The sequence below is a fragment of the Mauremys reevesii genome, linkage group 12, assembly GCF_016161935.1.
Source record: "Mauremys reevesii isolate NIE-2019 linkage group 12, ASM1616193v1, whole genome shotgun sequence".
Taxonomy (NCBI): domain Eukaryota; kingdom Metazoa; phylum Chordata; order Testudines; family Geoemydidae; genus Mauremys; species Mauremys reevesii.
Genome location: NC_052634.1, coordinates 25924921 through 25995840, shown reverse-complemented (window position 1 = coordinate 25995840; position 70920 = coordinate 25924921). Strand labels below are relative to the sequence as shown.

Sequence of the window (70920 nt, the reverse complement as noted above, 5' to 3'; positions counted from 1 at the left end):
CAAATCTGTGTGGGTGTCCCCAGAGCTAAGGCAGGTCAGCTCTGGAATAGTCTTACAAGGGGGGCTGGGGAGTCTCTTTCCCTGGAAGTTTTTAAGAACAAGTAGGACAAAGCTCTGTCAGAGACAATCTACAGATACTTGGTCCTGCCTCGGCAGAGAGAGCTGGACTTGATGACATCTTGAGGTCTTATCTAGCCCTACATTTCTAGGATGCGATACAATATATACATATAAAAACCCAACATACAGAATAAAACCCACCACAACATAATGTCAGGCAATTCAGGGGGGAAAAAACACAACCTGCACTCCACAGCATAGAATGACAATACAAAGGAGAAGAAAGCAACACGATGCAAACGACGACATCCTAGGAGAAAAGTACACAATGCGAAAGAGCTCAACTCAAACCGACACAGCACAGGCACCAAACAAGCTGAGGCAAAACAATGAATCATAAAACTGCTACACAACATGGTGCATCACAGTTCCAAATGGCACCATGCAAAACAGCTCAGCGTAGAACAGGACACAGCACAAAAGAGAATTATTTCAGTGTAGGCCTGGAAGGGATCTTGAGAGGGCGTCTACTCCAGCCTCCTGTGCTGAGGCAGGACCAAGTATCCCTAGACATTCCCAGACTGGTGTATCTCTAACCTGGTCTTAGAAACCTCCAGTGAAGGAAATGCCACAGCCTCCCTTGGAAGCCAATGCAAGGCAAACACAGCCCCAAACAAGCTGCACACACACACTCTGGGCTTGGGGTTAAGGGGAGAGGCAAGAATTCAAACAATCTGGGTTCAGTTCCCAGTTTTGCCCCAAATTCTCCATGCAAACTTGTTAGACACCGGCGGCTGGCCCGTGCCCCTGACTTGGGCTCACACGGCTCAGGCTGTGGGGCTGTTTAATGGTGGTGTCGATGTTCCGGCTGGGGCTGCAGCCCAAGGTCTGGCACCCTCCCACCTCGCAGGGTCCTATAGCCTGGCCCCAGCCCAGCCCAGCCATCTACCCGGCAATTAACCAGCCCCTTCGCCTGAGCCCTGTGAGCCTGAGGCAGCTGCCATGGGCCAGCTGGGAGGTTTTTATGGCAGGGTAGAGATACCCTGGGTGTCTGTTCAGCACCTGTCACAATGGGGACCCTGACCTTGGTCAGTGTCTGTGCAGAGCCCAGCATAACAGGGGGCCTGACCTCAGTCGGGGACTCTGCAACTCCCGGCATTACAGGATCCCGGATTTTGTTTAGTGCCCCTGCAGCAACTGGCAAAATGTGGGGGCAGGATCTCTGTCAGGGTCTGTGCAGTGCCCAGTACAGTGGTGGGGCGTGATCTTCATTAGGGTCAGTGCAATGTCAGACCCAACGGGGACACAGATCTCAGTCGAGGTCTCTGAAGTGCCCAGCACAATGGAGGCAGCGGTTTGGGTCGCAGTCGTTCGCTGCCTGGCGCAAGGGGGGGGGCCGTGATCTCGGTCCAGGTCTCAGTTTTACCTGGCACAACAGTGGGGTCTGATCTCACCTGGGGTCTCTTCAGCGCCTGGCAGAACAGGGCCCAGACCTCAGTTGGGGTCTCTGCAGCGCCTGGCAGAACAGGGCCCAGACCTCAGTTGGGGTCTCTTCAGCGCCTGGCAGAACAGGGCCCAGATCTCAGTTGGGGTCTCTGCAGCGCCTGGCAGAACAGGGCCCAGATCTCAGTTGGGGTCTCTGCAGCGCCTGGCAGAACAGGGCCCAGATCTCAGTTGGGGTCTCTGCAGCACCTGGCAGAACAGGGCCACGCTCAGTACGATAAGAGCCCTGATCTCAGTCACACACCTGGAGAGAAAAGTGGGAAGATTTTCGAGAATTTGATATCAGTATTTCAGAACTGAGGAGAAAAATGGGGCACCAAGATGACCGGGCCGAGGGAGGCTCTGCATTTTAATTTAATTTTAAATGAAGTTTCTTAAACATTTAAAAAACCTTATTTACTTTACATGCAACAGTCATTTAGTTCTATATTATAGATTTATAGAAAGAGACCGTCTAAAAACATTAAAATGTATTACTGGTATGCAAAACCTTAAATTAGAGTGAATAAAACTTCTGAAAGGTTGCTGACCACTGTACTAGTCACATTCCCAGACCCCACTGCCAGCCCCTCCCCACAGCCAGTGACCTCACTCCAGCCCCACTCCTCTCCCCTGTGAAAGCCACATCACCCAGGGATCCCTGCCGGCCATGGGAATGTGAGGCAAGAAGAATCCATCCCATTCTGTTGTTGATTTAATATCGCTGTATAATCCCCTCAAATTTCCCCTCTTTTCTCTTCAGTGGTTGAATGGTGACATAAAATCTCCCCACATGATGCTTGTCCCTTATATTGGCAAATATATTGTTTGATAAGTGGCTAGAAAGTTATCATGGTGACTAGGCCTGGCTGGGGAATGCTGGGATGTGCTTGGAGTCAGGATTCTGGCACAAGCTGATCAGAGAGAAGGAGCATGGTTAGTAGCAGCCCCCAGAGCCTCCATCCAGGGGCCCCCAAACACCCCCAGTACCCAGAACCCAGACCCCACAGCCAGAGTCCCACCAGATATTCCCTGGGACCCAACCCCCAAAATCCCTGAACAGGGACTCCAGATACCCCTCAGCACCCCACTGGCCAGAGAACCCCCACCAGACCATCACTGGCAGGCTGGGAATCCTAAAGGTTCCCCCCACCAAGAGCCCCCAACAGCCAGGGACACCCCCCCAGGGGACCCCTCACTGGGAATTCAGTCCCTCACTGCCTGCCCAGGATTCCCCTACTGCCTGCCTAGGACCCCACCTGCCCTCCAGCAGGACCTGCCAGGCCGTTTGCCTGGGACCCCCTGATGCTTTACAACGGGACCCCTCCCTCTGCTTGCCTGGCATCCCGACCTAGGTCCCTTCCAACCCTGATATTCTATGATTCTATGACAGGGACACCTCTGGGCTGGAGGGCGGGGGCTCTCTCTGCTGGCAACAGGGCCTGGGAAGGGCCAGCAACGGGGAGGAGCAAGTGTCCCCCTTGTAGACGGCCCAGCCCCAGGTTTCCCCTCCCAGCTACTTCCCCTCCCCACCCTGCGCAACCCAGCCTCTGCCCAGTCACCCTCTGCCCAGCTCAGGAATCCCTCGGGGGAACCATTTCCCACCCGCACAAGGACAAATCCCTGCAGGGGAAATGGGGGAAACCCCCAAACCCGAGCTCTGAACTGGCCACTGGCGAAGGGGAGAGAAAATGGGGCACAATCGGGGGGGGGGCAGGGAACTTCTCAGGGGTTGGGGGAGGGGGGTCACCCTGGGGGCTGCTCGTGGCTCTAGGGAGAAAGGGGGGGGCGGGGGGTCCCCACGGGGGGGGGCAGCGGTAAATCCGAGGGGTCTCAGCCCCCTTTCTCTCCCCGCTCCTCGGGGTCACCAGCTCCTCCCCGGCCATGTCCGGGTTGCACCGACACTTCCCCCCCCCGCCCCTTGCCCAGCCCCCCCCCGGGACTCTCCCGTCCGGCCCCGCCCCCGGGCTCGAGCCGGGACCTGGAGGCTGCAGCTCCGCGGCGGGGCCGGGGGCGGGGCCGGGGGCGGGCACGAGGGGGTTAATGAAGGTCTCTCCCGCCGCGATCTGCGCATGCCCAGAGCCCCAACGGCACAAACCTTCTCCGGCCCGGGAGCGGCTCCAACGGCCCCGCACGAGACAGGCAGAACCGCAGCGCCCCGCGCGCGTTCGCGCTCCGGCTCCGGCTCCGCCTCCCTGACCGACGTCACTTCCGCTCCAGGGAGAGTCCGGAACTACATCTCCCAGCCTGCCCCGGGGCCGCGTCCGCCTTCCCAGCCCGGGTGAGGGAGGGGTCAGCAGCTGGAACTGCGCATGCTCCGTGCGAGCCCCGCTGGGGGCGGGAGAACAAAGTTGCTGCTGCCGCCTCCGTGTGAGCCGGTGAGTGAGAGACCCCGGGGGGGGGGCGGGGAGTGAATTGGCTCCTGTCCCTGTTGGCGCCTCTCGCCCCCCCCGGTACAGAGTCTCTCCGGTTCTGCCCCGTTTCTCTCCCGGGGTCTCGCTCGGGCTGTAACATCCGGGGAGATTCGCCCCCCCCCGATCCGCTCTCTCGGCTCCCTGTCCCCGGTCTCTCCATGAGTCTCCAATGTCCATTTAAAATCTCCCCATGAAGTCCCCCGTTTTACCTGCAGCGATTTGTCCTTGTCTCGGTGGGAAATTGTTGCCCAGGTCAGTCCCAGCACGTGGCTGCCCCTGGCGGGGGTGAGATGCCGGGGCAGGGACGGGAGGGCACGTGTCCCCGTGGGGCTGCCCGGACCCTGGTTTCCCAGTTACTGCCCCAACTCCCACCACAGCCACCTGCCCATCCCCACTGCTGCCCCCTTCCCTCCTCCAGGGACCTGCCAGCTCCCCCACCCCCCGTTGCCCTCTTAAAGCAGCTCCTCACAGGGCTCCCTGCTGCCCATGTTTATGTATTGGACAGTAATATAAAATCCAGTCCAACAGTCCCGCTTTTCCCTCTAGTTATTTAACAGTAATATAAAATCCCCTCAGATCTTGCTGGTGGTCATAGACTTGGAAGGGACCTCAGGAGGTATCTAGTCCAACCCTCTGCTCAAAGCAGGACCAATCCCCAACTAAATCCTCCAACAGATTTTTACCACAGATTCCTAAATGGCCCCCTCAAGGGCTGAACTCACAACCCCGGGTTTAGCAGGCTAATGCTCAAACCACCGAGCTATCCCTCTTCCCTCTCTCAGGTTATCAACTGTGTAGTTTCTGACACGTATTCTCTGCAAATCTCAAAGATTGATAAAAATTATCCTAAACCCCACTTTTTCTCCAATTGTCTATTTCTAAATGACTATGGCCTGAGATTTTTCCCTGTCTCTCTAATTATAAAATACTAAGAAAATCTCAAATTTACACCTTTTCTCAGATTCCTGAACATGGATATAAAATGTTGGCAAATGTTGCCCATTTTCTCTCTATTCAGTTATCAAATATTGATGTGAAACACTCAGATTTTACCCCGTATCAACAACTGATATAAAATCCCTCTGATTTTCCACTTTCCTCTCTAAACGGATTTAATACCCATCAAATCCAGAGGCCTCCCCCTGTTTGGGGGATCAGTGGTTCCCAGCTGGTAACAGGAGAGTCGGCTGGACCCTTGTCTTTTCTCCAGCTGGCACTGGGTGAGGAGGTCACTCTGAGTGCAGCGTGGGTCCAGAAGTGTCCCAAAGCCCATGACAAATGGCCTCTGGGAGGGGCTGCTTCCCGCAGTGCGAAGATGTAGCTAGTGACAGGCCATGGACCTTTCTTGCCCTTCCATTCTCCTGTTAAAGCAGCACCGCCCAGGGATCCCTCTGCCCGTGTGACTGGCCAGCAGGGGGCAGTGATAACTTTCTATCCACTTAGCAGACACAGTGAGGTAACTGTTGCTGGGGTAGGGGGTGGGGTGTATGTGTGGGGAGATTGCAGCTGGAGCTGAAGGGGCATTGTGGGAGGAGGAGGCCTCTGGGTGACTGGGCAGGGGGTACCCTAGTCAAATTGGTGGGTTCTGGAGGTTTGGGGGGGGGGGTGTTCTGATGTGCCCAGCCCTGAGGCTGTGGGTCCTGGAGGTGGGTAGCACTGGGGACTTGTTGGTGCAGAACAGTGAGGGTGGGCATCTCTTGGGGAGGCAGGGCAGGGGGCTGGAGGGAGCCTGGTGCTGTGCCAGGGGCTCAGTCATGCCCAATGCACAGAACTGGGTGGGGGAGTGCCAGGCGCTAGGTTGGGATGCCAGACAAGCAGAGGGAGGGGTCCAGTTGTAAAGCATCAGGGGGTCCCAGGCAAACGGCCTGGCAGGTCCTGCTGCAGGACAGGTGGGGGTCCTAGGCAGGCAGTAGGGGAATCCTGGGCAGGCAGTGAGGGACTGAATTCCCAGTGAGGGGTCCCCTGGGGGGGTGGTCCCTGGCTGTTGGGGGCTCTTGGTGGGGGGAACCCTTTAGGATTCCCAGCCTGCCAGTGATGGTCTGGTTGGGGTTCTCTGGCCAGTGGGGTGCTGAGGGATATCTGGAGTCCCTGTTCAGGGATTTTGGGGGATGGGTCCCAGGGAATATCTGGTGGGACCCTGGCTGCGGGATCTGGGGGCTGCTACTAACCATGCTCCTTCTAGCTCATCAGCTTGTGCCAGAATCCTGGCTCCAAGCACGTCCCGGCATTCCTCGTCCAGGCCCAGTCACCCTGATAACTTTCTAGCCACTTATCAAACATCTTGAAAACTCCAGGACCTTCCAGTTCCATTGGGAAAATTTGTGCCCCGAGTCCTTATACTGGATCTGGGGGGTGAGGCAGGTGGGAAGGGGGCTAGAAATGCCACACAATGGTCTCTTCCACAGCATTCTGGACTCCTTCTTTCTGAAATCTGGTTTCATTGAGACCATTTTTAATCCAGAGTGACTCCAGATGGACAGTGGGGCAAATGAGATCAGCAATTCTCCCTGTGAGGAGGGGCTCTCATTAGCTGCTCTCCCCAGAGAGCTAAAGGAGGGAAGCTGCTCAAACGCTCTGTCCCTCTCTGCTCAGGATATTGGGGTTCAGCTTCCTGGGTCAGACGCTGCAGCCTCCATTGTGATCTGGGAGACCAGGCTGAGCAGCTGCTGCTCCCCCAGCTGGATTCTGTCCTGGGATGTGACCTTAATTAAAGCTTTTTTCTCTGCCCAGCCCAGGTAATGACTTTCTGCAGCTGGTACTAGCCCCCTAGGGCAGCCCTGGGCCCTGTTAATGCAAATTCTGAGCCACAGACTCCAGGTTACTGAAAGACCTCAGGGAAAGTGCTGGGGACTGGCACAAACAGCTCCTCCCGCCCCCGCCAATCTCTCCTCCCATTAGTAGTTGCCAGGAGAAAATCCAGCCCTGGGAGAGCAAAGCCCCCAGGAATGGGACTGTCCCAGCCAGAGGGGCAGGGAGAGAGGACAGGGGAAGGAGAGACTGAAAGGGGCAGTGGGAGAAATGAACGGGGGGAGAGATTTCCAGCTCTCTAGTCCACCTAGACACATGTATTGCAGCATCCCTGGGCAGAACCACTTTCCAGTGAACAAGAAAAGGATCAGACAGAGGAAAAGCCAGTTCCTGACTCCACATTTCCCCTGCTGGGGTGTGACTGCCGGGGGGTCAGTGTCTGAGGGAATCCCCCACAGTGACTCCTTGGGTTCTGCTCTTTTCTAGCCTTGTGTTCAGAGACTTTGTTACGGGGTGAGGGGAGGCAGAAGGGAGGTTAAAAATCTCTCTCTGGGCTTAGCCTGACAGGAGGGGCCAGGTCTACACTCTAATAAAGAGAGATCAAGCATGTTCCCAGCATGGCAGAGTCTAGGATGTCTGTCTGCAGGGAAGGGGCCTGGGGGAATCGTGATGTGAAATTAACTAAAGCCTGTTCTGAAACCTCCACAACTGCCCTTCTCTCCCTGCCAGGGCTGCAGAATGACGTCCCTGTTTTTCTCCAGCTCATCCCATCCTCCCATGACACAGGGAAGAGAAATGGCTGCAGTGGAGCCAGCTCAGGTAGGGATTATTTTTTTGAGGGGGGGTTGGTGGGTTCCTACAGGAGGAAGAGGGACAGCAAATACAGCGGAGATGGGAAGGTTTGCACAGTCTGGTTTGGAGGTTGGAGCGGGGCAGGAAATGCACAGGGTGGAGAAAGGGAGGGCAGGGTGTGACAGACCTGCTGGGAGTTGTTTAATAAGTGGCCTAGATTCTAGGAACAGACCCAGGAGGTTCGGAGGTGGAAATGCTCTAGTTTGTGGAGCAGAAAATAACCCACGTGAATGGGGCTGGGAAAACTGACCAGACTCTTAGTGCTGGAGCCTGACCCGACTAACCAGTGGCTGCTGAGAGATATGAAGGGGGCACCCACCAGTGAGGGTTAGGGGAGATTCCCCCTCCTTCATACCCAGCTCCTCACAATGAGGAGGGTGTTGGGCTTCCTACCAGGAGCTCTCCTGGTCCCTGCTTGGGGCTCCCTCTCCTCTGTCAGTCTGTGGCTAGTAGGTGTGTGCGGGATCTGCTGGGAGAGATACGGGGCTCTCGCTTTGTCCCCTCACTCTGATGTTTCCTGGATGCTCTGAGCAGGGTGGGGGTGGGACTTTGTTGACTGCAATCCACCCAGGGCTTCCCTTTGATGGGCTCCTCTCCCCACAAATAGTGGGGCTGTGAATGGGGCAGCATGTATTGAGTGTTGGACTCTTGCTCTTTCAGGGGCCGGTGACCTTCGAGGAGGTGGCTGTGTATTTCACCAGTGAAGAGTGGGCTCTGCTGGACCCCACTCAGAGAGCCCTCTACTGGGATGTCATGCAGGAGAACTATGAGAATGTGACCTCACTGGGTAAGGGTTACTGTCCCCTCGGTTCTTGGAAGGGGAAATGGAGAGAGAAGGTTTACGCCAGCCCCACAATGCCACCTCTACTCTGCCCAGTTTCAGCATCACCCCAATATGCCAGTGACACACACACTGCTACAGACCCTCCCCTGCTGCAGAACACTTTGGGAACAGAGCACAGGAGCCGTATTGCACAATGTCAAATATCTCCTGTTTGCTCAAGTAAAACTGAGGTTTAAGTGCAGCATAATCAACAGAAGCTTCCTAGAGGTCACCAGATGAAATTAATAGGCAGCAGGTTTAAAGAAAATAAAAGGAAGTTCTTCTTCACACAGCGCACAGTCAACTTGTGGAACTCCTTACCTGAGGAGGTTGTGAAGGCTAGGACTATAACAGCGTTTAAAAGAGAACTGGATAAATTCATGGTGGTTAAGTCCATCAATGGCTATTAGGATGGGTAAGAAATGGTGTCCCTAGCCTCTGTCTGTCAGAGGATGGAGATGGATGGCAGGAGAGAGATCACTTGATCATTGCCTGTTAGGTTCACTCCCTCTGGGGCACCTGGCATTGGCCACTGTCGGTAGACAGGATACTGGGCTAGATGGACCTTTGTATCTGACCCGGTACGGCCGTTCTTATGTCATGTATGTATGTGGGCATTTGGTGCAAGGAGCTCCTGGCCCTCAGAGACCGTGTGGAGGCTTTGGAGGCCAGGGTGTTGGAACTGGAGGAGCTAAGGGAGGCAGAGAAGTATGTTGATGAGGCTTTCCGGGACACTATAGAATTGTCCCAACTCCGGTCAGACAGCCCCCCGCACTGTTGAGGAGGATGAAAGGCCCAGGGAATGAGAGCAGTCAACGGGAGCAGAGGGAAAGCTTCTCATAGTTGGGACCCTCACCCCAACACTATCTGGAAGAACCTCTTGCACTGAGGTTTCCTCACCGGGGGAGGGAACTCCACTCATTAAGAAAAGGCAGCTGTTAGTAATGGGAGATTCGATCATTAGAAACAAGGATATCTGGGTTTGTGATGACCGGGAGAACCGTATGGTGACTTGCCTGCCTGGTGCGTAGGTTTCTCAAAGCATCTAGATAGATTTATGTGTAGTGCTGGGGAGGAGCCAGTGGTCATGGTACATGTAGATACCAATGACATAGGGAAGGGTAGGTGAGACGTCCTGGAGGCCAAATTTAATCTGCTAGGAAAGAGACTGAAATCCAGGACCTCTATGGTGGCATTCTCAGAAATGCTCCCAGTTCCACGCGCAGGGTCAGGTAGGCAGGCAGAGCTTCAGAGTCTCAATGCGTGGATGAGATGATGGTGTAGACGAGATGGGGTTTAGATTTATTAGGAACTGGGGAAACTTTGGGGATGGGGGAGCCTATACAGGAAGGATGGGCTCCACCTAAACCAAAGTGGATCCAGACTGCTGGCACTTAACATTAAAAAGGTTGCAGAGCAGTTTTTAAACTAAGAGATGGGGGAAAGCCGACTGCTGCAGAGGAGCACGTGGATCGGACAGAGACTTCTCTTAGAGGAGAGTGTAGTGATAGAGATTTTTCTAGTTTTAGTCAGGAAGAGAGGCTGGAAGAGGATAAAGTAGGGGCCAGATCAGACGAGAAGCATTTACACACAAAAGAATCTGACACATCAGAAAAGGGCAGACAAATAAACAGTGACAAGTTTTTGAAGTGCGTGTACACAAATGCTAGAAGTGTAAATAATAAGATGGGTGAATTAGAGTGCCTCGTGTTAAAAGAGGATATTGACATAATAGGCATCACAGAAACCTGGTGGAGCGAGGATAATCAATGGGACACAATCATTCCAGGGTACAAAATACATCTGAAGGTCAGAGCAGGTCATACTCGGGGGGTGCGGAGGGGAGTGGCACTGTATGTTAAAGAAAATGTAGACTCAAATGAAGTAAAAATCTTAAATGAAACCGCATGTTCCATAGAATTTCTATGGATAGTAATTCCATGCTCTAATAAGAATATAACAATAGGGATCTATTATCGACCACCTGTCAAAGACAGTGATAGTGAGGATGAAATGCGAAGGGAGATTAGAGAGGCTATCAAAATAAAGAACTCCATAATAGTGGGAGATTTCAATTATCCCCATATTGACTGGGTACGTATCACTTCAGGACAAAATGCAGAGACAAAATTTCTCGATACTTTAAATGACTGTTTCTTAGAGCAGCTGGTACAAGAGCCTGCAAGGGGAGAAGCAACTCTCCATTTAGTCCTGAGTGGAGTGCAGGATCTTGTCCAAGAGGTAACTAAACAGGACCGCTTGGAAATAGTGATCATAATATAACAAAATTTAACATTCCTGTGGTGAGAAGAACAGCTCAACACTGTGGCATTTAATTTCAGAAAGGAGAACTATGCAAAAATGAGGGGCTAGTTAAACAGAAATTAAAAGGTACAGTGACTAGAGTGAAATCCCTGCAAGCTGCATGGACGCTTTTCAAAGACACAATATTAGAGGCCCAACTTAAATGTATACCCCAAATTAAAAAACACAGCAAAAGAACTAAGAAGAGCCACTGTGGCTTGGCTTAACCATGTAAAAGAAGCAGTGAGAGATAAAAAGGCATCTTTAAAAAGTGGAAGTCAAATCTTAGTGAGGTGTCTATAGAAGGGAGCATAAGCACTGCCAAATGAAGTGTAAAAATGTAATAAGAAAAGTCAAAAAGGAGTTTGAGGAACAGCTAGCCAAAAACTCAGAAGGTAATAACAATGTTTTTTAATTACATCAAAAGCAGGAAGCTGCTAAACAACCAGTGGGGCCCCTGGACGATTGAGATACATAAGGAGCCCTTAAAGACGATAAAGTCATTGCGGAGAAACTAAATGCATTCTTTGCTTCAGTCTTCATGGCTGAGGATGTTAGGGAGATTCCCAAACCTTTTGTGGGTGACAAATCTGAGGAATTGCCACAGATTGAAGTGTCACTAGAGGAGGTTTTGGAACTAATTGATAACCTTAACTGTAACAAGTCACCAGAACCAGATAGTATTTACCCAAGAGTTCTGAAGGAACTCAGAGGTGAAATTGGGGAACTATGAGCTATGGTTTGTAACCTGTCTTTTAAATCAGCTTCTGTACCCAGTGACTGGAAGATTGCTACTGTAACGCCAATATTTAAAAAGGGCTCTAGAGGCGATTCTGGCAAATACAGACCGGTAAGTCTAATGTCTGTGCCAGGCAAATTAGTTGAAACAATAGTAAAGAATCAAATTGTCAGGCACATAGAAGAACAAAAATTGTTGGGCAAAAGTCAACATAGTTTCTGTAAAGGGAAATCATGTCTTACTAGTCTGTTAGAGTTCTTTGAAGGTGTCAACAAACGTGGACAAGGGGGATCCAGTGGACATAGTGTACTTAGATTTCCAGAAAGCCTTTGACAAGGTCCCTCACCAAAGGCTCTTACACAAATGAAGTTATCATGGGATAAGAGGGAAGATCTTTTCATGGATTGAGAACTAGTTAAAAGACAGGGAACAAAGGGTAGGAATAAATGGTAAATTCTCAGAATGGAGAGGGGTAACTAGTGGTGTTCCCCAAGGGTCAGTCCTAGGACCAATCCTATTCAACTTATTCATAAATGATCTGGAGAAAGGGGTAAACAGTGAGGTGGCAAAGTTTGCAGATGTTACTAAACTGCTCAAGATAATTAAGACCAAAGCAGACTGTGAAGAACTTCAAAAAGATCTCACAAAACTAAGTGATTGGGCAACAAAATGGCAAATGAAATTCAATGTGGATAAATGTAAAGTAATGCACGTTGGAAAAAATAACCCCAACTATACATTCAATATGATGGGGGCAAATTTAGCTACAGCTGATCAGGAAAAAGATCTTTTTGTCATTGTGGATAGTTCTCTGAAGACATCCAGCAGTGTGCAGCGGAAGTCAAAAAAGCAAACAGGATGTTAGGAATTATTTAAAAAGGGATAGACAATAATACAGAGAATATCTTATTGCCCTTATATAAATCAATGGAAATAACTAATTTAGACCCCATCATTTTATATGTCTAGTTGGGATTATGTTTTCCAATGGGCTGCACTATGTGTTATCCTGACATCTAGTAGTGCTGAGATGCTGCATTCAGTAATATCCCTGCCCTTCCTCTCCCCTTTCTCCACTGAGCCCCACGCTTATGTTTCCAGCTTCCCCAGGACTCTCTCTTTGTCTCTGGACCTGTCTGTCAGCAAGAAGCAGAGCCAGGGAGACTTGCCCTCTCTCTGGAGACTTCGATTTCTGGGACATGGATTTACTTTCTATGTGTTTTAAGAGACTTTGAAATTGAGTGTCTGTGACATTAAGCACAGTACAATCTGGACTGTTGAACAGCTGTGTCCCCTCAGTTCCCCAGGCTGGGGTGCCTTTTACACTGCTCTACTGTGAGAGCAGCCACTCCTGGGCAGGTAACACGCAGTCTCCAGCGTGTAACTCGCTCCCAGCTACACAGTTTTGAGTGCTGCTAGTCAGCAACTCCCGAATTACAGTGCCCCACCGGAGAACCCCAGAAAATTCTCTGCTCCCAGACATCCCCCAGAAATGTGCATCTTGTCCTGTCCAGCACACTACTGAACAGTGGGAGCTCATATGAAATCTGTTATTTCATCAATGGAAAATGACATGCACCCGCCTTGTTATTCCAAATGGAGTTTCCAACACACTTTAATCCAACCACACTGGTTAGATAAAACAATAAACCAAGATTGTTAACTACTGGGGAAGGAAAAAAAAAGATTTCCAGTGACTACAAGTAACGAGGCACAAAAATCAGAATTGTTTATGAAAGAAATGCAAGATAAAGCACAAACTAATGTTTAATTTAACAAGCTAAAACAGATTTAAAACAAATGTTTCTCTCACCATCTGCTGAGACAGGCTGGTTTTCCTTTCAGCCGGGAATCCCTCTAACCTGCCCCTGCTGCCCACATTCAGTTCTTCAGGAGTTGTCATGAGCAGAGGGAAAGGGGAGAGAGAGAGAGAGTCTCATGCATTTTCCTCACCTCTCTTTATAATTCAGTCCTTTGTACTAGAAACAGTTCTCAGCTGAATCATGGTGACAGGCTGTCGTAGATATGAGCTTCAAGTGGTCCCTGTGATGGAATATGTCTTCTTCACACCTTCCCCTTCCTGGAGAATGGCTATTTGACCAGCTGTTTGCCTTGCTGTCTCTGACGAACTTGGGGTTAGGGTTGCAACTTTTTCAGTAATATCATACTGTAAAATCTCATAACTTTACATACAGTGTTGCTACACATTTTAAGGAGGCTATTCAGTAGATTGTCTTTTAAAATGATACCTCACAAGCCATACAGTGATAAATGAAGGGGAGAAGAGGGATCTCCCTTTTATAAACACCCAGCCAGCCAGATTGCTGTAAAATCCTTGGTGGTGTGACTTCTCTGCTTGCTTTACCTGTAAAGGGTTAACAAGGCCATAGGTAAAAGAAAAGGAGTGGGCACCTGACCAAAAGTGCCAATGGAAAGGCTAGAACTTTTTAAAATGGGACAGTAACTTTCCCTTTGTCTGTTGTTCTCCGGAGAAGGCGACACAGAGTAGCAATGCTGTGTGTGGCTTGAAGCAGGTTGGAAAATTCATCTTCCATCCCTAGAAGAAATGTTTTGGACAGGGAAGTTTAGACAAACACAATCAGATTTATATTTTTTATTTTGGCTTTTGGCGCTCCTCTGTGCTATCCCAGATGCTTTTTTTTGCTTCTAAGGGTACGTTTACACTTACCTTCCTGGTCGACGCGGTGAGTTCGACTTCTCGGAGTTCGAACTATCGCGTCTGATCTAGACACGATAGTTCAAACTCCAGAAGCGCCGCGGGCGACTTCCAGTACTCCACCACTGCAAACGGCGGTGGTGGAGTCGACGGGGGAGCCGCGGAGTTCGACCCCGCCGCGTCTGGACGGGTGAGTAGTTCGAATTAGGGTACTGCGAATTCAGCTACGCTATGTCCGTAGCTGAATTTGCGTACCTAATTCGAACCCCTTTAGTGTAGACCAGGCCTAAGCTTTAAGCTGAACCCCAAGAAAGCTATTTTGGGTGCTTACAACAATTGTTTCTTTTAAGATCTAGCAAAGCCTAAGTTCCAGATTTATTGTTTTCCTTTTCAATTTTAATAAAATTTACCTCTTTTAAGAACAGGGTTGGATTTTTGGTGTCCTAAGAGGTTTGTGCATGTTGTTTGATTAGCTGGTAGCCACAGCTAATGTCCTCTGTTTTCTTTCTCAGCTCTTTCCCCAGGAGGTGAAAGGGCTTGAGGCTACCCCAGAGGCAAGAATTTTCAAGTGCTCCTTCCTGGGTCCAAGGGTTTGGGTTTTTTTGCATTTGGGTGGTGGCAGCATTTACCAAGCCAAGGTCAGAGAAAAGCTGTAACTTTGGGGGTTTAATACAAGCCTGGTTAAAGGACAGGGAACAAAGGGTAGGAATTAATGGTAAATTCTCAGAATGGAGAGGGTAACTAGTGGTGTTCCCAAGGGTCAGTCCTAGGACCAATCCTATTTAATTTATTCATAAATGATCTGGAGAAAGGGGTAAACAGTGAGGTGGCAAAGTTTGCAGATGATACTAAACTGCTCAAGATAGTTAAGACCAAAGCAGATTGTGAAGAACTTCAAAAAGATCTCACAAAACTAAGTGATTGGGCAACAAAATGGCAAATGAAATTTAATGTGGATAAATGTAAAGTAATGCACATTGGGAAAAATAACCCCAACTATACATACAACATGATGGGGGCTAATTTAGCTACAGCTGATCAGGAAAAAGATCTTGGAGTAATCGTGGATAGTTGTCTGAAGATGTCCACGCAGTGTGCAGAGGCGGTCAAAAAAGCAAACAGGATGTTAGGAATAATTAAAAAGGGGATAGAGAATAAGACTGAGAATATATTATTGCCCTTATATAAATCCATGGTACGCCCACATCTTGAATACTGTGTACAGATGTGGTCTCCTCACCTCAAAAAAGATATTCTAGCACTAGAAAAGGTTCAGAAGAGGGCAACTAAAATGATTAGGGGGTTAGAGAGGGTCCCATATGAGGAAAGATTAAAGAGGCTAGGACTCTTCAGCTTGGAAAAGAGAAGACTAAGGGGGCATATGATAGAGGTATATAAAATCATGAGTGATGTTGAGAAAGTGGATAAGGAAAAGTTATTTACTTATTCCCATAATACAAGAACTAGGGGTCACCAAATGAAATTAATAGGCAGCAGGTTTAAAACAAATAAAAGGAAGTTCTTCTTCACCCAGCACACAGTCAGCTTGTGGAACTCCTTACCTGAGGAGGTTGTGAAGGCTAGGACTATAACAATGTTTAAAAGGGGACTGGATAAATTCATGGTGGCTAAGTCCATAAATGGCTATTAGCCAGGATGGGTAAGAATGGTGTCCCTAGCCTCTGTTCGTCAGAGGATGGAGATGGATGGCAGGAGAGAGATTACTTGTAAAGCCTGTTAGGTTCACTCCCTTTGGGGCACCTGGCATTGGCCACTGTCGGTAGACAGATACTGGGCTAGATGGACCTTTGGTCTGACCCAGTACGGCCTTTCTTATGTTCTTATTAGAGTTGCACAAATTAATTTTTAGAATCCTGGCGGGCCCCCACTTTCTGCACTCGGAGTGACAGAGTGGAGATTCAGCCATGACACATACTATGAACAAAATTGATCATAATTTTCTAGAAGAGTGAACATAGGGGCACAGACTTGCACAGTGTCCGTCTGTGTGTTCCCAACATATATGTGGGTATTTCAATCCTTCACAAGCAAGGTGTTCGGCATCTTCAAACACCTGGGGAACCAGTCCTGGGAATTCACTGGTTTATTAAGTGACACTCTATGGAATTGAGAGACATTTTATATTATTATTATTTTATTATAAATACCAATATGAACCCATTGAAAGGATCAAGGGGAGACACCTATTGAGTCAGCAAGACATGCAGGGATATGCCTGTGTACTGAGACCTCCAAGGCTTTTCCATGCCATGTGCTGTGAAGCTTGTGTTTGGGACACAGGAAGTAGAAGCCACTTGGCAAAAGGAATATAAAGGGCAGCTGCATCATCTCCATTTTGTCTTTAGTCCCTCTTCCTACCTCTGGAGCAACTTCTCTACAAACTGAACCCTGGAACAAAGGACTGAATGATGTGGGGGGAGGGATAGCTCAGTGGTTTGAGCATTGACCTGCTAAACCTAGTATTGTGAGTTCAATCCTTGAGGGGGCCACTTAGGGATGTGGGGCAAAAAATCATTACCAGAGAGCCTTTCAAGCCAGAAACTCACCAATACTGCTAAGAACCAGATATATAGATTTCTGAATGTATCTGACTGTTTTCCCATTTTAACAACTTCCTTTTTCTTTCCTTCTTTTATAATAAACCTTTAGTTGAGATGCTTTCTTGCTTATAAACCTTTAGTTTAGATGCTAAGGATTGGCTGGCATCATAGTATTCTGGGTAAGATCCAAACCTATACAGACCTGGTAATGTGGCTGACTCTGGGGTCAGAAGAACACTTCGTTTATGTGATCAGAGTTTTTAAATAACTTCTCACTGTACGGACCTAGGTGCTGATTGGGAGTCAGAGAACTGGAATGCAGTAAAGGGGGCCGTGTGATGTCTTTTTTCAGTTTCTCGATAACCAGTGTGGGGGATCAGAAGCACACTTGGTGACTGATCGGTGAATTTAACTTCCATGTTAACCACCAGTTTTGGGAGCATCTGCTCTCCCTTTTTCAGCCTGCCCTGATCTTGGCATTTTCAGTGTGGACTGCCCCAGGCACACTGGGTCACAGTAAGCACTGAAGTTAAATTAATAGTGTTTTTTATGACACAGTCATATGAAATCAGCTGAACTCCTTTGTTTTCTTTTATCTGAGCAGCGTTTCCAGTTTCCAAACCTCATATAATCTCCCATCTGGAACAAGGGGATGAGCCATGGGCCCCAGACCTCCAGGGTTCAGAGGAAAGAGAGATCCTGAGAGTTTCCTGCACAGGTGAGGAAAGATTAAACCAACTCAGAATCTGGAAGTGCCTGAAGGAAACATCTGGGATGCCCTACAATGCCCTTGGAAGGTTTCTCAGTTCATTATTGTCCCTAGCAGGGGTCGTATCCTCAGGGTAAATATAGCTCATGGCTTCCTGTAGACACTAGCAGACACCAGGCAGTAGCTTCCTCCCTTTCCCCTGTGAATTTGGATGGGATGTGAAGCCTGAATTGATCCCCTCCTCTCTCCTGTTTAGGGAAGAGTTTGGGGGAGTTCAGTTCCTGATTTTTATTTGACGTCTCTCCAGCACTTGTTTTGGTTTGGCCTTCCCCTTTCCATCCCTGTTTGAGGTTTCTGTCTCTATCACAGCAGGTGACGCAATGGTATGTGAGAAAGAGGAGCAGAATTCTCAGCAGGAAAATGTTGAGAAAGTGGCTAAACACAGAGAATTATCGCAAAGATTGAAAAGGAATGTGTCCTGGAGTCATGAGCAGGGAAAATCCTGTGAGATTCAGCACAGACCAGAAAGAGAGCAAGGAAACCAGCCAGAGGAGAAAATGGGTAAATTTATTTCCTGTCGGGGAACTCAGAAAAGCGTCAAGGAAACCACAACACAGCAGGAAGTCCTCATGGGAAAGAGGAAAAATACATGCACTGAGTGTGGAAAAACCTTCACTTGCAGCTCAGCCCTTTCTGTTCATCAGAGAATCCACACAGGGGAGAGGCCCTATGAATGCAGTGAGTGTGGGAAAACCTTCACTTACAGATCAGCCCTTTCTCAACATCAGAGAATCCACACAGGGGAGAGGCCCTATGAATGCTGTGAGTGTGGGAAAACCTTCAATTACAGATCAGCCCTTTCTCAACATCGGAGAATCCACACAGGGGAGAGGCCCTTTTATTGCAGTGAGTGTGGAAAAACCTTCCCTTGCAGCTCATCCTTTTCTGTTCATCAGAGAATCCACACAGGGGAGAGGCCCTTTGATTGCAGTGAGTGTGGGAAAAGCTTTATTACCAGCTCAGACCTTTCTAAACATCAGAGAATCCACACAGGGGAGAGGCCCTTTTATTGCAGTGAGTGTGGAAAAACCTTCCCTTGCAGCTCATCCTTTTCTGTTCATCAGAGAATCCACACAGGGGAGAGGCCCTTTGATTGCAGTGAGTGTGGGAAAAGCTTTATTACCAGCTCAGACCTTTCTAAACATCAGAGAATCCACACAGGGGAGAGGCCCTATGAATGTCATGAGTGTGGGAAAAGCTTCTCTAGCAGCTCAGCCCTTTCTCAACATCAGAGAATCCACACAGGGGAGAGGCCCTATGAATGCCGTGAGTGTGGGAAAAGCTTCAATAGCAGCTCAGGCCTTTCTAAACATCAGAGAATCCACACAGGGGAGAGGCCCTTTTATTGCAGTGAGTGTGGAAAAACCTTCACTTGCAGCTCAGCCCTTTCTATTCATCAGAGAATCCACACAGGGGAGAGGCCCTATGAATGCCATGAGTGTGGGAAAAGCTTCACTAGGAGCTCAGCCCTTTGTCAACATCAGAGAATCCACACAGAGGAGAGGCCCTATGAATGCCGTGAGTGTGGGAAAACCTTCAGTCGGAGTTCAGGCCTTTCTGTTCATCAGAGAATCCACACAGGGGAGAGGCTCTTTGATTGCAGTGAGTGTGGGAAAACCTTCACTTGCAGCTCAGCCATTTCTGTTCATCAGAGAATCCACACAGGGGAGAGGCTCTTTGATTGCAGTGTGTGTGGGAAAACCTTCACTTACAGATCAGTCCTTTCTCAACATCAGAGAATCCACACAGGGGAGAGGCCCTATGAATGCCGTGAGTGTGGGAAAAGCTTCATTAGCAGTTCAGGACTTTCTAAACATCAGAGAATCCACACAGGGGAGAGGCCCTTTTATTGCAGTGAGTGTGGAAAAACCTTCACTTGCAGCTCAGCCTTTTCTGTTCATCAGAGAATCCACACAGGGGAGAGGCCCTATGAATGTCATGAGTGTGGGAAAAGCTTTATTACCAGCTCAGACCTTTCTAAACATCAGATAATCCACACAGGGTAGAGGCCCTATGAATGTCATGAGTGTGGGAAAAGCTTCTCTAGCAGCTCAGGCCTTTCTAAACATCACAAAATCCACACCGGTGAGAGACCTTATAAATGCAGTGAGTGTGGGAAAACCTTCAATCACAGCTCACACCTTCTTACCCATCTCAGAATCCACACAGGTATGCGACCCAATGGAAGCAGTGAGTGTGGGAAAACCTTGTCTTGCCACTGAGACCATGTGAGCCATCAGAGAATCTGCAAGGGGGATCAACACCATAAAAACCTCTAGGGCTATCAATACTTTAATACTTTTCCTGATTCCCACTTTTAAAAGCTGTTTGAAGCACCGATATCCCTCAGCTTGTCCAGATGAGTGAGTGGCCTATTTTTGCATTTTGCAGTTTGACCTCTTTGAGGTGGACTCATTTATCCTTTCTATCAACTCCATTCTCCCATAAGTAATTCGAGTGTGCCCTTCCTATCAGGAACCAGGGAGCGTCACATTTATACCATTCCTCCTATTGCAAAGTTATTGTTAGAGTCACCAGTGTTACAGATTGTATCATTGCCAGTTGTTCTCATGTTGTGCTGAAGAGCAGTTATCATGGGAACTTTTCATATTACATTTAAATGAAGAGCAGGGGCAGGAAAAAAGTGTCATTTCAGCCTCTGTGGTACTGGAAGGAGATGTAAAAAGCGACAGAGTCCTGTGGCACCTTATAGACTAAAATATGTACTGGAGCATAAGCAATATACAAAAACCTGTAGGAGAACACTTCAACCTCCCTGGACACACAATAGCAGACTTAAAAGTGCCATCCTGCAGCAAAAATACTTCAGGGCCAGACTTCAAAGAGAAACTGCTGAGCTTCAGTTCATCTGCAAATTTGACACCATCAGCTCAGGACTAAACAAAGACTGTCCCTGGCTAGCCAACTACAAAAGCAGTTTCTCCTCCCTTTGTGTTCACACCTCAACTGCTAGAAGAGGGGCCCATCCTCCCTGATTTAACTAACCTTGTTATCTCTAGACTGATTCTTGCCTGCATATTTACACCCGCCTCTGGAAATTTCCACTACATGCATCTGACGATGTGGGGATTCACCCACGAAAGCTCATGCACCCATATGTCTGTTAGTCTACAAGGTGCCACAGGACTCTTTGTCACATTTTGCAGATCCAGACTAAGGCCCGCTCTACACTTGTGTGGGGGGGGAACTTCTTACCTGTCCAGACGCCGCGGGATCAAAGTCTGCGGCTCCCCCATCAACTCCGCCACCACCGTTCGCGGTGGTGGAGTTCCGGAGTCGACGGGAGCACGTTCGGAGTTCGAACTATCGCATCTAGATTAGATGCGATAGTTCGAACTCCAAGAAGTCGAATGCTACCCGTCGACCCGGCTGGTAAGTATAGATGTACCCTAACAGAGCTACTCCTCTGATACTTGGAAGGAGATGGGGTGACTCAGAGATTCCCTCCTTCCCCATCATGGCAGAACTGTTACCTTTTGTCTGAGCCAGGCAAAGTTTATCGTCATCACATTCTACCCCTCCACTTCTCAAAGTGTCATGTGATGAAGAGTTCTCAGTTGTCTATGCTTGGAGATGGTGCTTTGACTTATTTAATCCTATGCCAGAGTTGCTATGACTGGTGAGAAAAGTATCAAAGACCAGGAAGGGGAATTCAAATGGATCCTAATCGCAGTGTGATCATTTTGAGTTTAAATCCCAGGTTCCATCTATTGGTAAAGCCAATTCTGGCAAGGTGGCTGTTTTTTCCCCCATTATGGCAATGCTAGGATACTAAACATGTTGTAAATAACATAACTGACTATTGAGACAGTTACTCACTGAAATATGTTTGAATGGTTCAGAGGAGAATGTGATGGGAGAATCTCTTGTCCTGATTCTAAATAATTAGATGTAATCTGCTCTGGAATTTCAGTTTACACGTTCATTGTCATGTATTTTATCTCTCTGTGATCTGGGTTTCTATCTTTCTTGATGGCTGTGTGGTCACACAATTAGATATTAGTTCAGCTCAGATTTATTGGAGAATTTAAGACAAATGACCATTTGCTAAAGTCATCATTTCTCACTTCAGCTTTGCTTTTTCCCCATCCTTCCATGATGATATGGAGAAATTTCAAGTGCAGTTCTGTCAATAGGAGAGAACTCTCCAATTTACTGGCCATGCTAACAAAGACACCGCAGTGATTTAAAATCTCCACTTGGAAATGGTGAACAGCAGCAGACCCCCGACTAACTGAAGGAAGTGCATATGAGCACAGTGTAGTTCAATTGTTTAAATCAATATGGTCTCAGATGGCTATGTTGGCAGGAGAAGCTCTCCTGCTGATGTAGCGCTGTCTACGCAGGGGATTAGAGATGGGTAACTACGTTGCTCAGCTGTGTCTGTTTTTCGCACCCCTGAGCAATAATTATACCGATAAATGTCTTTAGTGTAGACCATACAGTTTTCTCTTGTGTTTTCTGCATTTGTATCACTTATCCCCTACTTCCTACTACTTTGAAAGATTTAAAGTGTGAAAAGAGAGGTATTTTTCCTCATGATGCTAACATTCCCACATAGGAGACCCCTTCCACCAACACGCATGGCAGAGGAACCAGAGATATATGAACTCACAGAAGTGTTGGGACAAACTACAACTTGAGCCAAGGTTCAGTTGTTGGCAATGGGGATTAAAAGAAAACTAACATATGTGACCAGAATTTGTGATCTTTGAATATATTAGTGTTACTAGTGAAAATGAAATCATAGGTGATGTTATTGGTTAAAGAGTAAGAGACTAATTGTTTGATAATCTGAATAATTTTGGAAAACTGAAAATTGTCTTGTTTTTTTTTCTTTTTTTAGTTCAGGAAATGATGGTTAATCTTCAAAAGTTAATTTGATTTAATTTACCCCCTGTAGTGTAAGGAGTTCTGGTAGAAAACCTCACTCCAAAGGTTGAGGTGGGAGAATGTGTGTGAGAAAGAGTGTATAAGAGAATATTGGGTCTGTATAGATTTTATTTTTTTGTATTTCAAATAGAACTTATTTTGCTTAGCTTCAAAGTCAATTTCTATTAAAAGGAAAACTACTCAAGGAGACAAGTTGTATAAGTTTTTACCCACTTACACTGTAAGCGTCACTGACTTCCCCACTTCTCTAATTTCCAAAGGAAAGGCCTGACATCTGTCATAGGATGTGTCCAGCAGGTAGGAAAGCTGCAGTTGTCAACCATCAATGCCAAGGAAAAGGCTGAAGTCCATTGCCTTTCATATCTAAAAGCCATCTAGAGGCTGGTCTACACTGAAAAGCTGTGTTGACATGGCCACATCTCTCAGGGGTGTGAAAGATCCACTCCACTGAGAGAAGTAGTTAATGTGACCTAAGCCCCAGTGTAGACAGTGTTATGTTGTCAGAAGAATATTTCCAGTGTTTGAAGGGTAGACATACCCTTAGACACATTGATACCCTCTGGGAAGCGAGTCATGACATCAATTCCAATTTTGACCCATCTCTCTATGTGAGAAATCTGCTAGTATGGAGGGCTGAGCCAGCTGTGCGATCACCTGGTTCAATTGAGGGAAAAGTTCTTAGTACCCATCAGTCCAAAGACTGAGAGAAATGTTGAGTTCCAACCATTGTCATTTTAGTATTTGATTGTTCCTTTCTCTATTTTTTGTGTTGGCCTTTCTGTTCTATCAGAGTGTGACTGTGTAGCTCAGTGCATGTGTGATAAATGCTCTTTGGTGCCAATTGGCAGAGAGGTCAAAGTAATTCACAAGAAACTCCTGCCTCAGACCTGACAAACTCATCACACCTAATGCACTGATTTTTATGATATTTATCCAGGAAGCATAGCAGTGAGATCTCTACTGAAAGCTTGTAAATTATTGTTACTCCTGATCACTGCAAGAGGTGTGTATGAGTCCTATTGAAGGAGTCATGTAAGTATATGGAAAATTATGCCCATATGGTATTGTCATGAAAGTGAGTCACCCCAATCAAAGGTCTTGTTGGGAATGGCCCATTCAAGTGGGAGGGAATTGTCACCCATCCCTTGCTAGCCAGTTATGTGATGTGTTGCTGCATTGTCAACCTTTGCACCAGCCCAGAAAAGCCAATGGAAAACTATCAAAGACAAATTATAGACATCGAAACCCTGTGGAAGTGTAAACGGCAATATGACAATGAGGAAATGATCCTTTCTGTGAATATACACAAAAGACTGATTCATTTTATAACACGGTGGAGAGAAACACTCTGGTTCTATTCACCAAGGAGATCACTAATGACCAATGGTGCTTCAAGAAAGGCAGGGCCCTGGCTCCTAGGGACTAGCAGTCACTGCAATAGACTGTCACCTCACACTTCAATCTACTTAGGTAGGAAAGGTAACTATTAAAAAGTGTAGGTTGCATTTTGTGATTTTGTTTTGTTGGTAAGAGTTGGTTTCCATCATTCACATTTGTTTGTTTAAATCTCTGTCCCTCGTTAAAGAAATTTCCCTCTGTTCAATAACTGTGCTCAAGTGCTATGTGTGATCCAGTAGCAGTGGGCTACAGTAAAACTGGTAACCTGGGATGTACCATTGCTTCGGGCAGAGAGGATCTGGGATTTTTCTGAGCCCTGGTCTACTCTAGGGGAGGGAATCAATCTAAGTTACGCAACTTCAGCTACATGAATAACGTAGCTGAAGTTGATGTACTTAGATCGACTTACCATGGTGTCTTTGTCGCGGTGAGTCGACTGCTGCAGCTCCCCCGTAGACTCTTCCTGCACCTCTCACTGAGCTGGAGTACAGTGGTCGACAGAAGAGTACTCGAGGATCGATTTATTGCATCTACACTAGACGTGATAGATCGACACCCCCCCCCTGCTGGATCGATCGCTGCCCGCCAATTCGGCAGATAGTATAGACATACCCCGAGTATCTGGTGATTGGAGCTGGACCCCAGAGGGGGACACATTGAAGGAACTGAGGGGTTAAGGTGTCTTTGTTGTCAACTGTCAAGGTTGCTGTAGCTCAGAGGAGGGTGCTTGACTGCCTGACAGGGTGGTGAGTTTGGTCACTAACATCCAGCTGCCAAATGCAAAAGTCCCTCTTCCTCGTGGCAGGTGGCCACAAGGAGACTCACGGCCCTCAGCACCCTGAGAAGGGTCACAATGTGCGTCTATGTTGATCCACACAGGGAAAGCTCCCTATAGCATAAAACTCTGCTGTATGAAATCATGGAACATGTGCTCTTCGCTCTGTGAAAGCACATAAAGAATCAAGCGCTGGAGGGTAGGGTTTGGGTCCAGAGTGACCTAGACACATTGGAGAATTGGGCCAAAAGAAATCTGATGAGGTTCAACAAGGACAAGTGCAGATTCCTACTCTCTAGGATGGAAGAGTCCTATGCACCGCTTCAGGCTGGGGACAGACTGGCTAAGTGGCAGTTCTGCAGAAAAGGAGCTGGGCATTACAGTGGACAAGAAGCTGGATATGAGTCAATAATGTGCCCTTGTTGCCAGGAAGGTTAACAGCATATTGGGCAGCATTAGTAGGAATGTTGCCAGCAGATCAAAGGAAGTGATTATTCCCTTCTATTTGGCACTGATGTGGCCCCATCTGGAGTACTGCATCCAGTTCCCCCCCGCGCCCCCCCCCCCACGCTACAGAAAGGATGTGGACAAATTGGAGAGTGTTCAGTGGAGGACAACAAAAATTATTAGGAGACCTAGGCATATGATTTATGAAGAGAGGGTGAGGGAACTGGAGTTATTTAGTCTGCAGAAGAGAAGAGTGAGGTGGGGATTTGAGAGCAGCCTTCAACTACCTGAAGGGGGGTCCAAAGAGGATGGAGCTCGGCTGTTCTCAGTGGTGGCAGATGACAGAACAAGGAGCAATGGTCTCAAGTTGTAGTGGGGGAGGTCTAGGTTGGATATTAGGAAAAACTTTTTCACTAGGAGGGTGGTGAAGTACTGGAATGGGTTCCCTAGGGAAGTGGTGGAATCTCCATCCTTAGAGGTTTGTAAGACCTGGGTTGACAGAGCCCTGACTGGGATGATTTAGTTGGGGATTGGTCCTGCTTTGAGTACGGGGTTGGACTAGATATCTCCTGAGGTTTCTTTCAACCCTGATATTCTATAATTCTAAGTAGCTGCAAGTGTCTCTTTGTGTTCACATCTGTAAAGACGCTAGGAATGGGCGATGGGATGGATCACTTCATGATTACGTGTTCTGTTAATTCCCTCTAAAGCATCTGGCTTTGACCACTCTTGGGAGATAGGACACTTGGCAGGATGGACCATTGGTCTGTCTCAGTATGGTTGTTCTTATGTTTTATGTACAGAAATGAGGCTCTTACAAAGCAGACATTGGGGGAGGGGCTCTAAATTTAAATCAGCATTAGAGAAAAATATGTTCAAACATAGTGAGGCTCGATGTATGGAAGAAATAACACGTGATCCCCCATCTCCTTCCCCAAAGCCTTAGGTGGGGATTAGCTGCCAACAGCTGCAGCTGCTGCTCTGAGGGGAGCGGTATGAGTTGTCTGCCTGTGGGTGCAGCCCACCAGCTGGTTCTTCTGGGGCAGACGGTGAGTTGCTGGGCAGGAATGGTGCATCAGCTGGAGTATGAAATATGAACAGGGATCTAAAGACTCTACACTGGCCTTCAGTGGGGGTTGAGGATGCTGAGGCAGTGGAATTTCAGCATCAGTGTCATCAAGATTCAAAGCTGCTTGGGGGTGGAGAGGAGGGGGATGACTCCACTGGATTTTTAGTGCATCCCTCTAGCTGCTGGCCCATGACAGCCTGGCTTTGTCATTGCTCTGTGGTTCTCCTGTTGCTCATTCCCAGCTTCTGGAAAACAATGGCTGGGGACACCATCCCTGCCCATCCTGGCTAATAGCCATCGATGAACCTATCCTCTGTGCACTTCTCTAGTTCTTTTTTGAACTCTGTTCTAGTCTTGGCTTTCACAAGATCTTCTGGTAAAGGGTTCCGCAGGTTAACTGTGCGTTGTGTGAAGAAATACTTCGTTTCAAACCTGTAGCCTATTCATTTCATTTGGTGACTCCTCCTAGTTCTTGTGTTATGAGAAGGAGTAAATAACACTCCCTTCCTTGGTCCTTTGAAAGACGATATGTGAGCCCCCACCTCTCATGTCCAGGGAACAACAGGGATATAACAACACGGCAAACAACAAGGTTCAAAGTCAATGCACCTGGGAGAAGTATCTGCTGTTTCATTCCTTACATTCCTTTCCCTCCTTTCTGTTAAAAGCTTTTGTGTTTTGCACAGAAACATTATTTCCACAGGAGACACCCAGGAGTGGGGGCTGCATTCCTTTGCCAAACAGTCACTAGAAGGAGGCAGACAAAGGCCTTTAAGATGAGGTGTCCATCGCTGTCAAAATATCATCTCCCTCCTTCAGCTCACTGGCAGCCTGAATTTCTTCCTTATCCTACCAGAGTCTTGTCTGGACTCAGCACTATCCAGCCCCTCTGTATGTAGTGGGCAAAACCCACAAACCTTGTCTTTAAAACAAGCCGTCCCCTTCCTTCTTAGGGAAGATTTTTCTATGATTGAAGTTGAGCTTCAGTTCCCCTCTCCTAGGGGCAGGTTGGGTGTGGGGCCAGCTCCCACTGAGATCTGTTTTCACCTTTACCCCCTAACTCTGCTCCCAGCTGTCAGGCGGCTTCCAGCCCATCCACCCTGCTTACTAGCTCCATGGTCACGTGTAACCCCCTTTGCCAGCACACGTAGCCTGCAGGAAAGCTGCTCCCGCCAGCTGTGTTGGTGGTATAGTGGTGAGCATAGCTGCCTTCCAAACAGTTGACCTGGGTTTGATTCCCAGCCAATGCAATAATGGCTTTTCTCTTTTGTTGGTTCCTTGTCTGGAAGTGGTTTAATTTCAGTCACATTGTGTTACAATCACATTATCAATAGAATGAGACAATAAGTGTGTCAAAGCCGAGCAGGTCACACAGGAGGGAGTAATACAAGGGGCTGGAATGTGTCATCTGAGAAGACAGAACACTTGGAAACCTGCATCTCCCATCCCCTGGCTTCCGTGTGATGATTCCAGCTGCGTGAGCTGTTTGTACCATGTTCCTGCATGATGGGAAATAAAGTTTTGAGTCAGTTTTGCTCCTACAGATTCCTTTGCTGTTACAATTATATTGATATCAACAAAGGGAAGCAAAAACAACAAAAACCCACCCAACTTGCAATACAGTTAGGAAAGAGAAGATCAGGGTAAGCCAAACATTTCAAAATAAAAGTTAATGCTAAAATGGGAGCCGGGGGAGAGAGATCAGGTATGTGGAGAGCCTCTTGATATTTGAAACCTACATCTACCCAGCTTTCTGAACACCTGTGAGGAGCAAGATGGAGTTGGGGCATCTTCAATCATTGATTGTCTCTCTGTGTTCTCTGTCTCTTTCTTCTCCCCCCATTCTTCTTCTCCAGTGTCTCTGCCTTTCTCCTTTTGCTCCCTCTCCCCCTGCCCTTTCCCAGGAACTCACAGTCTACAGCATTCAGGAAAAGCCAGAGTTTCATAGATTCATAGACTCTAGGACGGGAAGGGACCTCGAGAGGTCATCGAGTCCAGTCCCCTGCCCTCATGGCAGGACCAAATACTGTCTAGACCATCCCTGATGGATATTTAAATATTTTACTGGCTGCAGCCACAAAGCGAGAAAAATTACACTTCTGGTTCAGAGTCAATGCACACACATAAGAATCAATGGGCTTTTAATTCCTTAGGTTCTGCCACCATATGCTGCTTCCATTTCATTTCAATCTTTTCCCAAGATTTCTCATTGTGCACAGCAACATTACACCCTTGGGAGAGAGTGGACCAGAGGCTGCATTAATTTAACCTACAAAAACCAAACAAACAGAAATGTAGATTAGATTAGAATAGAAATGTACTCTCCAGGTTCCTCCAGCCCAGGGGTTGGCAACCTTTCAGAATTGGTGTGCTAAGTCTTCATTTATTCACTCTAATTTAAGGTTTCGTGTGCCGCTAATGCATTTTAATGTTTTTTAGAAGGTCTCTCTCTACAAGTGTATATATTATATAACTAAACTAGTGTATTGTAAAATAAACAAGGTTTTCAAAATGTTTAAGAAGCTTCATTTAAAATGAAATTAAAATGTTGATCTTACGCCGCTGACCCGCTCAGCCTGCTGCTGGTCTGAGGTTCTGTTCACCTAGGCCGACAGTGGGCTGAGTGGGGCCTGCGGCTGGGACCCCTGCTGGGAAGGGTCTGGCAGCCAGAACCCCAGACTGGCAGCGGGCTGTGCAGGGCCAGCAGCTGGGACCCCAGACCGGCAGTGGCTGAGCAGCTCAGCCCACTGCCGCTCAGGGGTTCCATCCGCCAGCTCCTGCCAGCCGGGATCCCGGCTGCCGGACCCGCTCAGCCCGCTGCCGGTGTGGGGTCCCGGCCCTGCCCACATACAGTGGGTACCTACCTTCTCCCTGGTTCTGGCCCATTCTCTTCCTCTCTCTGCACTGAGCTGCGGGCTGTGGGTGAAGGGTCTGGCCAGGAGCTAGAATGAGGGAGGGGGCTCAGGGTTGGGGCAGGAGGTTTGGGTGTGGGGGCACTGACCTGGGGAGTTCCCATTTGGCGTGAGGGGTGCAGGTGGGAATGTGTGCGGAGGGGTGCAGGAGCTCCTGTTTGGTGTTCAGGGTGGGGGTGAGGATGTGCGGGGTGCATGGGATGTGGGGGATGCAAGAGTCACGGCTGGGGGCATGTGAGGGGGTGCAGGTGTCAGAGTAGGAGGGCTGGGTATGTGTGGGGGTGCCAGAGTCAGGGCTGGGGGCATGGGGGGGTGAAGGAGTCAACAGGGGGCTGGGTGGTTCAGGGCAGGGGCCTGGGCGAGGTGTGTGGGTGCAAGGCTCAGGACAGGGGCCTGGGAGGTGTAGGGGGGGTCAGGGCTCCGGGCAGAGGGCTGGGTGACTGCCCCCCCAGAACTCCCATCCCCCCCGCTCCTTGTCCTGACTACCCCCTCCTGGGACCCCACTCCCTATCTGAGCCTCCCTGCCCCGTGTCCCCTGACTACCCCCCTAGGACCCTACCCCCTACCTGTCCCCTGACTGCCCCAACTCTTATCCACACCCCCACACCCAGACAGAACCCCCTGGACTCCCATGCCTATCTAACCGCTCCCCGCCCCCTGACAGGACCCCCCGAACTCTGGACCCATACAACCCCCAGCTCCTTGTTCTCTGACCCCCAGAAACCCCACCCCACCCTAACTGTGCCCCCAGGAGCCTCCTTGCTCCCTGTTCCCTGACTGCCCTGTCTCCTATCCATCCCCCACCCCCTAACAGACGCCGGGACTCCCATGCCCCATCCACGCCCCCCCAGTCCCTGACAACCCCTCCAGAGACCCCGCCCCAACCACCCCCGGGATCCCACCCCACAACCAACTCATTCTGCTCCCTGTCCCCTGATTCCCCGCTTACCCCAACCCCACCCCCAGCCCCGGACACCTTACCATGAGGCTTCCCGCTCATTCGGAGCCCTGCCCATGCATGCGCGCCGCCCCGCCCCGCCCCGCCCATCAAAGTGCTGCACGCAAGGCAGCAGGGCGCCGGATGAGCGGGAAGCGTCTTTCACTCCCCGCAGAGCCAAACGCGGCCCCGGCCCCCAGAGCGCTGGGGAAGGCGGGGGAAGGGCCAACGGGTTGCCACGCCGACAGGATTTTTAATGTCACACTGGAGTCCCGGCAGGCCCCAGCGTGCCATTAAAAGTTGGCTCGCGTGCCATCTTTGGCACGCGTGCCATCGGTTGCCGACCCCTGCTACAGCCCAACCTGCTGATGCACCTCAACGCACGGCTATAAAGGGTTTGAAGCTTTCATTGCTTAAGTTCCAGGACACTGAGGGATTTCAGCTCCCCTTTGTCCAGAGGAAACCTTCACCCCACTCCCAGCCAGGTTCTTGTCCATGGATCACTGTAGGGGGCTGGGTCCCTGGTTGTCTAGTCTCTCTATCTAGGACAAGCCAGGGCGCCTCTACAGAAATCCCTGGCACACCCACATCTTGAACACAGCGTGCAAATGTGGTCACCCCACCTGATAAAAGATATATTGTAATTGGAAAAGGTTCAGAAAAGGGCAACAAAAATGATTAGGGGTCTGGAGCAGCTTTCATATGACGAGTGATTAATAAGGCTGAGACTTTTCAGCTTGGAAAAGAGATGATAGAGGTCTATAAAGCAATGATTGGGTTGGAGAAAGTAAACAAGGAAGTGTTATTTACTCCTCTAGACACAAGAACTAGGGGTCACCAAATGAAATGAAGAGGCAGCAGGTTTAAACCAAACAAAAGGAAATATTTCTTCACATAACACACAGTCAACCTGTGGAACCCTGGGGCACCTAGGGTCGGCCACTGTAAGAAGACAGGATACTAGGCTAGATGGACCGTTGATCTGACCCAGTGTGGCCATTCTTATGTTGTGTACGTATGAACTGGGGTGTATGAGCACCCAGGGCCCTCTGTGGAGCTGCCCTTCTCCTTCTCTCTCTCATGTTTCATTGACTCCAGCCTTTTTTTCTATTCAGCATCATTGTAAACAAGCTGCCCTCACCTCCTGTCCCCTCCAGAACCAGTGTCCCCTGTCTTGTGTAAATCACTGACCTCCCTCAGCACTGACTGCCCCTCCATGGCCTTGTCCCTCCCTCTGTGCTGATGGGACTCTTCTCTCCAGTCCTTCCTCATCAAGCAGCTCAGTGGATGGGAATCTTAGAGTCACCCTGGTGCTTTAGGAGCAGAAACCCCCACAGAGCTTCCATGCAATTGGCACTTTGCCATCACTGCTCAGGACTATAACTTGTGCAGGGAGACTGGCGGGGCCACATGCCAGCTGGGCATGAGCAAAGCAGCAGGGGTGAAAGGCAAACGTGGGGAGCGAACCCAGGACCTTATACATGCGAATCAGGCACTGTACCACTGAGCCACATCCCCAAACAGGCCTTCTTTGCTGACTGTTACGCTCAGAGCCTGCCTCTTTCCAAGGCATCCAGTGGCTTATAAGCTTCATGGGAAACCTTTTCCCCCAAGTCATGCTCTCGTGCAGGTTGCTGGTTCTTAGGGGTCACTTTGCAGCAGGGCCAGATTTGATGTGTGGGGTGGAGAGAGTGTGTGCGCCCTGGACTCAAGGTTAGCTCAAAAAAAAAAAAAGGCAAGGGAAAAACTGCTGGCTGGGAGCTAAATATGCAGGACAATGGGTTGGGATTCTTCTCCGCTCAGATTTGTTATGGAGCTGGCAGTCTCCCAAATGATGGTCTGTTCCTTCCCTCAAAATGCCGGCTAACCCTCTCCTTTTCAATTTAAAGCTCCATGAAAGGCAAAAAATAATGAGGAAGAAAGCATAGAAGCTATGGATGTAGTTAAGAAAGGACCTGGAGTGATAAAAGACCAAAGGAAGGAAAGTATCAACGTTTCTGCCTGGTTTTAAACCAGGGATCTTTTGCAAGTTAGGCAAATGTGATAACCACTACACTACAGAAACCAGCTGCTGTCAATTTTGGGGCCCTTTTCTAAGGCTGTCTCAGTAGCTGCTACACCAGCTGATTTGCCTTTGAAGAACAGGGAAACAAAGGGCACCAAGAACTTATGTTTTTTGGATGAGCCAAGAAAAGGGAGCAGCATTGTCCCCCTCGGGTAGCCCCTGTTCAATTCCAGGTCAGAAAGCAAAACTCTTCTGCAAGAATATCCAAAAAAATATTGTGTTTCACTTCACTTCATAAGTACAGTTGTGTGGCAATTAAATGATGACCCTAAAGTTTCATAAAAGCAAAGAACATTAAACAAAATAGTGTGGGAAATACGGATGTATCTAAGGAAAGGGCTTGGAATGAAGGAAGACAAAAATTGATGGGTCGAGAGAACAGGCCCTGTTTCCCCCTGGTTTAGAGCTTCTCTCACAACTACTGGAATAGCAAAGCTAAGCAAATGGGGTTCTATTGTTGCACAGGAGATTGAAGTGAGGCTATTTTCTAAAGATAGAATTAAATGGTCATGTCAGGAGTGGGATTTGAAACTACGTCTCTATGCAGAGACCAGAACACCCAAGAGATAGGGAAAAAAGAGTCTTAAAACTGGCACTTTAGACCAGTCCACCATCCTGCTGCTACAAAAAACATGACTTATCAACCCTAGTTTTCATTAATAGTTGATGAACTCTTTAGGGAGGTCGAGATGGCACATCTCTTTCGACTCCTAGAGACCTTCTACAGCACAGCTGAATTTTAGACACACTCACCCGGACCTAAAGTTACACGTTTCCTGGAGCTCCATGAGTTCTGTGGTGTTGGAATCTCCCTGCTCACATTTTAAGTGAACAAAAGATGGGTGCTGGCATTCTGAGACAGTAATGGTGAACCTCAAAATCCTGCCCTGGGGGCCAGACAGTTAAGCAACCAGCACCCACAACCTCTACCATGACAGCATCCTGTCTAGGAACAACTCACTGATCAATAGCTGGGGTGTGAAATCCTCATTTCTTTGTTGTTCTATCACTGTAGTCCCCACTTTCCTATTGCTTGTCTGTATAATCTCTGTCTGGTGCTGTGATTCTTTCTGTCTGCTGTATAATTAATTTGTTGAGTGTAAACCAATTAAGGTGGTGGGGTATAATTGGTTAGATAATCATGTTACACTATGTTAGGATTGGTTAGTTACATTTCAGTAAAATGATTGCTTAAGGCATAGCTAAGCAGAACTCCAGTTTTACTATATAGTCTGCAGTCAATCAGGAAGTAAGGGGGGTTAGAGGAATTAGAATTATGTTTTGCTAAGGGCGGGGATAGGAACAGGGAAGGGGAACAGGGACACAGGCAAGGCTCTGTGGTGTCAGAGCTGGGAAGGGGGACACTGAGGAAGGAAATTGGAATCATTGCTTGCTGGAAGTTTACCCCAATAAACACTGAATTGTTTGCACCTTTGAGCTTCGTGCATTGCTGCTCTCTGGTCACGCGAGAAGGACCAGGAAATGGGAGGGTGATGGGATAAACCCTCTAACAAGTACGTCTTTCAGGGTGTGAAAAACCCCAGAACCAGTATAATTAAGCTGACCTAAGCCATGGTTAGATAGTGCTAAATGAAAGGAAAGATTGTTCTGTGAATGTAGCTATTACAGGAATGGAAAACCCCTCCCCTCACTGTAGCAACTGTCTTCTCCACAGTGCTAGAGCAGCATTTTAAGTGTAGACAGCCTCAGAGCAAGACCAGATTTGGCTCTGTGGATGCTCAGGCACTAAGACAACAGTAATGACAATATACTAATGCATCTGTAGCTGGCAGGATTTGAACCTGTGTGGAGAGACCCCAGTCAATTTCTAGTCCATTGCATTAACCGGGGGTAGTTGATTATTTTATCAAGAGCCACATTTCTTGGTCAATCTCTAGACACCAGAGAAAATAATAATAAGTATATAGAAAGATTTTGCAGTCACTATGGGCATAACCATGACGAGTGTTTTGTGTTTCACTCTATATATTTGGCACCACTGCCTTTCCCTTTAGTCTTGTAGTTTACCAAGGGAGTGTTTATGTTCATTCCTGCTAGCTACACAGGGCTTTGATGTATCTGCTTTCAATCCTCCAGCTCTGCCGGGACAAGTAACATTTCAAGGTGTCACTGAACTGAAGAGGGGAGATCATTTTTTGACAGGTTACGCCTCCTCTTAAAAGTTTTTGTCTGGCTGGCAGCCCTTGTTCCCAAGTCTCTCCTGAGGGAAGAAAGTTTCTGTGCAAAATACTAAAACTTTTAACAGAGAGGAGGGAAAGGCGATGGCCACATGATGGGGCCAGTATGTACCACAACATGGTTCTTTTATGTGGGATGACTCTGAACACTGACTGATCTCCACTCCCTTGTGTTTGAAGAGATGTTTAGTTTTGCACTTGGGAACCTGTAAGGCTGAAGCAATGTTATGGATGGTGACACTATGATTGAAGGGTTATTTAATGTTGTAGAAATTGTTAAAAACACTGAGCTTAAACTGGAACTGCCTGTTGTTAAAGGCTGGTTTCCCCACGTCAGTTCCATAAGCTCTGCTAGAAACACCCTGGCTTCTCTCCTGCCTCGGTGGGAACTGCAGGGAATCGTCCCCTGCTGCCCTTGGCGCCAGGCTGGTTTTTCTGGGGAGGGGACGTGGAATTGATTTGTTCGCTGTTGAGAAGGGAGCCAGGCCAGTTCTCAGGGAACGAGAACTCCCAGCATCTTCCCAGCCCAGCCCAGGCTGCTGCCCTGTCCCAGCCTCTGTTCCCCTGGGGGCCCTGCGTGTTTGACTCTAGAGCAGGCCGGGAGCAGCAGCCGAGGCAGAGGACAGCCTGGGCCGGGCAGATGCTAGGAGCAGAGCACCAGAGGCCTCTACTGGCTCCCTCCTCAGCAGCAAACAATCAGTCCCCACCCGCACCCCGGGACAGCAGCCTGGAGCCAAGGACAATGCCTAGTGGGGGTTTCTCTTTTTCCTCTTCCTGGGGTGAGCAGGGACCTGGGGGTGTTTCTAGCAGGGCAGTTGGAACTTGAATTGGGGAACCAGCTTTTAATAACAGGCAGCTCAAGTTCAGACTAATTTTGTTACAATTTTCGTTATAATGTAAAATCATTCAAAAGTAAACGGGCAGGAATGATTGGAACTCTTTTCTCCCGGGCATAGAAAGAAACGGCTTTTTGGCTTTTCATGATACGGGAGTCAGGTTCGTTCACTGTTCAGAAGCAACGTGCTCAGAAGCCTGTTGTGTTTCATTTCTTAGGTTCTGCTGCCATTGTGTGACCATTTCCTTCCCCTCCTTTCTGTCCAAAGCGCAGAGCCCAGTCCCTCCAGGGAGAGAACATCTTTCTTCTTTCCTTCCTCAACAGCCCCCTTCCTTGGAGAGCCCCTTGCTGGGGTCTGGGTGGGGAACAGCCGTTTCTGAGGATTAATTTCACACCATATTTGGTGTTGATATATAGATTTTACAGGCAGACTAGATCACTAGGTACCTCTGCTCTGACCTGATTCAGAACAGAGTCCAGAGAATTTTATCCAGTGACTCCTACAACCACCCCAAGATCTTCTGGCTGAACGAGGAGGGTTCATTCAGAAAGTCATTGTGTTTGGATGTAAAGGTGTGTAATGATGGGGAAATTGGCCCCTCTTTCAAGTTTAAATGTTATAACTTCTACATCTAGACCGGGGTGGCCAACCTGAGCCTGAGAAGGAGCCAGAATTTCCCAATGTAACTGCCAAACATGCACCTTTGTATGCAACTGCTGAGTCAATTGTGAACCTTCCCATCATTATCATTATCCCTGTGAAATGATGATGGTGATGGACACTTGGCTCGATATCCCAGTGTGCCCTGGACATCTACAGGTTGCATTAGCCAATCCAACCATTCGGCACTTGCAGATGGGCACCTCTGTATTGTGCCTGAGTCTTGTACAGCTATGAATGGCTGGTAGATGCCGATATTTTCCCGTCTTTTTAACCAGCACTAATTCCAGGCCAGGCCAGGGCTGGGAAGAGAGAGAGAGCAGCAGGTTTCCCCAATTGTTTCCTGCTTGCTTTTTCTTGACTAGCTTCACCTCTGCACCAACCTGCATTTTTCCTATGTGAGCCTGGCTAGCTCAGTTGGCAGAGCATCAGACTTTTAATCTGAGGGTCCAGGGTTCAAGTCCCTGGTCAGGTGATAAACTTCTCACTATGATTGTAAAAATCTGACTTTCTGGAGTCTTCTTTGGTGTTACTCTTTCTCTTCAGGATTTTCCTTTCCTAAGAAGGGCCTTTGTGTGGGGGGGATTGAAGGAACAACTCCTTGACATCCCCTCTGTCCTTGCAGGCTGGAGGAATAAAGGCCTCTGGGCATATAGCATGTTCCTCCCCTGCACACACACACAGAATATCCCTAAGGAATTAGAATCACCCGCTACCTTCCCCTGTCCTGCTGGATCCCCAAATGAAGATGCTCTTCAGCCCAAACCCATGTCCCCTCTTTTCCCAGTGCCCCTCAGTCCCAACCCTCAGTCCCTCCTATGCTCACTGCTCCTCACTCCCAACCAGAGCCTGCTCCTCTTCACCCTTCTCCTCTGTCCCAACCCACAGCCCCCTCCTATTCCCAGTGCCCCTCAATCCCCACCCACAGGCCCCTTCTCCTCACGCTGCTCCTCAATCCCCACCCACAGCCCCCTCCTATTCCCAGTGCCCCTCAATCCCAACCCACAGGCCCCCCCTCCTCACGCTGCTCCTCAATCCCAACCGATGGCTCCCTCCTTCCCTCCAGCAGCAGGTGCTTCAGACCCCCTCAGGAAGATTTTCTCGCAAGGTTTCGTGTACGAGTCTGCATGTGGATTTTACAGTATGTTGGAAATAGGTTGGGTTGTTTGCCGAAATGATCACTGGTGGCTGGTGTTGGATTCCCAGTCTCCTTGTTATTGGGGCAGGAGAAACAAAGGGTTGTTATCCTTGATGTGTAAATCAAGGACTCAACCCTGGGTGCAAATTAAATGAGCTGCCCACAGATTCTGGCAGCCACAATCAGCATTTGGTGCAAGAGCTCAGACCTGTCCCTGTCCCAGAGGGAGGGGGTCATCCGCGTGGGGCTTGGGCCACTGACCTATCAGCTCTTAACTCCCAAACTTTCAGTAACTCTATCATCAGTGCCAGTGAGTGTAATTTAAACCATAAGAAAAACCACACTGGGCTAGACCAAAGGTCCATCTAGCTCTGTATTTGTCTTCTGACAGTAGCCAATACCAGGTGCTCTAAAAGCATCTCAACAAGGCACCACTGGGAGTTGAACCCAGCATCTCCTGCTTACAAAACAGGTACTTTAACCAGCTAAACCATGGTGCCTGCCTGTGGCTAAAGTACAGTGTCTGCTCACACCTGACTCCCTGCATCCCCACCTGGGCCCCACAAAGCAGAGCAGCAGGTGAGGTTTTTCTTGCAAGCTGTGTGTGTGTGAATCTTTGGCCAGGTCTGCACTACAAAGTTATTTCAGCAGAATTATATTGCTCAGGTGTGTGAAAAACAGACTATGCTCCCTCGGTTGGCACTGCAATGCCACATCTGGTGACAAAACTGCCCTGTTTTGGTGACCAAATAAAACCACTTCGATGAGCTTTTTGCAGCAAACTTAAAGTGACAGAGTGTCAGTGTAGACGCTGCTGTTCATTATATCACCATAACTGGCCTCTGCCAGTATCCCACAATGCCCGCCGTGAACTCGCCTGCTCTGCATTCCTGCTACAGAGCGATGGGCCCCTCCCCTTTCATCGCTCTGTGGAAGTTCTGACAGCTGAGCCTGCTGCTCTGCTCCGGCAGCCAGGAGCAAATCACTGCCGTGGATGCTGCTCTCTACCACCCTGCGAACACAGAGCAGGGTGGCGGGAACTTCCTTACATGGGGGGGCACTGGCATCCGAACTGTGACACCCCCCAGGACACCCCTTCCCTAGAGGAGGCTCTTACCTTCTAAACAGGGATGGCTATTTTCTAGTAAAATCACTAAAAGGGAAGAAGAAAACTCGAAAGAGGTTCCTCCTGGCGCTCATGTTCGTGAACCCGAATACTCTCTCAGTCCTCAAAGAGAGACCTGGAGAAGGAGACTTGCTGACGCAAAGCCACAGGGGTCTCTGAGGTTTCCCTGGCCCCTCACCCCTGTCCTGCCTGGCTGATGTCAGCATCTCTCTGTGAGGTCACCACCTCCCCACCACCTTTGACCGATAGTCTGAGGTCCTGCAAAAGGCCTTTGTGATGTCACTGCCTGTCATGGCCTCACAGATCGTGCCCACTCTTGGCCCTGTGGGGTCCATGGGGGGTGCCCCTTTCAGTGCAACAGCCCTTCTCGGGGGTCCACTCTCGGGGTCAGGCCCCCCACCTCCTGGAGCCGCACCTCTCTGAGCCTTAGCACGTCTGTCTCTCGCCGTGGGCCCCCTCAGGGAGTCCACGCGCTCTGGATCCCCTGGGCCTCCTCACCCCCGAAGGGATTGATGCCCCCTGTTCTCTAGACCGGAGTGACTCTGAGCCAGCATAAAACAGGAGGGTTTATTAAGAGTTGAACACAGCACAGGAAACTCTCAGGGCCTCAGGCCTGGCCTCCCTCAGCCCAGCACATCCCAGTCCCCCTGCAGCCAGGTGGGCTCTGCCTGCTTCCCCTCGCTAGCCCCAAGACCCCCTGCTTCCCAGCTGGGCCTCTGATATCCCCGGCCCCAAGCCCCACCTCTGTCCATTGTCTTTTCTCCAGGTAAACAGGGTTTCCTGGGCCTCCTCTCCTCTCCACCCTCCTCTGGCTGGAACAGGTTGGTCACGGGGTCCTCTCCCCGCAGCCCATTGTCCTCTCACTGGCCAGAACTGGCTGTGACTCCTGAGCTGGGTCTCCGGGTCACCAGGTCACCAGTCGCTGGGGTTTCCATCCTCCAGGCCATCAGCCGGGGTCCCAAGTCCCTCTCCAGTCCTCTGTAACAACAAACTCCATTTCCCCTCACCTCGTTAAACCAGTAACACCTGGGGACACTGAGTCCCACTCCCTGGGCATGCAAACCACTGGAAAACACAGAAAACCCTAAGAAAATCCCCCACTTCATCAAAGAGCCTAGCACACCTCTCCTCCTCTGGGCACCTAGAGCAGAGGCGGCTGGTGCTGATGGCTCCAAGGGAAGGCTTAAAAGCAACAGAGGGCAGGGCAAGAGGAGGGCAGGACCATGCCTATGTGCGGCCTTCAGACAGGCACAAAAACACCTAGCCAGGCTGCTCCCTGCCATGACGAACCCCCACTGAAGCATGTGGCTGCTGATGCTCTGTGGCCAACATCAGAAGACAGTAGGAAAGCAGGGCCAGCCCCCATGGTGGGGCCTCTGACCGTTCCCACTCAAGGTGCTGACTTTGGCAGTGGGGCAGGAGATTTTACCCCAAGAGGCTTTTCCCCAGCTGGCAAGAAGCAGAGAAACACCCAGGCTCCCAAGGCGCTATGTAGCAACCCCCTCAAGCACAGGGACAGGCGCACACTTGGAAGAGGGAAACTGCTCCACACGCTAGCCCGGGCAGCCGCCCAGTTTCTTTGGCAAGTCAGGAAGTGTAGTAATGACGGAGCCGAGTCAGTCAGGTCTGTTCCCGTGGAGCCGCCCCCAACGGGGCTGTCCACGTCTATTTATTATAAATGGTTACATAAATCATGCTATTATGCGCATGTGCTAACATAATCCAACTACTTCGCCCCCTCCCCTGATTGGTGCCTTATGCATTGTGTACTCCCAAAGTATGCACCTGGTCAGCGCTTTACCTGTGTGTCTCCTGATCGGGAGTGTGGGGGTGTGGGAATCACTTGAGCCGCTCTAAATCCGGGGGCGGCATTCAAACCCCCTTAGCGCTTAGGAAGTGTAACATTCCTACATCCCCTCCTTTTCTGTTTTGTCAACCCGTGCCTGGTCCGCATGTTTCATGATTTTATGGGCATACATGACGGCTTGGAATGTAGGCAGGGGTTTGCGCCGACAGGGTGTAAAACACATCCTAATATTATTAGGAATACACTGAGGAAAGCAACAAAAACCAATCAAGCAGGCAATAACAATCAAAGCATATTGCAAAACAATTTGGACCCATCCCATGGATGGCAGCCACGCCCAAAGGTCATTCCACCATGATGGGTTCCTGTCCTGCTGAATGTGTTGTGCCAATTCTTGGAGGTTATTTATGTGTGCATGAATCCGTTTAGAATTCTCTGTCAGATTAAAACAACACATGCCATATACTTCCTCACATCCCACATGGCTGAGCAATAGCAGGTAATCAATTGCCGCTCAATTATCTAATATCGCATTACAAATTAAACATCCCCGTTGCATGTGCAGCACTGCCCGGCGCCTTACATACTGGGACCAGGCAGGAGCCTAACAGGCCATGCATCTTAGGGGCCTGCTATAAACAAAAGGAAAATTAATAGGCAAGGATCACAAGTTAAGCCCATATATTATAACACATACGGTTATGCTATTCAGGTTCAGCCCTAGCCTGTAACACACAAAAACAACACAACAATATAGTAAAAAAATTAGCAATCAAACAAGCAAAAATAGCAGCAGTAAAATTCTCGGGGGTAGGCTTGGCCTTGTTATTTTCCAGCGTTTGCTGAGCCTGCTGCGCTAGTCGTTTCACCTGCCCCCAGGTAACCTTTGGTGCTGTTTTTGTGGCTCGGCACACTGGAAAGGTCTTGGTTAGGCAGATTGAAGTTGGATATCGGGTTTTTGAGGCTTTGATGCCACGTCATTGTGCCACGGTCGCACGTTCTTGGCAGGGACCCACAACGGACCTGTGGGAGTAAGCACAGCGGCATGCCCCCGTCCCCAAATTCTCAATGGAACGGAGCCATACCAATTAGGGTCTGGGCTCTGCCTATATTTGACAGATGGGCATGGGAGCGGGGTTTTTATCTTAAATGTCATTCAGTGACTATAAAATTCTGAAAGACATTTAAAATATTTAGGGTAAACAATACTATCGCTAATTAATTTTGCTTGGCTCCCATGGTTGGCCCATCATCCCCCACTGTTTTATTTTGCTTTTGTAGGTACTCTTTAAGTGTACGATTGATCCGTTTCACAATGGCTTGACCTGTGGAATTATACAAAATACCAAAAACGTGGTTAATTTGCCACTGCGTGCAGAAATTTGCAAATCTGTAAAAAATGTAGGCGGGGCCATTATCGTTTTTTATCTGCTGGGGGGGCGGCCCATTACGGCCACCGCAGCAAGAACATGATTAATCACGTGTTTGGCCTATTTGCCCCGCTGGGGGGTGGCCCAAATGTAATGAGAGTAGGTATTAATGGTAACATATAAATATTTCCAAGGAAAAAAAAAGGGGAATAAAGCGTGACATCCATTTGCCAAATTTGATTGAATTAAAGGCCGCAGGGGTTAACACCCAATTCAAAATTATAATAAAAACTGGCACAATAATTACAGGTTTAAACAATATATTGGGCTTAAATTAAAGGGACCATAAAATGCTTCACTAAAAATTTAGCAATTTAATAAAAAAATGCATGACTATCAGTGGGATCCGAAAAGAACAGAATGGGTTAACTGAAAAAAGCTAAAGAAAAACCACCGGCCAGTCAAGGACACCTCCGCAACTGAAACTTGGCGGACAGCCAAGAGGAAGGGGAACTTGGCGGACAGCCAAGAGGAAGGGGAACTTGGCGAAGAGCCAAGAAAAGCTGCAATGAAAACGGCAGGACTTGGCCGGGCAATAGCAAAATATATTAACCAAAAAGGGAAGGGAAGGATCACCATCTGGGCCCATGAGTCCCTTTGGTGCTGCTGTTTTGGCATATGAGCCCAAATCTGAACATAAATTCTTCCCACATAATTACTATCTATTACCCTGGGGACTATCTAAACGCCATATTTCCCGGCATGGGAATGAGGGAAGATTAGCCCCATCGTGCCCGGGGGAAGGGGTCCCGAGAGTTGGGTAAGAACCGCCACCACCTCCCCGGGGAAAGTGAGCTCCTTATCTTCCTGCAACAACAAATCAATTTCCGCACTTTCTAGGGTGGCCGCCGGGGTGTCATAGATGGTACCTCCTCCCACCTTTGGGCCGGGGCTGGGGGAGCGCCCGGTGCCCTGTTTTCCGGAGGCTGGGCATTGGGAGGGGGATTGCTGCGGCATTGATTTGCCCAGTGGTAACCCTTCTTACATCGGGGACAAATAGACCTTGGCCTATTGAACTGCTGTCGCGTCCCGGTATTGCCCCCCCCCCAGGGGCCCGACACTCCCTCTTAAAGTGGCCTGGTTTCCCACAATTAAAACACTTTCCCTGGGGTCTGGACCCCTGCTGCATGGCTGCTGCCAGCAAATTCATCTGATGCACTTGAGTGCCCACATCTGTGCACGCTTTTAGCATTTCTGCCAGAGTATACTCCGGTTTGGTCACAATGGACTGCAACGCCTTGCGGCAGTCCGCATTAGCATTCTCATAAGCAAGTTTCCTCATTAATTCCCACTGGGCATCAGGATTATCTACCTGCCTCTGGATAGCCTCCTGTAGTCTGTTAATAAAGTCCACATACGACTCTTGAGGGCTCTGGCGGGTGACGGTAAAGGACCGGGAGGGTGTCCCCGTCACCGGTACTCTAAACAGAGCTTTTAAAACACAGCGCCCCACAACCTGGAGTGTAACGAGAGGGATGTTCGCAGCCTGCTCTTGTAAGCCGGCAAACTGTCCGGCTCCATACAACTGCTCGGGAGTATAGGCCCCCCCCGAGGCCCGCGCCTGTTGTAATGCCTGCTGTTGAAATTCACTATCCCAAATAACATACTGCGCGGGGCTTAAAAGCATCCTACAAAAATCCTTCCAATCTTGGGGGAGCATGTTATACCCATTTGCAATCCCTTCTAACATGCCTCGAGTAAAGGTGGATTTCAACCCAGACTTGGTAACTGCTCGCCTCGCCTCTCTGAGAACAGAATAGGGAGGCTGTGATTTCCACTATGACCTCCCCCTCTGCGTTGCCAGGGAGATGTGTCACCGGGAAGGCAGCCAGTAGCTCTGTTATCTCCTGGCCTGTCAGCTGCCCTGTTTCCTTCTTCCTCTGTATCATTGCCTGAAAAGGAGACAGCCGATAATTCGGCTGTGAAGAGCCATCCGTACCCGGACATGCATCATGGCAGTCGGGTACCGCCTGAAGCGGCTTGGGAGGCAAAATCCGAGGGTAAGGAAGGGGGGCCGAAGGCGCGGGGGCGAGAAGGCTAGCCCTGGAGGACGCTCCAATCCCGATTGTCTCCAGAGCCTCCTTGCATCGCTGCCAAAGCAGGAGCCACTGCACCGCAGCTCTAGGCTCTGCGTGCAGTGTCGCCCCTATTTTTATCCAATCATCTACCAACAATGACCCGCGATCCAGGTACCAAGGACATTGGCAATTGATTTCAATTAACAACTGTTCTAACTGGCTCAGAGAGGCTGGCCCGCCAGCCTGTTTTATAATAGCTTGCAACTCTTTCACATGAACTTTCTGCCGAGCTGACAAATCCGCCCCCATACTCATGAAATGAAGCTTTTCTAGCGAATATCGGTGCACCGGGGGCTGTTCCAGCCGATGAGCAGGGGGTATCACGTCGGGGTCACCAGATGTAGTAATGACGGAGCCGAGTCAGTCAGTCTGTTCCCGTGGAGCGCCGTGGAGCCGCCCCCAACGGGGCTGTCCACGTCTATTTATTATAAATGGTTACATAAATCATGCTATTATGCGCATGTGCTAACATAATCCAACTACTTCGCCCCCTCCCCTGATTGGTGCCTTATGCATTGTGTACTCCCAAAGTATGCACCTGGTCAGCGCTTTATCTGTGTGTCTCCTGATCGGGAGTGTGGGGGTGTGGGAATCACTTCAGCCGCTCTAAATCCGGGGGCGGCATTCCAACCCCCTTAGCGCTTAGGAAGTGTAACATTCCTACAAGGAAGGGCAAAGGCGAGACTGGAAGCACCTGGGGCTCATGCCCCAGCCTTTGTGACACCCAACCCCCAACTCCTTCCCGGGGCTCTAGCTGAAGGCAGAGCATTGGCCTGAGCAGCCAAGAAGAGGTTCCAGCCCTGAAGGGAGCAGGACTTTCAGCCCAAAGGTAAAACTGAGCAAGCACAACCACGAAGGGACTCGAACCCTCAATCCCCTGATCCGAAGTCAGACGCCTTATCCATTAGGCCACGTGGTCACACAGAAAAAGGACCTCCAGGCACTTCTTTGGAAAAGGCCGACACTGACGCATCCAACGAAGGGGGGATTCACCCACGAAAGCTCATGCTCCAATACGTCTGTTAGTCTATAAGGTGCCACACGACTCTTTGCTGCTTTTGCAGACACTGTGTTTCTCAGGTCAGCTAATGAGGGGGCCGAGACTCTCTGGGCACAAGAAGTCGAGTTCCCAGTGACACGTGAGACTTAATTCTCTGGGGCCAGGTGCAGGGCTTTGGCAGGGAGGCTCAGGCATGGGGGATTGGGGTGCAGCGGACGGACCGGCTGTCTAGGTGAGGAGATTTAGTCTCACTGAGGAGGAGGATGAATCCTGCTGATAGGCAGTGGCCAGGGCCGGTGCAACCACTAGGCGAACTAGTCGGCCGCCCAGGGTGCCAAGTGGTTGGGGGCACCAAAAATCGCACTCAGGGTGGGCGGGGGAGTGGAGGTGAGCTGGGGCAGGGGGCTGGGAGGTGCGGGGGGAGGGCTGCCTGCAGCAAGCAATGGGGGGGTGCGTGCAGGGGAACCACTCCCTGTCCCAGCTCACCTCTGCTCCGTCTTCTCCCCTGAGCACGCCGCCCCTGCTCTGATTCTCCTCCCCTCCCAGGCTTGCCGCACTAAACAGCTGATTGGCACCGCAAGCCTGGGAGGTGGGAAAAGTGGAGCGGCGCCGGCGTGCTCAGGGGAGAAGGTGGAGCGGAGGTGAGCTGGGGTGGGGAGCTGCTGCAGGGGGGGCTGCCCGGCTCATCCTCATGGCCCCCGCCCCTGCACTCACTGCATGGTAAGTGGAGTGACCCAGCCCCAGCCTGGCTCCCAGGCTTGTGTTGGTGTTGGCTGGATTTGTGCAGGTGTTTGTGTACATTAGCAAGTGTGTGTGTGTGTGGCTGGATTCATGCATATGTTTGTGTATGTTTGCAATTGTGTGTGTGTGTGTGTGTGCACATGCTCTGCTGCCCTCTGCCGGCATGACAACCGTTTCTCTGTATGTCACAGCCCCCATACCGTCGACCCTGGTGGTGATTTCCCCATCTTAAAATGGCTGGCTGGCCTGACCCTTCTCCCCTCTGTGGGGCAGTAGTGCCAAGGTGCGGGGTGCTGGGCTCCAATGCACCTGGAGAGCAGCTCAGGTGAGGTGGGCAGGGCGTGTGGTGTCCGTTCTGCATTGCCTGGTGCTGGGCCATTGCACAATCCCCAGCCACGCCACACAGCTTGCCCTGAGAGGGATTGGGGGGCCAAGCAGATGATCCAGCACGATGGGATCATTCTCATTGGTAGCTGTCCAGTGGCAGTGAGTTCCACAGGCCTTGGCACATGCTGTGTGGGGCAGGAGGTCCTTGTATTTGGAGCAGTAGGAGTGAACTGCGTGCAGTTGTGTCTCTGAGCACGATTGTGAATATTATGGTCTGTGTGGCGGGGGGGATTGTTGCTGTCTTTGGGGGTTGGGATAGCATGTCCCTCTGGGTGTGTGGTGTGTGAGTGTTCTTGAGATTGTGGTGAGTCCCTTTGTGCATGTGTGTGTGTGTGTGTCTGTCACTGGCTGCAGAATACAAAATCCTGCAAAGCCATTTCCTACTGGTTAGCCCAGCAATACACTGACACAAACAGTGTCACACACACACACACACACACACACACACACACACACACACACACACACACACACAGCAGGGCTCAGCCCCACCAGCAGGAGGCAGCAGGGACACACACGTCTCTCCTGGGCCAGCTTGGACAATTTCCCATCACGACCCGGCACAGTGCTGGTGCCCCCACACAGGGGTGGGCAGCGACCGGGCGGAGCAGGGGGGGCAGATGTGCTGGATTCAGAAGGAAGCACTTTGGGAAAATCAGTCAAGGCCCTTAGCAGAGCTGGGACACAGACCCAGTGACCCCTGCACCACCCTGGGAGGGGAGTGGGGTCGAGTGGTCAGAGCAGGGAGGGGGCTGCGGGTCGCTGTGAGGGTGGCAGTCAGGATGCCTTCAGCAGCCTGCGTGCAGGAGGTCCCCTGGTAATGTAGATTAGGTGGCATGCCTGCGGGAGCTCTGCCAGCCCCGGGGCTTCAGCGGCAATTCGGTGGTGGTTACACAGGACCGGCAGACCTCCCACAGGCATGCCGCTGAATCCGCCTTACCAGAGGACCTCCGGCAGGTGTTGGGATAGATCTGTATTACATTATACACTAATGTTAGATGTGTAGAAAGTGTGACTAGAAAGCAGCAGTGTGACGGTGCTGCCCGTGGGAGCCAGCTGAGGTCACTCAATCAGGGTGAACTGCAAACCAAACGGGGCAGACACACCCCAAACACTGGTGGTTATTCCAATACTTAGATTTACCAACCAGCACGAAACAGTTTCTGTAGCACCTCACTGGTTACTCAGACGTCCAAACAACACAGTTCCCTTAAAGTGCCCAGCCTCAGGCCTCCGTCCAGACACACACGTCAGATATGATGATGGTTACTGAAAATCTGATCTCATCGTATAAAAGAAAAGGTTCTTCCAATCCCAAAGGATCAGCCACACACCCAGGTTCAATTATAACTTAGATCTTACCCAAAATACACGCTACAGCCAATTCTTATTAAGTCAGCTAGAATTTATTAAAAAAGAAAAGAGAGAGAGTGTTGGTTAAAAGATCAATATACAGACAGACTTGAATTCAATTCTTGAGGTTCAGATGCATAGATGAGGTGAGCTCGTAGTTGCCAAAAGTCCTTTTAGAAATGGTCGAGAGGTTATAGTCCAATGTCCATATTCAGGGTGACTCCAGTCACTGACTCGGGATCTCAATCCTTATGGCTTAAGGTTTCCCCCTCTTGAAACCCAAAGCAGATCTGAGATGAAGCAGGATCATGTCCCAGGGTTCTTATACATTTCCAGCAGCCTTTCAGCCTGAGAAAACAACAGGCTTAACTTCTTCTCCCAAACATCCTGGCAATTAGCACAGGGTAATTTATCCATTAAACAGTTCAGATCCAGGTTAGCGCAACCTTCAAAGAGACACAGAGACAATAATACTATTTCACTCAAGTATCATCATAAATGTTAATATTCCTTTTTTGATCTTTGAATTAAAACTACAGCAATAGACAAGACTTGTTTGCTGACATCACAAGCCCTGAGCAAACATCTCCCCTTCTACCTCTAACAATGCAGACTTGCATTTCAAAGCTCTGTTCATTTACAGATCTTCCTAACCAGCCCTTAAGGTTCACCCATGGGTCAGGTCAGTGGGTGAGGTGAGTTGATTAACTCTTTATGGCCCTGTCACCTTTCAATGAAATATTATATTATACTCATACCGTCACAGGAGGTCAGGAATGGGATGGCAGGGGCTGCAGGTCAGGAGTGAGGGGCACTGGTAGAGCTGGGGAAAGCCCAGGGGGCTGCGGGTTTGGAGTGAGGGGCACCGCTAGAGCTGTGAGTCTGGAGGTCAGGACTGGGATAGCAGGGGCTGCGGGTCAGGAGTGAGGGGCACCGGGATCGCAGTGACTGGGGAGCTCAGCGGGGAGCCTAGGGGGCTGTGGGTGAGGAGTGAGGGGCACCAGCGGAGCTGAGAGTTTGGAGGTCAGGACTGGGATAGCAGGGTCTGCGGGTCAGGAGTGAGGGGCACCGTCAGAGCTGGAGGGAGCGCAGGGGGCTGCGGGTCGGGAGTGAGGGGCACCACTAGAGCTGGGGGGAACCCAGGGGGCTGAAGGTCGGGAGTGAGGGGCACCAGCAGAGCTGTGAGTCTGGAGGTCAGGACTGGGATGGCAGGGGCTGCGGGTCGGGAGTGAGGGGCACTGTCAGAGCTGGAGGGAGCGCAGGGGGCTGCGGGTCGGGAGTGAGGGGCACCAGCAGAGCTGTGAGTCTGGAGGTCAGGACTGGGATAGCAGGGGCTGCGGGTCGGGAGTGAGGGGCACCAGCAGAGCTGTGAGGCTGGAGGTCAGGACTGGGATTGCAGGGGCTGCGGGTCGGCAGTGAGGGGCACTGGCAGCACAGTGACTGGGGAACTCAGCAGGGAGTCCAGGGGGCTGTGGGTCGGGAGTGAGGGGCACCAGCAGAGCTGGAGGGAGTGCAGGGGGCTGCGGGTCAGGAGTGAGGGGCACCAGCAGAGCTGTGAGTCTGGAGGTCAGGACTGGGATGGCAGGGGCTGCGGGTCGGGAGTGAGGGGTGTCACAGAGTCCCTGGGCGATGCTCTGGAACTGCTCCCCACCAGGCCAAGCAGGACTCTGGGGAACCCCCTCTCCCTTGGAGCAGACTGTCTTCAGGGCAAGAAGCTCACACGGCTTCACCTCCTGGGTCTGACCTTGCAGCATTCAGCATCCTCTGCCCCTCCGTGCGCTTCCCACAGCGAGTCCACCCAGGCGGGGTCCTGGGGAAGCCAGAGGGTCCTGCCCCCCCACTTCGCAGTCAGACGTGACTCTCAGCCAGCCAGTAACACAGAGGTTTATTTAGACGACAGGAACACAGTCCAAAACACGTCTTGCCGGTACAGACAACAGGACTCCCCTTAGTTAGGTCCATCTGGGGCCCCAGGAAGGCCACAGCCCCGTTGGGAGGCCCAAGCCCCATGGGGGCTCCCCTCCATTTCCCAACCAGCTTCCAAAACTGCCAATCCCCCCCAGCCCCTCCTCTCTGGGCTTTGTCTCCTTCCCAGGCCAGGAAATCACTTGATCTCTTTGTTCTCCCACACCTTTAGCATCCCCTTGCAGGGGGGAAGGGCCTGGCCATTAGTTGCCATGGAGACTTCGTCACATGACCCACTCTAGACGAAGTGAGGCAGAGTTTGGGCCAACATCAGTTTGGAACAGCCCGACTGAGCCCGGCAGTTTTCTCAAAGTATCTGCTGTTGTAACCGCACGTGGTGTGGCCGTGCGAACCCCAAAGGTATCAAACATGAAAGACACATAAGGCCAGTTACGGGGAGGTTTCCATGGCCAGGCCTGAGGGTTAAGCAGCTGGGCTCTAACAGCTGCCTCCTCAAAAGGAAAAGGGGCCTCAGCACCCATAAAAATAACTGGTTGCAAAAATCAATCGTCCTGCATCCATCACCACTTTAAATTCTGACCTCTCCTGCCCGATGTGTCTTTGTTTAGCAACCAAGCGAACTGGGGAACTCTGTGGCTGTTACCCTCTAACTCAGGAGAAGGTTATACATCTTGACTCAAGCAATTTTCCTCTTGAAAAAAATTATTTTAAAGTTTATCAAAATTAATTCCATTTGAAATAGAAATAATTACAGTCTACACTGGAGCTCTATTTTCATACATGCTATTTCTCCCCATGTTCCCCCACTCTAATTCCTTTGGAGTGAGGTTTTACTTTCAAGATTAGCCACCATTTCCGATATAGTAGGAGGGGCGGGGAGAGAACTAGAAGAAAACCTGAATTATATTGTAACACTGAAAGTTATCACATAATCAGCCTCTTACTTTACACTAATTAACTTCATGTTTAATTTCATTGTCGCTGGTAACAACTTATTCAAAGATTATAAAATATAAACCTATAGGGCAGTTTTCTCTTAATTCCCATTTCCACCCAGTGAGTTTTGTGGGAAATCACATTCTACAATAATCTAGGAGCCTTCCATTTCTGTGAGTTCATTTCGCCCTGGGGCTTCTCCCATAAGTGTAGGTGGAAGGGCTCTCATGCTAGTGAGTAGGTTGCATCATGAGAAAACCACCTGTGCTCTATTTCCACACTTTCTAATCTTTCAAAGTCGCAGGAGGTGGAGAAGTGATACAAATGCATAAGACTTAATAGCAAAACAAAGAGACCAAACCACAGAGTCAGGACTCAGCATTCATGTATCCTGTGGTCTGAACTTGGAATCTGATACATTCCCTCATTGGCTACCATCATTTGCCCAGCATGGAATTGCATCTTGTCCAGCAAGTCAGCCAAATTGGGACCCACAGGCATGGAATGGCTCGGAAGGAATCAGCTGTTTCTCTCTGTGCTTTATGAAACTTTGGATCCAAATGGCAAAAGACAGTTGTTCCCAATTTAATCATGGCGTCCTTTAGGAGTGTGACCAGTGCCACTTAACTAGGGAGCAGGGTTCTAAAAATAGTTTACCTGGGCCACAGGTCACCATAGCTTCCATCTCTAGGGTGAAAATCAAAATCTGCAGTTTCTCCCTGAGTTCTTGTCAAATCTTTGACCTTTCTTGGAGTAATTTTACACGTCTCTGGTGTAGAATTCTTCACCAACCACACAACGTATCAATAGTGATAGTGAGGTACAACTCCCCCAACTATGCCCTTTCATTTCTTTAATCTGGTGGCACAGATTTAAATTAGGGACTAAATTCAGGTGCGGCTTAGAATCCTTGTAAAACACCAAATGTCAGGTCTCTATTGAAAACAGGTCTCTTTCTGCAGCTATATCACATTCAACACGGATTTCATTTTCTGCATATTTGCAGCATCTCCCAGGGGTGAGCAGAACAGAGACATCACTTCCATTTTCCCCATCCCTACCTAGATAGGAATTGCATTTCCCAAATAATAGGCAACACGCACCTGATTAGGAAGGCGATATCTTCAGGAGTCACCTCCTGCAGGGCCTGGGCCACAACTGCTTTGGAAGCCCAATGCAGGCGTATCGTGCTTAGTTCCAAGCCATTTGCTAGGGACTCGTTTTCCCAGCCCTTTAGAAAAAATACTGACCTAACCAATTGAACAACAGGGGGATTGGGACGGTGATGGGGAATAAAGAACAGGGAGCTGCAAAAGGCAGAAGCAGGCAACTCATCTAGGGGAGCTGAGAGACCACAGTGAACATGGTGCAAAGGTCGCTCTGTGGGAATTCGCAATTGTGATTTTTTAAAAAACAATCTTTGTCCAGCTGGAATCAAGGCATTTCTTACAATTCTCTCATATGTGGATTTTCTTATGTCTAACAAGGTGTGAGCTCCGATTGAAGCTTTTCCCGCACTCAGAGCACGTGTAGGACGTCTCTCCACTGTGGATTCTCTGATGAGAGATGAGGGCTGAGTTATAACTGAAGCGTTCCCCACACTCAGAGCATGAGTAGGGCACCTCCCCTGTGTGGATTCTCTGATGTGTGATCAGGGCAGAGCTCTGCTTAAAACTCTTCCCACACTCAGCGCATGTGTAGGGCGTCTCTGCTATGTGGATTGTCCAATGTCTGATAAGGTGTGAGCTCCGATTGAAGCTGTTCCCGCACTCAGAGCATATGTAGGGCTTCTCCCCTGTGGATGCTCTGATGTGTGAGAAGGTCTGAGCTCCATTGAAGCTGTTCCCACACTCATGGCACATGTAGTGTGTCTCTTCCAAGTTGATGCTCTCGTGTGTAATAAGGGCTGAGTGGCTACTGAAGTTTTCCTCTGGCCTGTACTGAGTCTCACAGGCTTTTGTTCTTTCTGGGAGTGCACAACTCCCGGAAACATTCCCTTTGGGTCTTCCTGATAACGTCCCATGTGCTTCTACTTGCTCAGCATCTTCCTGCTGGGGTGTCTCCTCGTTCTCACTCGCCATCCCACCGCCTGATGGGAGACAGAGAGAATCCAGACACAGGTCACTCCCTGTGCCGGAGAGAAAGGAATCTCAGAGAGAGGAATGGAAAAAGGTGTGAACAAACCAAAATATGTGTGGGAGAGATCAAAGCTCTCAGGAGCTGATTTTCCCCAAACCCTTCCCCAGAGCAGAGAGAGGAAGGGATCCGTTCTGGGTGTGCATCTCACCAGAACTCTCAGGGGAAAGTGAGATTGGGGAGGGACCTGCTGCCAGTTGCCAGTCAGAATAGGAGGGAAGCCATGAGTGACATCTGCCTAATGATTCCACATCTGCAGGGAACAGTTCTGAACTTGGAGCGCTTACAACTTGGAGAGTCTTTGTAGGGCATCCCAAATGTTTCCTGTATTCACAGACAGTTGTTGAGATGGTTCACCCAATTCCTCACCTGTGCACACGGCTCTCGGGAGCACTTTTTTTCAGAGCCATAGAGGTCTGAGACCCACGGCTGTTCCCCTCATTCCAGGTGCAAGATCACATCAGGTTTGGAAACTGGAAACCCTGGGAAGGGAAAGAAAACAAAGGAGGTCAGTGGAATTTGTGGGATACTTGTCACAAGGAATATTCCATGGTTTTAACCCCAGCTCATTTTTAAGACATAACACCCCAAGGCCGGCTTCCTTGGCTCAAAGTGGCAGGAGAGTTATTATTATAACTCACATTCATGACCTTAGTGCCTAAGAGCCAATGAACGGTGGGCCCCTGTTGTGCTGGGCACAGCACAAACCCAGAATAGAAGATGGCCCATGCCCTGAAGAATTTACAGTCTAACTAGACAAGACAGACACAGATGAGGGAAGAGGTGGAACCCGCCAGCAGAGTGAACTATGTGAAGGCAGAGGGACAGATCTGATGAACACAGGCATAGATCTTGAGACTATTGTATTTAATGTTATGACTAGGGCCAGTGTTTTCCGGAAATTGCTGCTATTCCTCTGGCTTCAACACTCCTATTTCCACCTGTGAGCTCTGCCAACAGGCCCAGCTGAACGACACTCCTGTTCAGAGACTGTTCTTCATTCAATGCACAGAGCAAGTTTGTGCTGTGACACTGGGCAGACTGTTAAAACAGAGCAGGGTTTATTAGTCAACTGAAACACAGCATGGAAAGTCCTTAGATTAGCACAGAGAAGCAAAGACAACAATATAGTCCATACAATATAGTCCATGTGTGTGTGTGGCTGGATACATATTTGTTTCTGTATGTTTGCAATTGTGCGTGTGTGTATGTGTGTGCGAATGCTCTGCTGCCCTCTGCCGGTGCAACAACCATTTCTCTGTATGTCACAGCCCCCATACCACCGACCCCGGTGGTGATTTCCCCATCTTACAAGGGCTGGCTGGCCTGACCCTTATCCCCTCTGCGGAGTGTGGCGGGGGCTGCAGCTCACCTCCTGTGGGGCAGGAGGGCCCAGGTGTGGGGCACTGGGCTCCGATGCACCTGGAGAGCAGCTCAGATGAGGTGGGGCAGGGCATGTGGTGTCCGTTCTGCGTTGCCTGGTGCTGGGCCATTGCACAATCCCCAGCCACGCCGCACAGCGCACCCCGAGAGGGGGCAGGGGGCCAAGCAGACGATCCAGCACGAGGGGGGAGAGAAGGTGTGGTTGGGGGGAGGAAAAGCCTTGGGCTGCACTGGGGGAGTGCAGAGCAGGGGTGACACCCCAAAAACCTGCAGCAAAGGGATGGACAGATGGGGTGGGTGGATAGAAGAGGCAGCGAGACTAAAATCTAAAAGGGGAGTGCGGGGTCTGGTGGTCAGAGCGGGGCGGGGGGGGGGGTTGGTCAGAATTCCTGGGTTCTATCTCCAGCCCTGGGAGGGGAGCGGGGTCCAGTGGTTAGGGTGTGTGTCGGGGGGGAGCCAGGACTCCTGGGTTCTCTCTCTGGCTCTGACTCTCTCTTGTGCAATCCCTCGGCAGTTACCCAACTCGCCAGGTTGTGGGAGCGAGGGGCTGTGGCCGGGTTGTGACACAGCCCAGAGTCCCGTACTGCCCCTTTGTTACCCAAGCCGGGGCAGGGTGGGGGATGGCCTGGGAGACCGGCTAAGAAAGGCGCTTCTGGTGGGTCTGTGTGTGGGTCACGCTGCCCCCTGCTGGATAGACCCCTCTAGGTCAGAACCAGTCTCAGCCCGGGTCAGACCCTGGGAGCCCAGCCCCCTCTGTCACCACGGCAATGTCTATTGGTCTCCTGGAAAGGTCCATTCTCATGGGTAGCTGTCCAGTGGCAGTGAGTTCCACAGGCCTCGGCACTCGCTGTGTGGGGCAGGAGGTCCTTGTGTTGGGAGCAGTGGGAGTGAACTGTGTGTGGTTGTGTCTCTGAGCACGATTCTGAATAGTCTGGTGTGTGTGTGATTGTGAGTGTGGCTGGGGGTGTGATTGTTTCTCTCTTTGGGGGTTGGGCTAGCATGTCCCTCTGGGTGTGTTGTGTGTGAGTGTTCTTGGGATTGTGTGAGTCCCTTTGTGCGTCAATGTGTGTGTGTGTGTGTGTGTGTCACTTGCTGCAGGATACAAAATCCTGTAAAGCCACCACACACACGGAGCAGGGCTCAGCCCCACCAGCAGGGGGCAGCAGGGACACACACGTCTCCTCTGAGCCAGCTTGGACAATTTCCCATCACGACCCGGCACAGTGCTGGTGCCCCCACACGGGGGTGGGCAGTGACTGGGTGGGGGGGGGGCAGATGTGCTGGATGCAGAAGGAAGCACTTTGGGAAAATCAGCCAAGGCCCTTAGCAGAGCTGAGACACGGACCCAGTGACCCCTGCACCACCCTGGGAGGGGAGTGGGGTCGAGTGGTCAGAGCAGGAGGGGGCTGGGCACCAGGACCCCTGGGTTCTATCCCTGGCCCAGGGAGTGGAGGGGGTCTAGAGCAGGGGGACTGGGAGCCAGGACTCCTGGGTTCCATAGGGGAGACTGTTTTTACCTGTGCTTCCCTCCCTAGAGATCCCAGCCCAGCCCCCTAGTGGAGAGTGAGTGGGAGCCGGGGAAGTTGCTCTCCCACTTCAGAAACATGATTCAACCTCCCCTCCCCCATGGGCTATGACATCATGGACCCCCCCCGGCAGACAGTAGAAGCCCTGCCCCACCAGAGAAGGGAGGGGATCTAGTTGCACCCACAACAATCCCACTCATGGTTGCAAATAAACCCCCACATCCCCACAAACCACTGCTAGAACAGGATCTGCTGCTTTCTTTTCACCAGGAGCTGCTCCCCGCCAGGCACCACACCCCATTCACACGCCTTTGGTCAATATGCAGCTCAGTGGCAATCACTGCCCCGAAGTGACTCCGGTGCAGGCACCCACAGCACGAACTCCCCACACCGGATTCTGTCCACACGCAGAGAATTCTCTCCGCCGGGCTCCTTCGGTTCCTCTCGCTGCTCCCCGTCCTGCCGCCAGACACTGCTCATCTGCATAACCCCGCCCATGGACCCGTGACACCTTCTGTCGTTTTGGTCTCCAGTGAATAAGTCGCCTGCAGAGAGTGAACACGTCAGCGCACGTCACAGCCGCCGGGCGGGGATTGTCTGTGAGCCCCGCGCTGGGGGCGGGGCTTCAGGGAGAGACCCACCCCCATAGACAGCCTGGGGCAGGGAGACATTGGGGTCAGGAGGGGAGAAGGGGGGTTGGCAGAGACCCAGCCCGGGGTGCAGGGGAAATGGGGTGGTGTGGAGGGAGACATGTCGGGTGGGGGTCGGGGGTGTGAAATGTTGGTCCAGGGAAACTGAGTCACTCCCAGGACATCGTGTGCAGGGGAGAGCACAGGGGCAGGGAGAGAGCCCCAGCGAGCCCCAGAGGGATATTGGGGGCTGGGGAGGGGCTGGAGGGGGGAGAGACCCAGCCCCACAGACCCCTAGAGGCCGCGGGATATGGGGAGGGGGTAGGAGAGGGGATGGCAGAGGAAAGGCCCATCTCCATAGACTCCCCCAGAGGCAGGAAATGAGGGGAGTAGGGGGGAGGGAGGGATCCAGCCCTATAGACCTGTAGGGGCAGGGAGATATTGGGGCAGGAGGGGAGAAGGGGGATTGGCAGAGACCCAGCCCGGGGTGCAGGGGAAATGGGCTGGTTTGGAGGGAGCTGGGGAGGAGAAGAGACACAGGGCAGGACACATGTTGGGACAGGGAAACTGACTCACTCCGAATACATGCGGAGCAGGGCAGGGCGGAGGCAGATCATGCTGGTCCCAGGGTAATTTCAGGGGGCTCTGATTCCCCACTCAGCCGGGGGGCTCCCCTCTGGGCTGAGGAGCCCTGGGGTGGGCGGGTGCAGGGGCTGGGTGTGTGTGTCAGGCTGGGGGAGCTGCCTGGGCAGAGGGGCTGGAACCAGGGGTGGCTCCAGGCACCAGCACACCCAGCGCCTGGTTGGGGGACAAGCTGCAGGGGGCTCTGCTGGTCACCGCGAGGGCAACAGGCACCCCAGCCCCTCCCCCACTCCACCCCCCTCACCCCACTCCCCTCCCAGAGCTGGGGGAGAACCCAGCAGTCCTGGCTCCCCCGTATTTCCACATGGCTCCATCCAACAGCCCCCCCCTGCCCCCCAATGGCCAGGGGAGAAGCAGGCGGGGGGGGGGGGGGGCGGGGGCGCTGCGGGGGGGTGGGGGCAGGGCCAGGCCGAGACCCCGGGACACGCGAGTTCGCGTCAGGAGCCGGAGGGGGGCGGGGCCGGGGCTCTCTGGGGGCGGGGCGGGGATGAGGAGTTGCGTGGGGGGGGAGGTGTCAGGTTGACCCAGGGACCCGCCCTCACCTGGGCTGGAGAGGACGGAGGCGCCCCGGTGCACGCTGGGAGTTGTAGTTCCTGGCTCGTCCCAGAGCGGAAGTGATGGACGGTTACTCAGGCAACGCCCCCCTCTCGGTGCACTCTGGGAAGCGTAGTTCTCTCTCTCTCTCTCTCTCTCACACGCGCGGCCTCTATTGGAGGAGGGGCCGTAGCTCGTCACTTCGCCGCGCCCCTCCCCGCTGCCTGATTGGCGGAGAGAGCGCGGGACAGAGACTCGGCGCGTGGGGGGAGGCCCTGGGTCCTCGCCCGCGGCTGCTGCCCCGGTCGCGCGGCCGTTGGGATTCGAATCCCGGGCAGAGGCAGCGCGGAGTGAAAGGGCTTCACCCCTCCCCCCCGCTGTGACCCTCCCGCCAGCCCTGCCCCCAGCGTCCCCTCCCCCACCCTGTCCGCTCTGCCCGGCCTGTCCATTCGGCCCCCTGAGCCCGACCTCCTCCCCTCAGCACCCTGCCCCCGCCTCCACCCCTCAGCGCCCCGACCTCCTCTTCCCACCCCACCCCCAACATCCTCCTCACCCTCCCGTCCTCAGCACCCCGCCCCCTTCCTCCTCCTCCCCCATCCCCATCCTCAGCACCCCCTCCCCTCTGTAGGGCCCCGACAGCCCCTTCAAGCCCCCAACCTGCCCCCGTGTCTCCCCTTCTGTTGTGACCCTCTCGCCAGCCCCACCCCATCTGTGGGGATCCCTCAGCCCCAGCGTCCCTCCCCACCCTGTACACTCTGCCCGGCCTTTCCCTTCGCTGCCCTCCTCCTTCTCCTCCCCATCCTCAGTGCCCCGACACCGACCTCCTCCTCTCGCCCCACCCCGATGACCTCCTCCTCCCCTGTCCTCAGCACCCCATCCCCCTTCCTCCTGCCCCTCCTCCCCTCAGCGCCCTGCCCCTAATTGATTCCAGCCCATTTCTCCATTGCTGGGCCTCACTTTCCCATCCCCCCACTCCCCCAGTCCATCCCCAGGGTGTGAGGTTCCTCATCTCCAATCTCTGCTACCCCCCAACCTGCCGGGTTCCCCTTTTCAGCCACTGTGGGGTCTCCAACCCACCCCCACCCATCCACTCTGGGCTCTCTAAATCCCACATTCCCACAATGCACCTCGGTATCCCCACCTTCCTCTATCCCTTATCCCCCTAGTCCCTTCCCTGGGGTCCCCCTGGACACCCCAACCCGCAGTCCGGCCCCCACATACACCCCAGTCACTCATTCACACGCTGAGCTAGTCCTTCAGGGACCCCCACAGCCCCCCAAACTCCTCCATCCATGAGTCCCGTGGGCCTGTGGCCGGGAAGTGGGGGAAGCTCCCACTTTGGCTGGGCTGGGTGTGGGTGTTAATCTTTTCCTGGCTTGTGTGTTCTGAGCTCACAAAGGGTTTTTGCGCCCTCGGGGTGGGGGGTGGTTTTGGCCGAAGGTGACGTGCTTTGGTAGCCCTGTGGATGCTGCGTGGTGTCTGGAATGGGGCGTGTGTGTTCCCATCGTGCCCCTTCCCCTCTGCCTGCAGAGCTGAGCACAGACAGGTCTGAGGAGCAGAGCAGGAGCTCTGGGAAGGAGAAGAGCAATATGAAGATGGAGTCTAAGACGAGGCCAGGTGACTTCTGTGGTGGGAGACATGCTGGACAGCGCCAAGGATTGGGGAGACAACCAGGTGTGAGCCCCGGGCTCAGATTTCTAATTGTAGCTGTGATGGCAGAATGGGAGGAGGGTTGAAGCCGGAGCCCTGGGGTGCGGGAGTAGCGAGAAGAGGAGCCTCGCCACCATTGCTTTTTCTTTTGTGTTGTGTTTCATACCAAGGGAAAAGAAGTCGCGGGGACGGAGTCCAGCCCCGAGGTGAGATGGAAAGTGAGCGAGAGCAGTGACAGGGTGAATCCTGTTGATGCCAGGCAAGACCTGCCCAGCTGGGATGAGAGTAGCTGTCTCTGTCGGTGAGAGAAGTGTCTGGTTTGGGGAGGGCTCTGGTCACAGCCCCCCTGGCTCCAGGCAGGGACGTCCCGTTACCTGGGTGTGGGTTTCTGGACTAGCTGTGGCTTCAAGGGAGATGATGTTGCCATTCGTAGGGGCTGATCATCTCTCTGGCCAGGAGTGGTGTGTGCTCCCTAGCAGAAAGTTGGATCCATGAGGGTGACTCCCTGTTCTGAGTTTCTTACTTTCTCCAAGGTTTCTCTCTCTGTGTTGGCCAACTTACACTCAAACTCTCTCTCTCCTTTCATGGACACCTCTCATGTTCAGTTGCCTTCATCCTCTTCCTCTGCTCCTCCTCCCCCAATCCCCTATGGGCTCAGCTGAGTCTATCTGCCCACGGGCAAGGTCTTTGCCATACTGGGAAGGATGTGTCCTGCCTGCCAGGATAAGGGGGTTGCTCCTCCCACCCCCTATCTTCGGGGAGACCTCATTGCTGTAACTGGGTCACAGCATGAGTGGCCAGTCATGTCTTTGGGGCTGTGGGGTCTGAGACTGAGAGGGGTGGGCTCGCAGTCATGGCTTTTGGCACAGGATTAGAGATGCCCAGAACCCCCCTTATCACCCGCTAGCTCCATTACTGCATCACCCAAAAGCCTCGCTCAGGGTCCACTATGCCTCCTTGTGCTGGGCACTGCAGGGACAATCAGAGGGACAGCAGGATGCATGAGGAAATAGATGTGTGTGTGAGGCAGATGGGTGGGGGGGTGGCATACATTGGGGATGGATGGGAGGTTGAGAGTTTGACGGACAGCGGGACAGATGGAGAGCTGCAGGGACGGATGGTGAGGTCACAGGCTGGACTTTTGATGGGTTCAGCTCATGGCCGCTGGCCCTGTCATCTCCTGCCCGCATCTGCCCGTCTGACTCTGCCCCTGTCTCTCGCAGGCAGCACTCAGCAGAGTCTGGCCCTGTCGTTACACTGGTGCCTACATCCAGCGCACACCTGTGTGTTATGTGCTCCTGGAGAGCTCAGGCAGGGACAAGCGTGCGGCTCACGGCTGCTGAACCAGCTACTCGAAAGCTGCCACAGATCTCCCCCTCTTTGGGCAGCAAGACCCTGGCCGGGGGGCAGGGCTGCGCAGGGGGGGGCAAGATGGGCAATTTGCCCCAGGCCCCGAGCCCCACAGGGGCCCCCACCAGAGTTTTTTGCGGCCCCCGGAGCGGGGTCCTTCACTCCCTCTGGGGGGCCCGGAAAACTTGCGGGGCCGGGCGCAGGAGCTTCTCCGCTCCCGGTCTTCGCCGGCGGGGGGTCCTTCCGCTCCGGGGCGGAAGGACCCCCCGCTGGCGAATTACCGCCGAAGACGGAGCGGGACCCGCCGCTGAAGTTCAGCTCGGTCTTCGGCGATAATTCGGCGGCGGGGGGCCCTTCCCTTCCGGGACCCGCCGCCAAAGTGCCCTGAAGACCCGGGGCGGGGGCCCCCCTCCGCCGAATTACCGCCGAAGACCAGGCTGCACTTTGGCTGCAGGTCCGGCTTCGGCGGTAATTCGGCAGGGGGGGGGGGTTCGCCGCGGGTCTTCGGGGCACTTCGGTGGCAGGTCCCGAAATGGAAGGGCCCCCCACCGCCGAAGACCCCGGGCCCCCGGAATCCTCTGGGCGGCCCTGCCGGGGGGTTCCCTGTCCCTCCTCGCTGCCTGCTCAGCACAGAGACCGAGGTCACCTGGCTTTGCCCAGCCTCTAGCTGGAGCTGCCCCAGCCCTGAATTGCTGGTATCCAGCCTGGCCGGAGTTGGTGCGATGTCCTAGCGGAGTCCATTCTTTCTCCCCTGTAGATGACGATTTTCCCCACTGCAGTTAGTTGCTCTTTCTCTGCTTCCCCATAGCCCCTCCCCAGTGATAGTGATCCCTGCTGGCCAGGCACGGGAGTGTCCTGTAGGTGCCTTCTTGTAGGAGCAGTGACTCCTGGTGGCGAGGGACAGCAATGCCTGGCATGTATCCCCCCTAGCATTGCTGCAGCGACCCCTGGTGGCCACTGAGGGCAGTTACCTATGTGACCCCACCACTGCCATTGCGCCTGTGAGCGCTGGTGGGTAGGTGAGGCAGGGCCCTGTATGTATATCAGCCATTGGGGCAGTGCCCTCTGCGTATCCCACTCTCATCTCGGGGACTCGTGTTGCCCAGGTGGGGCAGTCCCCTGTGTGTATTTACTCCCCCCAACCCCTGCATTGGGCCAGTGAGCACTGGTGGCCGGAGGAGTCAGTGCCTGAGGTGTGTTCTTCACCTCCCCCAAGGTGGCAGGGTGCCTGGGTGGCCGTGTCAGGCAGTGCCCTCAGTATCTTCCAACCCCTTTGTGGCAGTGAGCCCTGCTCCTGGTGTGTGTCACTCCCCCACTAGGGATGTGTACTAGTGGCCAAGTATGGCAGTGCCCTGTGTGTAGCCCCTTCCCTCCCCCCTGCAGGGTGACCAGATAGAAAGTGTGAAGAATGGGGTGGAGGGTAATAGGCACCTACATAAGAAAAAGCCCCGAATATCGGGCTGTCCCTATAAAATCGGGACATCTGGTCACTCTATCCCCTCTACCCCTGTGCCAGGTATGGCAGGCACTGATCCCTGGCATCCCCGTGGGGCAATACCCTCTGTATATCCCCCAATTGGGGCGGTGACCCCTGCTGGTCAGGTGGGGCAGTGCCCTGTGTGTGTGTCCCCCTATTTAGGTAGTGACCACTGGTGGCTGGCTAAGTGAGGCAGTGGCCTTTGATTTCCTCTTCTCTCCCCAGCCCCCTCTCTCTCTGGGGTAGGGCCCCCATTTGGGGCACTACCTGATGTGTATCTTTACTAATTGGAGCAGTGTCCTCCCCGTGGTGCCCTGGTGTGGCAGTGCCCTATTGGTATCTCCCTCCCCCTCTCCCCACACCATTGTGGTAGTGGCCATTTCAGGCAGTGGCCTGTTTATCATCCCCCCACACCACCACCACCACCATTGCAGCAGTGCCCCCTGGTGGCCATGTGCGGCAGTGCCCTGCATGTATCCCCCCAACCATTGCTGCAGTGACCCCAGGTGCCCAGTTTGAGTAGTAGCCTGTGTGTACCTCACCTCTTGGGGCAGTAACTTGTGGGACCAGCTAAGACAGTGCACAGTCTGTGACGTCTGGTGGCCACGTAGGGCAGTGGCCTGTATGTACCATCTCCTCTGGAGCTGTGACCACTGGTGTCTTGGTGCTAAGATGCAGCCACCTCTGGGTTACATGGTGGGGCTGTTTACAGGCCAATGGGGACAGGCCCCCCTGTTCCAGGAAGTAGGGAATGTCTGGTGTTCGGGCAGAGCTTTCCTCCTATTGAACTGTGATGCTCTGAGCGGTAGCGGAGTCGACATGGGGCTGGCACAATCCATAGATCAGGTTGTTATATAAAATGCACATGGATTTTAACCCTTCACATACAGTAATGGCAAAGTTCTTGGTTCAGGCTTGTAGCAGTGATGGTATAAACTGCAGGTTCAAATCAAGTCTCTGGAGTCCATCCACAGCTGGGATGGGCCATTCAGTCCTTTGTACAGAGCTTCAGTTTGTAGCAAAGTCCCTCCAGGGGTATGAAGCAGGATTGAAGACAAAATGGAGATGAGGCATCAGCCTTGTATAGTCTCTTGCCGAGTGGTCTTTGCTTTCTTTTTCCCAAGGACACTCTACCCAGCATGAGGCATAGAAAAACCTTAGAGTTCTGTCCATAGGCAGGTCCCTGCATACCTTGCTGAGTGACAAGGGATAGCTGCCTTCTTTCAATGGGTCGATTGTATAGATGATGGTCCTTAATGGGCCATCAAGCAGGTTAGGCAGAACTGACACCAACTTGTCTGGCTGGGGTGTTCCCTGGAAGCAGAGCACAAGATTGAAATATGGACAGTATATTCATAACGTCAACTACAAGAATGATACACATCTAGAGATAGCATAATTATAATCACCCAATCAGAACCTCTCCATAGACCCCATACACGACAACCTTTCTATAATATTGGCTGCAAATATAGAACAGTGGTCCCAACGGTGGTCTATACAGTTACAGATTATGTCAATAACATCACAGGAGGTGACATGGCATCAGTGAGACTGATACTGGAATAGCCTCCAGTTTTGGTGTCCTCATTTGAAAAAGATGTTGTGAAATTGGAGCTGGGGCAGCAAAGAGCCACCAAACGTTCTGAGGGCTGGAGAAAAATGCCTTCTAGGGAGCTATTGAAAGAGCTCAACCTGTTTAGCTTATCAAAATAAGATTGAAAGGTGACTTCATTGAAGTGTTGAAGGGCCTTAATCGAGAGAAAAGATTGGGTATTAAAGCAGAGAAAGGCATAACAAGCCCCAATGGCTGGACGGTGAAAAGAGACAAATTCATATTACAACTAAGGCACAAATATTAACCAGCGAGGATGATTCACCACAGGAACAAACTACCAAGGAAAGTGGTGGATTCTCCATCTCCTGATGTCATTTAATGAAGGCTAGATGCCTTTCTGGAATGTGTTTGACCCAAAAGTAGCTCTTGTGTCATACAGGAGGCCTGTGATATGCAGGGGGTCAGATTAGATGCTCTAATGGTCCCTTCTGCCATAAAGTGGACTAATTTCTGAAAAACTGAGTGTAGCATTGGGAGCAGCGTCTGATGTTTTCCTGTCTAGCCGGCTTGCTGCCTAGAACGAACGCTCCTTGAGTGGGGTGATCCACAGGGAGTAGCTCAAACCTCCAAAGTGCCTGGCCAGGGGCAGGACATTAGCACAGCAAGGGAGGGGTGTGGCAGTGACATCACAAAGGCCTTTTGCAGGACCTCAGACTATTGGTCAAAGGTGGTGGGGAGGTGGTGACCTCACAGAGAGATGCTGACATCAGCCAGGCAGGACAGGGGTGAGGGGCCAGGGGAACCTCAGAGACCCTGTGGCTTTGCTTCAGCAAGTCTCCTTCTCCAGGTCTCTCTTTGAGGACTGAGAGAGTATTCGGGTTCACGGACGTGAGCACCAAGAGGAACCTCTTTCGAGTTTTCGCCTTCCCTTTTCCTGATTTTACTAGAAAACAGCCGTCCCTGTTTAGAAGGTAAGAGCCTCCTCGAGGTTTGAAACCTGTTCAGTCTGATCCATCTGGAGACCTTTGAATTCTAGGCATGGAAAACACAAGCTTAAGGAGGCAGAATTTTATTCCGCACCTGGGATTTTGTCCCTTAGAATCACTGGGGTCATTAGGGTTTGTACTTTTGGTTTCACCTTTTCCTCCATCCATCCCTCCCTCCTTTCTCTTTGTCTCTTGCTTCTTTTGTCTTTCACCTGTTCCCCACCCAACACAAGGAGGGGTGTGTTTGTGTGTTTCTAAGGGGAGTGCTCAGCAGCTCTCACTGTGGGAGGTCCACCTGAAAATGTGGGGCTGAAATAGTGCTCAGGCAGTGATCCCCACCAGTGACCTGGGACATCCTTTGAGCGAGAACCCTCAGCCTCCCGTCCTCAGTCTCTACCCTGATTGGCTGAGCGGGGGTTTATTGACAGAGAGGAGACTCAGGTCCTTGTTTTTCTCTTTTAAGCCCAAGGAAATAAGTCATAACCAGTCATATGTTTGATGAATTTTGCTGCTCCTCTGCATTAATTGTCTCTGAGCAGTTCATGATTCTCTCTAACATTGCAGTTCTCCTCAAATACTTGCTGAATATTTATTGTGCACTGTTGTTGGTCTGGAGCTCATCTGAGAGCACTTTATTCAGGTCATTCAGTGTCTGAAATTCAAGATCCGATGGTTAGTTTGAAAATCAGGGCTCTTGGGTCCTATTCCCAACTCTGCCACTGGCTGGCTGTGTGACCTAAGACAAGTCAATTCTCCTTTCTCAGCCTTAGCTTCTTCCTCTTTCAAGTAGGGATAATAATGATCCGCTCCTACCTACCTCACGGTGGGTGGGGATCCATTGGAGAGTGTCACTAGGAGTAGTGCATAATATGAGGTGTCCTATCACGTTTACTCAGAGCAGATTATGACATAATAGAATAGCTGAAATAGTCTATTTGATTTGTATTTTTTTATTTTGAAATTGTTAAGAGCAGCAATTACTTAGCTCAGACTGAAGCATCTTATCTAATGTTTGAGGTCTAAGTGTCTCCTCTTTGTGTGCAAGGAGACAATTTAACACACTCTGACAAACAGGAGATGCTTTTGTTTTGCAACAAAATATTTTTGCAAAGAACTTTCATCTCACTTGTTTTGATGTCGAGAAACAAACTGGTTTAGTCTAAAGGGGATTTTCTGACAGAAATGGTTTCAATGAAATTTCCCCACCATCTCGATTCCTGGGCTCTATCCCTTTCTCTGGGTGTTTTTTTTTTGTCCATTAGAACAGGAGTCAGGACTGTTGGCTTCTCTTTCTGGCTCTGCCACCACCTTGCTGTGTAGGCCCTTGAGAAGGTCACTTCCCTTCTTTGTACTTCAGGCTTCTCCCCATCTGTCCAATGAGAACAGGGACAGTTCTCAAACTCTGGGCAGTCATTTTCATGGGCCCGGCAGGGATAACTAAAAATTTATAAGACTTTCATTTCTTAGGAACCGGTTCCCTATAAAAAGTTCTGATTTAAGGGATGTGCCACAGTATGTATTTTTTGTACCAATAGCGTTACCATGCGTCCGTATTTTCCCAGGAGGAATTTTTAAATTTTTAAATTTTAAAAATTCCTCCCAGACAGTGATTTAAGAACCAAAAAGCCTGACATGTCCAGGAAAATACGGGTGTATGTTAACCCTACCTAAAGTTCTTTTTTAAAAAGATGGGCCTGAACTAGAAACGAGCTCCGTTTTACATGTGTGGGTCCCTGCCACTCCCTGGGGGTGTGCTAGGGTGACCAGATGTCCTGATTTTATAGGGACAGTCCCAATTTTGGGGACTTTTTCTTATATAGGATCCTAATAACCCCCACCCCCTGTCCCGATTTTTCACACTTGCTGTCTGGTCACCCTATATGGGGTGTGCACATGTGTGGGTCCCAGCTGCTCCCTGCCCCCCTCATTGAAGCAGGTGTGCAGGGTTACTGCCCTGGGAACTGCAGGGCACCAGTGGACATGGGGCTGGCTGCAGGCAGGGCAGGGGCTGACTGGAGGTAGGGTCTGGCTGCAGGCAGGGCAAGGGGTGCGGGGCTGGCTGGAGACGGGGTGTGCGGGACTGGCTGGCTTCAGGCAGGGGGGTGCAGCAGGGGTTGGCACGAGGTGCGGGGCTGGCTGCAGGCAGGGCAGGAGATGCAGGGCCGGTGGTGTAGGGCTGGTGCGGGCAGGGGGGTGTGGGGAGCTGGCTGGCTTCAGGCAGGGCAGCAGGGGGTACGACAGGGGTTGGCTGGAGACAGGGCATGGGGTGCAGGGCTGGCTGCAGGGGGTGTGGGGCTGGTGCAGGCAGGGTGTGCAGCAGGGGCTGGCTGCGGGCAGGGGGTGTGGGGCTGGCTGGATATGGGCTGGTGCAGGCAAGGCAGGGGGTGCGGGGCTGGCTGGAGATGGTCTGGCTGTGGGCAGGGGCTAGTGCAGGCAGGGCAGGGGTGAGGGGCTGGAGGCAGGGCAGGGGGTGCGGGTACAGAGGGTACAGCCCACCCTGTACGGTAAGTGCCCCCTCCTCCCTCCCTCAGCAGCAGCCCGGGGCTCGGGGGCTATTTAAATGGCCCAGGGTTCCCCTGCTTCCACTGCCCCGGCCCTGTAAATAGCTGAGGGAGCCCTGGGGAAGCGGCGGGGCTCTGGGGGCTATTTAAAGGGCCGGGGTGGTAGAAGCAATGGGAACCCTGGACTTTTTAAATAGCCCCCAGCCCCCCGCAGCCCTACCCCAGCCCCATCCCAGCCCCTGCTGGGAGCCCCAGGCCCTTTAAATTGCCCCCTGGGGAAGCCAGGCCACCCTGGTACAGCACACCAGCTCTTGCCAGTACGCAGTACCAGGGCTTGGGCACGGGGCCCTCTTAGGGGTGGGGCCCGATTCAGGGGAATCAGGAGAATCGGCCTAAGACTGGGGTGGGGTAGGGGTGGGGCAGGACTTGGTCCCATTCTGGGCACCACCAAAAATTATACAAACCTGCCGCCCCGTCCAGCCCAACCTTCTGCTGACGCACCTCAGCCCACACCCCTGCAGGGTTTGAAGCTTCCTTTGCTTAAATTCCAGCACACGGAGGGATTTCAGCTCCCCTTTGCCCAGAGGGAACCTTCACCCCACTCCCAGCCAGGGTCTTGTCCATGGGATCACTGTAGGGGGCTGGGTCCCGCTGGGTCTTTTCTCTCTCTACGACGGGACAGGGTGCAATAACTCGGGCATCTGAGCACCCAGGACCTTCTGTGGGGCTGCCATTCCCCTGCCCCTTCTGTGGTCTCATCTGTCATTGACTCCAGCCTTTTTTCTATCCATCGGCAGCACCATCCCAAGCAAGCTGCACTCGCCTCAAAAAGAGAGTGTCCCCTGGTGGGTGTAAATCACTGACCTCTCTCCTCCCTGAGCACTGACTGCCCCTCTGTTTCCTGGCCTCTCAGTCTGTGCAGATGGGACCTTTCCCTCCAGTGCTGGAGGATTCGCCCTTCTCATCTACCCTTGTCCCAAGCAGCACAGCAGGTGGGAATCTTACATGTACTGAGGTGACTTAGGAGCAGAACCCCCCCTCCTCCGCCTGACCTTCCATGCAATTGACACTTGCCCCTCACTGAGCAGGATTGAAACTCCTGCAGGGAGACTGCTGGGCCACATCCCCTCTGGGCATGAGCAAAGCAGCAGGGTGAAAAAAGGAAGCTGGAGATGCTGGGGATTGAATCCAGGGCCTCATACATGCAAAGCATGTGCTCTACCACTGAGCTACATCCCCAGATAGCCTCTATTTGCTATGGGTTATGTTGGAAAATCATAGTGCTAATGAAGCCTTTTTGTATTAGGCCTGAGTGAACCAAAGTTATGCTATGCTTGTCCAAACTGTGTTGGAAAGCTTACAGAACTCATTAGACTGAAGGCCGTGTATCTACCTATGTCAGCTATTTTGCTTATCAGTTTTATTTGGCTCCCCAAGTATATGTTGGCTCCCCAAGTGTATGCAGCTGCGTTCACATGTATGCATCCAAAGTATCTAGTACAAAGGGTCAACGGATATATCTTGTGTCCCCTTCAGAATGACAAATGTATCCTCAACAGATGTATCTTGTAGCCCCCACAAAATGATATATGTATCCTGCGTATCCAATTATCCCCTAATAGATACATGTACAGGGTCTATAGGTCAACCAAATGACGTAGACAAACGTAGGCTAAGTTGTTTGTTACCGGCTATAAAGGTAGGCCGCTTGGCCATGAAAGGTGTGTCTCTTTCTCTGGCACTAGCCGAGAGGAACACCCGCTCAGCTGACCGATCAATAAAGGGTGTGGTACTTGTCTTCCTATCTCCGTGCCTCCTTGGTGTAATTAGGTAAGCTCCGGGGGGAAACGAGCCCTTTTGGCTAACAAATGGCGACTCCACGCCGGGACTTCTCTCCCTGTTGGGGGCGCTGACCGGCGGCCGAGGACGGCTCAGGAGAGTGGCCACCTTGAGCTATTGGTTTGCTCGAGCTCCGGGTCGCCGCAATCGGCCGGGACGGCTACGCCCCCTCCATAGAGAACTCCAACCGACACGGAGACAAGACGGTACCAGAAGAGGGGAGTCCACCTGCCGGACGCGGCCACTCCGGGCGTGGTAAGTGCGTTACCTCCTGGGTTTGAGGATTAACGCCCCCGAAGTGCAGGTTGGGACCTTGGGCCCCTAACGGTAAAGGAACCCACAAATGGGAAGGTGTGTGGGTAAAAGCTTTCTGGTTAAGGTACCTAGGTTCAGACATGGCTAATGAATAATTCCATTAACTCCACGAGTCCGTGGGCCGTGCTGAACAATTACTGGGACTTAGAGCAGCCCCAGGGCTGGCTTTTCTTTTTGGTAGGAGTACTTTTGTTTCTTGTTCTATTGGTATGCTGGAAGCCAAAACTGTAACCGGGTCTAGGAGCGTGTGAACCCATCTTCTCTCTCCCCCCCTTCTTTTCCGTGTGGGTAAGGGACAGTCTAAACATTCCACCTCACCCCCTAAGGGTACCCCAGCATATTATATGTACGTACATTATGGGTCTAAAACCTGCAGGTATTTAGAGAATTGGAATCTTTATACGCGTGAAGATCCATCTAAACAATGCCCATTAAACAATGCCCATTGGTCAGGGCTCTGCCTCCTCTTCCTATTGGCTGTCTCGGGAGAGGCGGAGACATTTATAGTAAAATAAAATAATAATAAGACCCAGCTCTTTTCTAGTGCTTTTCATCACTAAACCTCAAAGTGTTTTACAAAGGTCAGTAACATTATTCCCATTTTACCGATAGGGAAATTGAGGCGGAGATTCCGAGAGGGCGTCACGTGGCCTTGAAGCGTTCGCGAGGCGGCTCCTGAGCAGCCCAAACACCCCCCCAAGCTCCCCCTCCCCCACTGCCGCCCATCCCCATCCCTGCCCCCGCCCCAACCCCAAGCTCCCCTCCCCACTGCCGCCCTCCCCTCTCTGCCCTGCCCCAACCCCTGAGCTCCTCCCCACTGCCGCCCATCACCTCTCTGCCCCGCCCCCGAGCGCCCCCTCCCCAGTGCCACCCCTCCCCTCTCTGACCCCGCCCCAACCCTCCCTGAGCTCCCTCCCCACTGCCGCCCATCCCCTCTCTGACCCCGCCCCAACACCCCCGAGCTCCCTCTCTGCCCCGCCCCAAACACCCCTGAGCTCCTCCCCAGTGCCGCCTCCCCGCCCCAACACCACCCCGAGCTCCCCCTCCCCAGTGCCGCCCCTCCTCCCCGCCCCCAACACCACCCCGAGCTCCCCTCCCCAGTGCCGCCACTCCTCCTCCCCTGCCCCCAACACTCCCGAGCTCCTCCCCAGTGCCGCCCATCCCTCTCTGCCCCGCCCCAACCCCCTCGAGCTTCCCCTCCCCAGCGCCGCCCATCCCCTCTCTGCCCCGCCCCAAACACCCCGAGCTGCCACTCCTGGTGCCGCCTCCCCTCCCCGCCCCCAACACCCCCTGAGCTCCCTCCCCAAGTGCCGCCCCTCCCCTCCTCCCCTGCCCCAACACCCCCTGAGCTCCCCTCCCCAGTGCCGCCCATCCCCTCTCTGCCCCCACCCCCAAACACCCCCGAGCTCCCCTCCCCAGTGCCGCCCATCCCCTCTCTGCCCCTCCCCAAACACCCCCGATCTCCCCTCCCCAGTGCCGCCCATCCCCTCTCTGCCCCGCCCCAAACACCCCCTGAGCTGCCCCTCCCCGGTGCCGCCTCCCCTGCTCCCCGCCGCCCCACCCCCAACACCCCCAAGCTCCCCCTCCCCAAGTGCCGCCCGTCCCCTCTTCTTCCCCACCCCCAAACACCCCCTGAGCTCCCCTCCCCAGTACCGCCCATCCCCTCTCTGCCCCGCCCCAAACACCCCCGAGCTGCCCTCCCCGGTGCCGCCCCTCCCCTGCTCCCCGCCCCAACACCCCCAAGCTCCCCTCCCAAGTGCCGCCCGTCCCCTCTTCTTCCCCCACCCCAAACACCCCCGAGCTCCCCTCCCCAGTACCGCCCATCCCCTCTCTGTCCCCACCCCAACCCAACCCCACCCCGTGGTCCCCACCCCAGCACCGTGGGTGATCAGACACTGAAAGTGCAGCCATGGAGACACCACACACCAGCCTTGCCTAGCTGGCAAGAATCAAACCTCCACAGAAAAACCCCTATGGTGTCAGCCCAGCTCCCTAAGCCCTCAGCCACAACCACTTAACTCAGGGGCCTTTCTACACTATGGCTCTGTTCTCACTGAAGGGTCATTTCCAATTGCTCAGACCAGCTTCCCCAGCACACTCACTGCTGTGCAGCTCTGTACGTGTGGCCATGGCTGAACAGCAAGAATTCCTGCCCATTTCCCTACTGGCTGGAGCATGGCTAGAGTGTGTCTGTGGTTAATGATGCTGCTAGAGATTGTTCATTCCCTGCCTTGGCAATTCAGACAGTCCCTTCTCCCGTCGTATCGCCAGCACCTCTGTGAGTCCAATAGCAGGGCAGGTTTTCTCTGGGCACTGAGATTTTTCAGGGAGTTGGTGGCTCCTTTCTTTCCTCACCCTGGAGTAAACTCAGTTTTTTATTCCATCCTTGATGACTCATGGAATAACAACAGCAGCATGAAGAGGAGAGGGAATATCTCACTGCCAGGGGTGGTGGGGGGGGGGAAGGTGGACACATCCCCTCTGTTTGAGCATTGCCATTGCAGGAGAGAAGGGTTCACTGGAATCGAATGCCCTGGCTCAGACCAGAGACACAGGGAGGTTTTGCTGTTCATGGATCCATGCAAAGGAAATTGTGTCTCTGTGTGAAAATGGGGAGGGAAATGAAACACCCACATGGTGGTGCCTAAGGCAGAAGGGACCCCTATGGGATTAGAACAGGATACGTTCTCAAGCAGCATGTTTCTTACTTTGCCCATCTGTCAATTTTGATTATTATCGATGGAAATATTTTGCCATTGGGCCGTGTGTCTCCACAGAAATTGACATTTACCAACAAACACGTAATTCTTCCAGTCCTGCCGAGTCTGCCCT

The 70920-nt window shown here is 51.7% G+C and overlaps 1 protein-coding gene and 3 non-coding genes across 4 annotated transcripts; 2 read left to right on the top strand and 2 right to left on the bottom strand.

Moving 5' to 3' along the window:
* Positions 1 to 18118: 18118 nt before the first annotated feature.
* Positions 18119 to 19420, top strand: LOC120375531 (zinc finger protein 345-like; the record flags this gene model as incomplete). The annotated part of the gene is made up of 2 exons (XM_039496228.1): positions 18119 to 18195; positions 18361 to 19420. Coding segments are annotated over 2 exons (1137 nt in total), but the record flags the coding sequence as incomplete, so codon positions are not given.
* A 16622-nt stretch (positions 19421 to 36042) lies between these two features.
* Positions 36043 to 36115, top strand: TRNAK-UUU. The gene has a single exon. It is a non-coding gene; the product is annotated as a tRNA-Lys (tRNA).
* Positions 36116 to 44065: 7950 nt separating this feature from the next.
* TRNAR-UCG lies at positions 44066 to 44138 on the bottom strand. Its single transcript has one exon. It is a non-coding gene; the product is annotated as a tRNA-Arg (tRNA).
* A 22963-nt stretch (positions 44139 to 67101) lies between these two features.
* On the bottom strand, positions 67102 to 67173 carry TRNAA-UGC. Its single transcript has one exon. It is a non-coding gene; the product is annotated as a tRNA-Ala (tRNA).
* Between the last annotated feature and the right edge of the window lie 3747 nt (positions 67174 to 70920).